This window comes from Humulus lupulus, chromosome 1 (assembly GCF_963169125.1).
Source record: "Humulus lupulus chromosome 1, drHumLupu1.1, whole genome shotgun sequence".
Lineage (NCBI taxonomy): Eukaryota > Viridiplantae > Streptophyta > Magnoliopsida > Rosales > Cannabaceae > Humulus > Humulus lupulus.
This window is the reverse complement of record NC_084793.1, coordinates 158,996,250-159,068,338: the sequence shown is the minus strand read 5'-3', so window position 1 is coordinate 159,068,338 and position 72,089 is coordinate 158,996,250.

The window sequence follows — 72,089 nt, the reverse complement described above, 5'->3', positions numbered from 1 at the left end:
AATAAATCTTGTTGTGACTTTCCCACTAGCTTACCTCCTAGGATCGTTTTGTGCTGAGTAACCCTGGCATAACCAAATAACAATAAAGCACCACACACATATCACATATATGCCATATACGCCTGAAATGGCCTAAATATGAAAATCACCCAATTACTCAAAAATGGGTTCACATGCATATTTACCTAAACATGCATATATTATCATTTAATATAGCATATTAAGTCAATTATGGCACTCCCGACCTCCTAATCAAGGTCCTAAACCTTATTAGGAATTTTGGGGCATTACAACTATCCCCTCCTTACAGAAATTTCGTCCTCGAAATTTATCTGAACTGCTTGGAATAAAATTTTGCACAACTGATTCCAGTTTCCCAGGTCGTTCCCTCGACCTCACTGTTTTTGTAACATTACCTTAACTCAAGGTATAACTTTGTTCCTCAGAACCTTATTCTTTCTGTTTCATATTTGAACTGGCTATTCTTTACAGGATAACTTAGCCTCAATCTCCAGATTCTCATAACTCAACTCATGAGTTTCTTTCAACCCACGTCCTCAACATGGAAATACATAATACACTGTATACAACTGACAGTGCCAAAGATAAGGCCGATCCAAAGTCAACCTAACCACTCCTATCCAGGACTCAAACTGTCAAAATAATCTAGGGCTCAACTTGCCCTTATCTCCTCACCCCTTTCCATGGTGATACCTTAAGGAAGATACAATCTTCTACTTGGAACTCTATGTTACTGCTTTCCAATTCAGTAACACTTTTCCATTTACTATGAGAATTGAGCATCCAAGCTCTAACTTCTAATAATCTCAATGGTCCACTGAACTACCTCAGGATCCAAAATCAAGACCTCACCCACCTCATTCCAATGAACAGGTGATAAACATTCTCAAACATACCTCAACTCATAAGGTACCTTCCCGATACAGGATGACTCTCTCTCTTTCTCTTTCTGACTTACCATCAGTCTGAGAATAATAAACCGTACTGAATTCCATTTATTCATCACCTTCCTTAACCCTTCCATAACCTGGAAGTAACAATAGGGTCTCCATATGATAAAATAGACCTTGAATTCCATGAAGGCGCACTATCTCTCTCACATAGAGATCTGAATACTGATCAACTGTATAATTTGCCCTTGCTGACAAAAATTAACTCACTTGGAATACTGGTTCATAAAGACCCAATGCCAACTCATATTGACCCACTAACTTGGGCAATCCCACCGCGAAACCCATCGTGATGCTTTCTTATTTCCATTATAAAATACTCAAAGGCTACAATGGCCTTACTCATTCCTAATACTCTGTCTTGACTTGCTAATAGGTTAAGAACTTTACCACGCATTCCATTATGTCCCTCTCCATTCCAGGCCACCACTATAAAACTTTCAAACTCTGGTACACTGTCATGATGCCTGAATGAAGAGAATACAAGAGAAGCATGAGATTCATCCAGAATCTCCCAATTAATCTCTGTGTCCATTGGATTCCAAGTCCGATCCTTATACCACAATAAACCCATACCTGCTAATCCAGCTAAGACTTTCCACTCAAATTTTCCTATTTGTGGTTCACTTAATTGTTTTCCTTTTTAATCCTCTATGAGATAATTATCTCAAGCATAAAACTGGCCATCTGGCCCACCAGAAACTCTACTCTAGTTCTGGTCAGATCCTTTAACCAACATGCTGCATAAGCAATCACTTCTCCCTGTTACTGAGATGTCATAACCATCTACTAACTGATTCTGATCTACAAGAAGACTCAAAAATCTTTCCCAAGGCACATATAATATCCTGCCCATCCAAGGAAACTCTTGCCTATCGAGTTATTCCTTGACCTTGGCAAATGTTCGCAGAAAATACATCACGATACCATTTTCCAAAATGATTACAATTCCCATTCAAATAAACCTTTGAATGCTCTATTCATCTAATTCACAAACACTTGGCATTAAACAAATTCTCAAAACCTACTCAGCACTCTCAGTGCTCTTATCTACTACAAACAATCTTTTGCATATCCTTCTCCTTGATCTCTAGCTGGTACTAACTAGATCCAAGATCCACCTTAGAGAATACCATCTTACTCACTAGCTGAACCTTTAATTCTTACAACTTCGCTGAGCCTTTAAATCTTATAACTCTGTCGAACCATTCAATACAGTGTCCTAAATCTGACTCCATTCCTGGCACTAATTCAATCACCATTCTATCTCTCCATATAAAAGAAACCCTGGCAAGTCCCCTGAAAGCATATCCAGAAACTCACAGACTAGTCCAGTCTGTCCTGACCCCACTGGCACAATCTAAGTGGTATCCACCACACTAGCTAAGAGTTCTATGCACCTTCCTGTAATAAAACTCTAGCTCTCAGTACAGATGTAATAAGCATACAAAATCCATGCACGGTGCCAACTGTCACAAGGCTTTCCACTCTCAAGCCCAAGAGTTACCATCCTTTCCTTACAATTTAGCATTGCCCCATACTTACTTAACCAATCCATATCCTGAATCATACCAAAGCCAGTCATAACCAGCTTTATCAAAGTCACTGATGAGTCCTTTTTATCATAACCTAACTCATCTCTTAAATTACTAATACAATATTGTGTTCCCATCACAACATGACCATGTGATCTGCATATCATCTTTATGCTTCTCTATATGCAACAAACAAAGGAACAACATGGCACCAAAACCAATCAGCATAACTTAAAAATCAGAACTAGAAAACTGACCTGCCACCCCTGAGGAACTAGTCTCAATCTCAACTTCTGACTGCATCAGAATAAACACTTGAGCTGGAGTCGAGCTGTCCATCCCCTTTTGCTCTCATCCCTCCTTAGCCTTGGGCAATCCTTCTTATGATGTCCAAACATTTTACATGAGAAACATGCCCTTTCTCGGCATTCTCCTAGATGATGCCTCTTACACAAAGCGCATATTGGATAAGTCTTCCGGCTTTCCTTCTTGCTTGCTCCAATAAGTGGAGGTACCACTATGTGAGCTCCGTGCTCTCTAGCACTCTTCTGCCCAATCTGATGTCCTACGCTTTCAACAGCAAGAGCCTTCTCTACCACCTGAGCATAGGTAGAGACTTCATGCACTGGGGCAACTCTAATTCCCTCAACTATTCCAGGATTCAATCCCTGAACAAACCTTTCCTTCCGAGGTACATCTGTGGGCACCATGTCAAAAGCGAACTTGGCCAACCCATCAAATACACTAACATACTCGGTTACTGATGCCTTTCCCTGAACGAGATTCAGAAACTCATTCATCTTAGCAGTCTTGGCTGCATCATAGTAATAATTTTCATTGATCAACTGCCTAAATTCTTTCCAGTCCATCACAACTGTGTCTCGTGTCTGAGATATCACTTGACACCACATCTGGGCATCATCCTGCAATACATATGTCGGATAGATCACCCTATCGTGACCCACCAGCCCCATACTGTCCAGAATGGAACTGATCATGCCCATCCATTGCTCAGCTCTGAATGGATCTAGGCCTCCCTCGAAGACTGGAGGGTAATACTTCTGGAATCTTTCACAGAGAAATTCCCATCTGCTCTCAACCCTAGGCTGAGCCAAAGCTGATGCCACTCCTGGCATAACAAAGGAGGAAGTGTTTCCCGATAGGTTCCGCTATTGCTTCAGACACCTGATCTCTTCCTCATGCCTCTGCAATCTCGATTGCAAATCTGTGAACATCTACTGAATATTCATAGGAGCAGATGAAGAACTAAAACCCTGGTTGTAACTCCCAGCCTCTGTATAACCACCTCCAGGCCTCATTATCTGCATTGGATATAAACTGCTAATTGAATCTGCAGTCAATAACTTGACCCATTGATCATGATGAACATATTAAGAAATTTCCCCACAGGAACAATCTTACCACACCACATTTACAAACCACTTATAGTGCTAAAAACATGCCCATGGCATTCATACTTCAATCATAATCCCTACTCTTCCTACATTCATACCATGCCTCCAACTCCAGCATGCAAATTGATGAGGACACCAAGACCCAAGTATCAAGTCAAGTTCCAGTTGGTCCAGTGACGAGGGCACGAGCCAAGAGATTCAAGGAAGAACTTAACAGCCTAGTCCACAAAGTCCTAAAACAAGAGGAGACCATGGTCAACATTGAAGGAGAACAAAGACTTGTCTTACTCATCAAAGTTGACTGAGTTTAGGAGCTTAATGAGTCTTTTTATTTTTAATCACGTTTTTTAGTCTTTGTTTATTTTGTGATAAGTCAAACATTTTACTTGTGTGAGTCCAAGAGTCCTTTTTGTCTTTAATTTTCGGTTTTTATTAGGAAGACAAAGGGTTGTCTTTAAATTTCGGTTTTCATGAGGAAGACAAAGGCTTGTCTTTAATTTCGGTTTTCATTAGGAAGACAAAGGGGCTGTCCTTATTTTTTCGGTTTCATTAGAAAGACCAAGGGTCTTGTTTTCATGTAATTTTCGTCCTTATAAGGACTGCCAAAACAATGTGAAAAATCAGATTATGTTGAAAGAAATTGTGAGTTTATTTCAAAAAAAAAAAAAAAAAAAAAAGGAAGAAAGGAAAGGAAAAATCAAGAGGATCCGAACCTAAAAAAAAAAAAAAAAGTCTGGAAACCTGTCTTAAAAATTTTTGTTCTAATCTTGTTCCTTATGGTCTAGAGGCCTTTTGACCAAAACCCCACACAAGTGTTCCAAAAATCATCATTTTTCGTCATTTTCACCAGTTTTCGTCGGTGTTCGTTTGGTTTGTTTGGTTGGATTTGCTGCTTGAACCTCCATATCACCGTTTCATTAGTTTTCAAAGAGCTTAAAGAAGAAAATAGAGTGGAAAAAGGCTGAGGTGTGAGCTTATTTGAGGGTAAAAGCCATCATTGAGTGCAAACACGAGTGTACTTGAGTGACCATTTTCTTTGAGTGAAACACGTGAGGGAGTGCAGTGAGGTCCTTTCTATAATTGTCTAACCTTATTGTTTTGCAGATTCTCCATCATGTCACAAAATCCAGAGAAAGATGCAAGCAATGATAATCCGCCACCTGAGGTTCCGAATCTACAAATACAAGCATTAATTGGGGAAATGCGAAGGATGATGAGGGCGGAGTGTGAGCAGATACATGAGAGGTTGGATAGGGTAGAAGAGGGGGCACAACGGAGACCAAGGAGGGGTAGGGTACACCAAAGGGAGGATGAGAATGAAGGGGATTTGGAAGGGGTAATTTCTGATGATGAGTTTGATAGGATATCGGCGGGTAACCATAGGAGGTATGGTGGGAATAGAGAAGATAGGAACCAGGTAGATAATTATTTGGGGAATATCAAAATGAGAATCCCAGCATTTCAGGGGAAGAGTGATCCTGAAGCATACCTTGAGTGGGAGAAGAAAATGGAGCTAGTTTTTGATTGTCACAACTACTCCGACATGAAGAAGGTAAAACTTGCTGCCATTGAGTTTACTGATTATGCTATTGTTTGGTGGGATCAGTTGTGCATCAACAGGAGGCGGAATGGAGATCGCCCTATTGACACATGGGAGGCCATGAAGAGGGTGATGAGGCGACGGTTTGTACCACCTCATTATTATCGAGATCTCTACCTTAAGTTGCAGGGTCTTCGTCAGGGCTACAGAAGTGTTGATGAGTATTACAAGGAGATGGAGATGGCTATGATTAGAGCCAATGTTGAAGAGGATCGAGAGGCAACCATGGCAAGGTTTTTGAATGGGTTGAACCGAGAGATTGCTGACCCAATCGAACTACACCATTATGTGGAATTGGAGGATTTGGTTCATATGGCAATCAAAGTTGAGAGGCAGCTCAAGAAGGGTAGTTCAAGTTCGAGGTCAAGACCGAGCCCACACAATCCAAGTACAACACCTTGGAGGTCGAACTATCCAAAGAAAGAAGACCAACCCACTTCATCATCTACACCAAAACCAGCCACCACAGCCACACCACCTCAAGGTAAAACAACTCCTACTAAGTCTCATTCTAGTGAGATAAGGTGTTTCAAATGTCAGGGGCGAGGACACATAGCTAGCTAGTGTCCAAACAAGAGAGTCATGGTGATTCGAGAAAGTGGAGAGATAGATTCTGAAGATGAAGATGATCTTGCTGACATGCCACCTTTGGAAGATGCTTCTGACAATGAGTATGGACCAGAATCTGGTGAGATGCTTGCACTAGTCACAAGGCGAGTCCTGAATTTGCAAGCAAAAGAAGAGGAAGAAGAGGTGCAGCGAGAGAACATCTTTCACACTCGTTGTCATGTGAGAGACAAGGTATGTAGTGTCATTATTGATGGAGGTAGTTGTACTAATGTTGCTAGTGCTTCCATGGTTGCCAAGCTGGGGCTTACAACGCTTAGGCATCCTTGTCCATACAAATTGCAATGGCTGAATGATAGTGGTGAAGTGAGGGTTACAAAACAGGTGCTAGTCTCATTTCGAATTGGCAAGTATGAAGATGAGGTGTTGTGTGATGTGGTTCCCATGCAAGCTGGACACCTCCTTCTAGGAAGGCCTTGGCAATTTGATCGGCGGGTGCAGCATGACGGCTTCACCAACAAGTATTCATTCACATTCCGTCAACGAACAATCACTCTAGCGCCTTTGACACCAAAGCAAGTGTATGAAGATCAAGTGAGGTTGCAAAAAGTGAGTGACAAAAAGAAAATGAGTGAGCAAAAAGAGAGTGAAAAGATGAATGAGAGTGAGGAAAAAGAGAGACAAAGAGAGAAAAGTGTGGAATCAAGTGAGAGAAAACAAAATAATTTTTATGCAAAAAAAAGTGAGGTTAAGAGAGCTTTGTGTACAAAACAGCCCATGATTTTACTCATGTATAAGGAGGCTTTTTTAAATACTAACCAACTTGATTCTTCGCTGCCAAGTGTTGTTGTGTCTATTTTGCAGGAATTTGAGGATGTGTTTCCTGAGAAAGTACCACATGGGTTGCCACCTGTTCGAGGAATAGAACATCAAATTGATTTTGTTCCAGGTGCTTCCATCCCAAACCGACCAGCCTACAGAAGTAATCCTGATGAAACAAAGGAATTGCAAAGGCAAATTGAAGAATTGATGGAGAAAGGGCATGCGAGAGAAAGCATGAGCCCTTGTGCTGTTCCAGTGATTCTAGTTCCCAAGAAGGATGGAACATGAAGGATGTGTGTTGACTGTCGAGCCATCAACAATATAACGGTAAAATATCGACATCCCATTCCTCGTTTAGATGACATGTTAGATGAATTGCATGGTTCTTGTGTGTTTTCCAAAATTGATCTTAAAAGTGGGTATCATCAGATACGTATGAAAGAAGGGGATGAGTGGAAAACTGCTTTTAAAACTAAACATGGATTGTATGAGTGGTTAGTCATGCCTTTTGGACTAACTAATGCACCTAGCACTTTCATGCGTTTAATGAATCATGTATTGCGTGCTTTCATTGGAAAATTTGTGGTTGTGTATTTTGATGATATTCTTATTTATAGTAAGAATTTGCATGACCATGTTTTGCATTTGCATTCTGTTTTGGATGTTCTTAGGAAACAGAGTTTATATGCTAACCTCAGTAAGTGTACTTTCTGCACCGATAAGCTTGTTTTCCTAGGCTTTGTTGTAAGTGCTACAGGTATTCAGGTGGATGAAGAAAAGATCAAAGCCATCCAAGAGTGGCCGACCCCTACAACTATAGGTAATGTTAGAAGTTTTCATGGACTTGCTAGCTTCTACAGGAGGTTTGTGAAAAATTTTAGCACCATCGCCGCACCACTTACAGAAGTTATCAAAAAGAATGTGATATTTAAATGGGGTGAAGCTCAAGAGGAGGCATTTCAGCTACTGAAATACCAGCTTACTCATGCTCCTTTACTTGCTTTGCCTAACTTTTCTAACACTTTTGAAGTTGAATGTGATGCTTCTGGAATAGGTATTGGCGCTGTTCTTATGCAGGATGGGAGACCGCTTGCATACTTTAGCGAAAAGCTAAGTGGGGCTGCCCTCAATTACCCCACCTATGACAAAGAATAGTATGCACTAGTGCGTGCTTTAGAAACATGGCAGCACTATTTGTGGCCAAAGGAGTTTGTGATTCGCACAGATCATGAATCCTTGAAACATTTGAAAGGCCAACACAAGCTCAACAAGAGACATGAAAGATGGGTTGAGTTCATTGAGACATTTCCTTATGTCATTCGCTATAAACAAGGTAAGGAGAATGTGGTTGCTGATGCCCTTTCTCGCAGGTATGCCCTAATCTCCACTCTTGATGCTAAATTACTTGGGTTTGAACACATAAAGGAGCTGTATTCTGCTGACCATGATTTTGGGGAAATTTATGGTGTTTGTGAAAAATCTGCTGAAGGAAAATTTTATAGGCATGAGGGTTTCTTGTTTAGGGAGCATAGGTTGTGTGTACCTAATTGTTCTTTGAGAGATTTGCTAGTTAGAGAGTCCCACGGGGGAGGGTTGATGGGACATTTTGGAGTTGCTAAGACCCTAGCTGTGTTGCAAGAGCACTTCTTTTGGCCCCACATGAAACGAGATGTTGAGCGAATTTGTGGTAGGTGTGTCACTTGTAGGCAAGCTAAATCAAGAGTTCAGCCAAATGGCCTTTACACACCCCTACCTATCCCTAGTTCACCATGGGTTGACATTTCAATGGATTTTGTGTTGGGTTTACCTAGAAGTAAGCGTGGGAGGGATTCAATCTTTGTGGTTGTAGACAGATTTTCTAAGATGGCTCATTTTATTCCTTGTCATAAAACTGATGATGCCTCTAACGTTGCAGATTTGTTCTTTAGGGAGATTGTGAGATTACATGGTATGCCTAGAACAATTGTATCAGATAGGGATGCCAAGTTCTTAAGCTATTTTTGGAAAACATTGTGGGGAAAACTTGGGACAAAACTATTATTTTCTACTACTTGTCACCCTCAAACCGATGGTCAAACAGAAGTAGTTAATAGGACCCTATCCACCTTGTTGAGGGCTATCATAAGTAAAAATATTAAGACTTGGGAAGATTGTTTGCCACATGTTGAGTTTGCTTATAATTGTTCAATGCATTCTGCTACTAAATTTTCACCATTTGAAATTGTTTATGGTTTTAATCCTCTAACTCCTTTTGATTTATCACCTTTACCTGTTTCTGAGCATTTGAATTTAGATGGCGAGAAGAAGGCAGAATTTGTGAAGAAAATCCATGAGAGGGCGCGACTCAACATAGAGAGAAGGACTGAACAATACATTAAGCAAGCTAACAAGGGTCGTCATAAGCAGGTTTTTGAGCCCGATGATTGGGTATGGTTACACATGAGGAAAGAGCGATTCCCAACACAAAGGCGTTCAAAATTGCTACCTCGAGGAGATGGTCCATTTCAAGTACTTGAAAGGATCAATGACAATGCCTACAGACTCGATTTACCAGGTGAGTATAATGTTAGTGCTACTTTTAATGTTTCTGATTTGAGTCCTTTTGATGCAGGTGACGATTTGAGGTCAAATCCTTTTAAAGAGGGGGGAATGATGAGGACACCAAGACCCAAGTATCAAGTCAAGTTCTAGTTGGTCCAGTGACGAGGGCACGAGCCAAGAGATTCAAGGAAGAACTTAACAGCCTAGTCCACAAAGTCCTAAAACAAGAGGAGACCATGGTCAACATTGAAGGAGAACAAAGACTTGTCTTACTCATCAAAGTTGACTGAGTTTAGGAGCTTAATGAGTCTTTTTATTTTTAATCACGTTTTTTAGTCTTTGTTTATTTTGTGATAAGTCAAACATTTTACTTGTGTGAGTCCAAGAGTCCTTTTTGTCTTTAATTTTCGGTTTTTATTAGGAAGACAAAGGGTTGTCTTTAAATTTCGGTTTTCATGAGGAAGACAAAAGGCTTGTCTTTAATTTCGGTTTTCATTAGGAAGACAAAGGGGCTGTCCTTATTTTTTCGGTTTCATTAGAAAGACCAAGGGTCTTGTTTTCATGTAATTTTCGTCCTTATAAGGACTGCCAAAACAATGTGAAAAATCAGATTATGTTGAATGAAAATTTGTGAGTTTTCTTCTTGAGTTCTTGAAGAGACTATCCGAACTTATCAAGGGTATCCCTTGTGGCGTTCAATCCGACTTATCAAACGGATTCCCATCCCCGTTTGTGGCGTCTTCCTCATACCAAGGTTCGTGCTTTGCTAAGCATTGGGTCGCGGTTCTTCATTCCATTTCGTGTGCTCTTGGTGGCTGTGCCATATTTGGTGTCGGGTTTCACCACAATCGTTGGTGTGGTTCGTATCACAAATATCACAATTATATATTCATGGAGCAGGTAATCATATGATCACATTCATATAAATATATATATATATTCACAGAGCATATAATCATATAGTCAAGAGCCAGGCTCTATCAGAATCTCATGCTCCCTAATACAATGTGCAGGTAAAGCATTCACATTCTATTTAAGCAGTTAAGCACATAACTACAGAAATAGTTACCATTCCCTGAGTGAAGCTCTCTTCAATGACGAGTATACATGCCTAGCTTGTCTTCAAGAACCATAAACCTTGGCTCACTCTGATACCAAATTGTAATGCCCTAAATTCTGGGGACCATTACGGTGTGCCTTATAAGCAATTCTAAACTCGCTAATCGAGTCATTTGGCCAAAATCGTGTAACTAAGTATGATTAGCGGTTTAGGGATTAAAAATTTCGGTTAAGATATAACGTTTCATTAGAACGTTTACTGTATACATTGAGATCCCAAAAATATAATTTAAAGGTCTATTACTAGATAATATTTACAACCAGCCGATCTAAGTGGCAAAATAGGGTTTAACCCTAGTTCCTCCTTCAACCCTCGGCCGTGGAGGTCGAGCAGCCGCATATGTACACTTCGTCACCTAAGCTCTCCAACTCAAGGATGGTCCAGCTTTCTTTTGCTTTTATCTACACCACATAGCACCCGTGAGCCGAAGCCCAGCAAGAAAACTTAATATGTACATGATCAGTAATAACGTGTCATCAAATCATAAGGCGCATGCCTAGCAGATATAGCCCTATTCAAGTAGCAAATAAGTTCACGTAATGATGGGTGTCCAGGATAAGGAATCCTGCCCTCTTGAGTGGATGACTATCAAGTCAATCCTAATCAGATAAGTGATTTAACACTGGTGGTTCCGGTAACCATGCTGGGCTTATAGCCCTAAATAAAAGAGTGACAGTTGTAAAAGTCACTAAGGTGGGTTCCGTTCCCTTTATAAATAAGTGATCCTTTCACTAGCTTAAACAAGATAGGTATCTAGTGAAACAATCACCAGCATAAACCTACCGAGTGACCACAGGGTCACTAACATGCGATTTCGCTCCCTTAGCCATGTGACAAAACAATCACCTATGCCTTTGGCCCTGGCCTTGAGTAACTAGTCCTAGACTAGTCAAGCGCTTATAATTTTCATCGACCTTCGGGTCGATCCAGCATTAATGCTCCTAGAGTCATTCAACGCTGATATCGATTAGATCTAATCTTTTATCGGGTCTGCGTTCAAGACGCTCATGCCGTTTCTAACTCTCAGGTCAGTAAAACGCGACCAGTGCCAATTCTGAATAGTCAGTGCCATACACAAGTAAGCAATGCTACCAAGCATATATCACATGTTAAATATCCAAATACAGGGCATTCAACATGCTTAATTAACAATTGCTAGCATAACTAGGATCATGCATAAAAACAGAGACTCAAGCTCTGATCAATCTCATATTCAATATTCATGGCATGTCCTATTCACATGTTTCTCGTGTATCACATGCATCACATTTAAACATTCAACATGCATCAAGTATAACCATGCATGTCACATATACACAGGGTGCAGTTTTCTTACATTTGGTCCAAGCACAGGTTACCAATAAACGAACCACTAGCACGATCCTTACTTTGCCTCTAGTGTTAGTCACAACCATAAACGGTGATCCAATGAGTTCAAGTTCTAAAACCAATCCTGGAACCAAGACCTAACCTCCGAGACATCAAACCCCCACTAAACTGGGTAGTAGGAATGATCCCGAGGCCAAAGGTTTGAGTTTCCATGCTCAAAACATCATTTCGGCCATAAATGCCCTCAAGAGCCGCAGCCCCCAAAACCCTGAGCCGCGACCCCCAGTCAAAACAAAATCACAGGGGCAAGCACCGCAGTGCACCATACCCATGCCACGGCCCCCAGAGCTCACAACATCTTCCACCTGCTTCATCGAGCCTGGGCCGCGATGCCCAAGAACAGGCCCGCGGCCCAACCTCGGACTAGCCATTTTCCCTGAATTTATCCTTTTAAAATCTCCCAAAAACCTATCCAAACATCTTCAAACTCAAAAATCAAAGTTCCTAAACATCCTCATGACCCAAAACCAACAAAACCCAAGTCTCAAATCTCACAAAAACTCACCAAAACACAAAATCCAATTCAAGCTTAAAAACTTAAAAAAAACTTAAAACTTGAATTACCTCCAATTGAGTTGTTTCAAACTAAATCCTCTGGCTAATAAGCTTCTAATCTTTCCTAGGATTGCTATGCCTCGATCCTCGCTTGAATTTGAGTCCTAGAACTCAAGTTTCCTTCGAAAATGCAATCGGGAGACGAAAATGGAACTTAGTGGGAGAGAGAACTTCTTGAACGTTCTTTTTATTTCTTAAAAGGTTACTTCAAGCTTAAGTAGCCTCAACCAAATCCTAACGCTCGGGGTCCCGAAAACACTCCTCGGGGGCAAAATAGTCAAAACCTCTAGAATTTTCCCCTGTGCAACGACCCAACTTATTCTAGACTTTGGACCATTATTAACTACAATACATAAATACTAATCCTAAGGAAACATACATCTGAAATAGTAATTACTTTATTAAAACTGTAAAACAAAGATTAACATAAAATTTAGAGTAGGATATGGGATCCCATTGTTTTGAAAATATAATAGAACATGACTTAAATCTTAAACTTCGTTACAAAACAAAGTGCAGAAAAATACATATAAATCATAATTAAAGGACTTAAACAACTTCATCCTCGAATCGTTCGCGCAGTCCACCGATTTCCATTCTCCCTCAATACACATTCCCAAGCTGCCAAGAACCTTCCCGCCGCCATAACTATTTTCCTGCACATATAAAACAAAGGAATGAGCCTAATGCCCAGCAATGAAAATCTACTACAAACATGAAACGTAAACATACACATAAACTATGAACATATATCATATATCATAATTCTAACCCATGTACATGGTAACTATTGGGGTTTGCTAACTAAGCAACTATAAGCCTCAAACTATAATGAGGTTTGCTAGTTAAGCAATTATAAGCCCCAGAAACATAAAAATGTTGGGGTTTGCTATAGCAACTATAAGCCCTAAAACATAAAAGTGTTAGGGTTTGCTATATAACAACTATAAGCCCCAAAACATGCATATATTATAACACGTAAAATCATACTATAACACTTTTATATAAACATAGCACATATAACATAAGAACTATCCTATTTTCCTTACCAAAAATACCGCGATGATGAGAACAAGGTCGGGATTTTGGAACACTCCTAAAACTATAATTGAGAAAGGTGAGTATTATAAAAGAAAAAGATGAAAAGAATGAACTAAACCATCGGGAAGATACTTACAAACAAGAACCTCAAGTTCAAAGAACTTAAATGCCTAACCAAGAGTAAAGAATACTGAGTTAGGATTTGAGTAGAGAAAACTATAAAACTAATGAAACAATACTGAAATGAACTATGAATAGGATCTTTGAAATTGCTATACCCGAACTACACCTCGAAATCGAAATACACTATAAACCTTACTTCCCAAGTGTTTGATAAGCTTAAGATGATAAAGTTTATAACCCCAACCCAAGTGTTTAACACTCTAAAGTAATCCTAATAGCTTGTAGGCTCTGAACTTACCTTGATGAATGAAGAAATGGCTGGGTATTAGGTCCTATTTATAGAGTTCAAGAATGAAAAGATCTTCATTTAGCTTGAATAAAATAATGGCTTTTTAATTGAAAAACATTTGAATAATCGTTCAGCAGAGGCTAAAGACTCGGTCAAAAAGATTCTGGACTTATCAAGAGGTTAAGGATTAAAATGAGCTCAGTTTCAAAATTATTCAAAACTCATGCACTGTAGCCAATTAATCACCCATGCTAGGCGATATATCGCTTGGACTGATATTCCCAAGGCTTGTCGAAGTTGTCGTGCGAAGTTATGTGTTTTTCGTAACCCCGTGTGGTGATATATCGCCCCCTAGAGCTGCGATATATCGGCATACGCTGAAATATTATACACGTAATTACACTTTTTCAACCTAATTTGAATTGAGTAAACAACCTTGGCTAAGTCCTTTAACGATTTTAAAGCTGCTGGCAGACTCTGGAATTTTCAAATATTACTCTTAATAAACTATTCCTCAAAAATACTTAATTTCTCATTAAACATACTTATGACAAGTGTTAATATCTTATTGGGTCTATCTATAAATATCATCTTCATAATCAGTCATATTAATCAAACCTTAGGTTATAATTAATATTCTTAAACTATAGGTTAAACTTATAAAATCTACAAGTGTTGCTACGAGTGTCCGACTAAGTCCCGGCTTGAACCAAAATCCATAGTAATAAACCTACTATAACTACTACTAGCTATTATTATTACTACTACTATCTAACTAGCTAAGTAAAGTTATTGGACTCTACACCCTCATCTTACTAACTCCCAATTTATCATCAAATATTTATTCCCATTACCCAATAACCTGATAATGCTCTAAATACCCCTTGACTCACTCCGAGTCAAGAATAAATCCCGTTGTGACTTTCCCACTAGCTTACCTCCTAGGATCGTCTTGTGTTGAGTAACCCTGGCATAACCAAATAACAATAAAGCACCACACACATATCACATATATGCCAAATATGCCCAAAATGGCCAAAATATGAAAATCTCCCAATTACTCAAAAATGGGTTCATATGCATATTTAATACACCTAAACATGCATATTATCATTTAATAGCATATTAAATCAATTATGGTCCTCCCAGCCTCCTAATCAAGGTCCTAAATCTTATTAGGAAATTTGGGGAATTACAGAGAGATTTGGTGAGTTCTACAAATAGAGGGATAGGACTAAAACTCCTTGATAAATATCAATTTATAATGATGGCAGCCCAAAACAGATATATATCAATTGTAGAGTTCAATGGATAAGAACAAGTCATTGATAAGGGAATAGTTTCAACATTAACAACTTTAAACTCCTGTCAAGAGTGAGTTAATGTTGGTTTCTATTGAGCATGAGGGTTAAGCCATAGGCTTTTAATGAAATTAAGTTGAAGAGCAACAAATATCTCTTAAGGTAGCAAAGATGATGTAAGAATTTCACCTATGTTAACATAGAGGTGGAGTCGCATCTCAAGAGAGTTGGAGTTTTCTCTCCGGCTGGTTCATGAATGGATCAAGATAGAGGTGTGATAAGTATCGAATTTTTCTATTTTTAATTCATTATTCTTCTATGATTATGCACTCGATTATTTGTTTATATATGTTTAATAAGTTTATTTTGTGTTTTAGGACTTCCAAGACACATGGGTGAAAAATAATGAATTTGGGATGTGTGTACAAACAATAGTTAAGCTCAAAATTACAAGTATGAAACTTCACACTTGATTTTGATAAATTTTCAGTACTCTTTTGAAAATCATTCAAGAATTTTTTTTTAGATCTTTTTCTTAGCTTTCCACATCTTTTTTAATTGTCCAATTACGAGCTATATCGAGGAAGTTATGATTAAAATATCATCAATGACAGCAGCTGAGGACAAAATGAAGAAAAATGCACACGTGCTGAAAATGGTCACTGGTCGCAGCCACCAAGAATCACTTGCCACGACCTAGGAGTCAGAGACTAGTGGCAGCGGCCACCATAAACTCTTAGCCGCGGCCAAAGCATGTATTTTGCACAAAACAGTTCCGTGGCCGCGACCACCAAGAATCACTGGTTGCGGCCTGCGATATAATTTTTCTTAAATTTTAATTTTTAAATGTAATTTTTAATGGGCTATAAAACGGATTAGGGTTAACTTTTAGAATAAGTTTGGAATTGTGAATTTTAGAGCCTAGAGCAGCAGAGGAAGATAAAAGACATCAACATCTACAATCTTCAATCTAGGTTTTCTTTCTTCTCAAAACTTCCTTATTGTCATTGAATATTTATGTTTGTGAATATGAGTGTGATTATGGAGTAGTTTTCTTTGTAGTTGAGGGTTATTTCTAAACCCTAGATACGAGATCTTGAATGCAATCATAAATTTTATTCTTCTATTCCTTTATATTAAATTGCTTCTATTTTTCTAATTTAATGCTATGAATATTGTGAGATCTTGTTAGGTGACAACTAATTAGAGTTTTGCATTATTCTACTATCACCTTTTGGATTGTTATTTACCTAATAATATAGTATTCTAAGTAGAGTGATAAATTGCAATTAGGATATTGTGACAGGTATCTTGGTTGTGATGAAAAATAGAACCTAGGTTAAATTGCATGCTTAATGAATTTGTTTAGATTAACCTGTTTCCATAGAGTGTAATGCTTTTACTAGGTTAAATAGATCTCATGCTTAATAGATTTATTATTGGGTAAAAAAGATTAATTAAGAGCGCTTAGCTTTAATTAATTATAATATGGAACTAGGATAATTGACTGCTTAAGTATTATCTGCGGGGTTAATAGTTTAATTGGGAATAGGGAATATTATTTGTGATTGTGGATAGATTGATTGTCAAAGGTGGAGAGTAATTCTTCACTATTTCTTTAATATCATTTTATCCTTAGTTATTTAATCTTTGATCATTATTTCATTTTATGTTTTCAGTTTTTAAAATTAAAACCCCTATCTAATTTCTGTTTAGTTTTTATTTTGAATAATAAGTTGATCATATTCCTCGTGGGTTTGACCCTTATTTACCACTATACTGAAGTAGCTGGTGTAAGTGATTGATAAAATAAACATTTAAATTTGATACGACATACGACACCCATCAAGGTGTGTGAGACATTACTGGTTTTTATCATTATGAATGTTGAGTTTAATCTTTTAAGAATACCTTAGCATTTCTGTAGAATCTTTGTAGTGTTTTCACTAAGGTAAAGTTCAAACCCAAAAGGTACTTTACTTTATCCACTAATACCGTTTGGCTAGAGGAATGAAGATGTATTTAACCAAGTGGGGGAATATTGTGATTGGTTAAATACATGGTGAAATTAGTTAGGCACGAAGATGTGCAAAAACCATAACGGTTTCACAAAAGTTAACATGGGAGAGTTGACTTTCAGTTTAGGCATTTATAAATCATCTTTTTGGGTCCAAAGTGTTTCTTGGGAGTATATGAGAGTACTCAAATAGTTTGGGAAAATTTGAGGATGTTTTGCGACAATTTGGAGCGTCAAAACAGAGGTACTCGCGATGCGTCGCCTCCCAAAGGAGATGCATCGCACAACCAAAAAATGATAGACCAAGCGACACGTCGCCTAGTGCTAGGTGACGCATCGGCTGGGTCGTTAGTACATGTTTGTATAGTGACGTGTTTTGGCTCTAAAATTCAAACTAAAATTCTATAATCTCATTGGTTGAGTTTAATGAGGTTCCTACACTATTTAAAGGGTTCATTTGAGTTAATTGGTGACTTGATCACTCAACTCTCTATCTCTCTAAAAAGAACTCTCTTTCTCTCTTTCTTTCTATCTAGCTTTCAAAATTACTAGTTTTCTCCAAGATCTTCATCAAGAAAGGTTGACTTGTATGAAGTTGTTACACCCAAATTTCAAGAATAAATAAACAACCTCAAAATGTAGGGTCGTAAAGTGTAAGCTCAGAAGTAATAAGTATTAACATTATACTTGTACAAATAAACATGAAATTCCAAAGAGCCTTATCATTTGCATTTGAGCAAGAGTTGCAGGCTTGAAGGCAACAAGAGTCTCCTTCGAAAAATGAGTTCGACAGACCAATCAAGCAAGGATGTAGCCACAACTGGAACGACGAGCTCGAAGTTACATATGATCTCGAGATCATGTTGAAGCAGTGTTCAATCTTGAAGATGCATTAAAGTAATATACACGAAGATGTTGTTAGGAAATCCCTATAATCATGGGGATTTAATCCAAACAGTGTAATCAACCCTATTGTTTAGGGATATTTATCTACAATTAATGCAATTGATTGTATTTTAATGAACAAATTTGTATTTGAAATTCAAATATGATTTATTGTAATATCCCTAAGATTAAGGAAGGATTCTTGTAACTGGGTCTATAAATAACCTTGATTTTGATGAGGACACCAAGACTAAAGATCCAAGTCAAGTTCCAGTTGATCCAAGTCAAGAGGGGGGGAATGATGAGGACACCAGTTTAGGAGCTTGATCAATATTTAGCTTCTTGTAATGAGTCTTATTGGATTTTGGCATCTTGTATTTTTATTTTAATCAGTCACTTAATCACGTTTTATTTAGTCTTTGTTTTTTTTTTGTGAAAGTCAAACATTTGACTTGTGAGAGTCCAAGAGTCTTTCTATTGTGTGATTGTTAGGGTTTTCATTAGGAAGACAAAGGGGCTTTTCTTTCATGTAATTTCGGCCATATTAGGGCTTGTAAAACGTTGGGAAATGCAGATTATTTTGGTAAATGAAAATTGAGAGGTTTTCTTCTTGAGTTCTTGAAGAGACTATTCGAACTTATCAAGGGTATTCCTTGTGGCGTTCAATCTGACTTATCAAACGGATTCCCATCACCGTTTGTGGCGTCTTCCTCATACGAAGGTTCATGCTTAGCTAAGCATTGGGTTACGGTTCATCATTCCAGATTCGTGTGTTCTTGGCGGCTGCCATATTTGGTGTCGGGTTTCACCACAATCGTTGGTGTTGTTCGTATTAGTTGGTATCAGAGATTAGGATCATCAGGTTTGGCCTATCCTTTCCTTTGTGTTTTTCTATTCAATTCGTGTTCCTATATTCAATTCGTGTTCATCTAGTCGTGTTTTTCTATTCTAGAGCTTGTTAATTTCCTGGTTTCAATTGTTTCCTTGTTTCCCTTATTTGTTGTGAAATCCGAAACTATTCTAGAGCTTGTTGATTTCCTTATTTCAATTGTATCCTTGTTTCAATTATTTCCATGTTTCCATAAATTGTTTCCTTTTTTTTTTCAAAGTTTCCCTTATTTATTGTGAAATCCGAATTTTCATTGAGTTTCTCTTGCTTTTCTTTTGAAATCTGATATTTGCCTTGGGTTTCTGATACGAACCACACCAACACTGTGATGAAACCCGACACCAAATATGGCAACCACCAAGAACACACGAAATTTGGAATGGTAAACCGCGACCCTATGCTTAGCAAAGCACGAACCTTGGTATGAGGAAGACGCCACAAACGGGGATGGAAATCCGTTTGATAAGTCGGATTGAACGCCACAAGGGATACCCTTGATAAGTTCGGATAGTCTCTTCAAGAACTCAAGAAGAAAACTCACAAATTTTCATTTCATCAAAATCTGATATTTCCAAATGTTTTCAAGGCCTTATATAGCCGAAAATTACATCAAGACAAGACCCTTTGTCTTCCTAAAAACCGAAAATTAAAGACAACCTTTTGTCTTCCTAATGAAAACCGACAAATAAAGACAAGCCTTTTTGTCTTCCTAAAGAAAACCGAAAAATAAAGACAAGCCTATTGTCTTCCTAATGAAAACCGAAAAATAAAGACAAAATGACTCTTGGACTCACACAAGTCAAGTGTTTGACTTTTCACAAAAACAAACAAAGACTAAATAAAAAATACAAGATGACAAAATACAATAAGATTCATCAAGCTCCTAAACTGAGTCTTTTGGCTCGCGCCCTCGTCACCAAACCAACTGGAACTAGACTTGGATCGTTAGTCTTGGTGTCCTCATCATTCCCCCCTCTTGAGAAGGATTTGTCCTCAAATCTTCATCTGCATCAAAAGGACTCAAATCAGAAACATTAAAAGTAGCACTAACAGTATACTCACCTGGTAAATCGAGTCTGTAGGCATTGTCATTGATCCTTTCTAGCACTTGAAACGGACCATCTCCTCGAGGTAGCAATTTGGAACGTCTTTGTGCTGGGAATCGCTCTTTCCTCATGTGTACCCATACCCAATCACCGGGGTCAAAAACCTGCTCGTGACGACCCTTGTTAACATCAAGTTGGTCAGTGTTTAAAAGAGCCTCCTTAACCTCACTTTTTTTTTGCATAAAAATTATTTTGTTTTCTCTTTAATTTTCCCTCATTGATCGAACTCTTCTGTTTCTTTTCTCTCTCACTGGATTCAACCCTTTTCTCTCTTTGTCTCTCACTCTCATTCATCTTTTCACTCTCCTTCTTTTGCTCGCTCAATATTTTTTATCACTCAATTTTTGCAACCTCACTTGGTCTTCATATACTTGCTTTGGCGTCAATGGAGCTAGAGTGATAGTTCGTTGACGGAACGTGAATGAGTATTGTTGGTGAAACCATCATGCTGGACTCGCCGATCAAATAGCCAAGGCCTTCCTAGAAGGAGGTGTCCAGCTTGCATTGGAACCACATTGCACAATACCTCATCCTCATATTTGCCAATTTGAAATGATACCAGAACCTGTTTTGTGACCCTCACTTCACAACTATCATTCAACCACTGCAACTTGTATGGACGAGGATGTTTAAGCGTTGGGAGCTCTAGCTTTTCAACCATGGAAGAGCTAGCAACGTTAGTGCAACTACCACCATCAATAATAACACTGCATACCTTGTCTTTCACATGACAACGAGTGTGAAAGATGTTCTCCCGCTGCACCTCTTCTTCCTCTTCTTTTGCTTGCAAATTTAAGGCTCGTCCTGTTATTACACCAGATTCTGCCCCAAACTCCTTACCACCCATAGAAGCGTCCTCCAATGGTGGCATGTCATCAAGATCATCTTCCTCTTCGGAATATATCTCCCCATTATCCTGAATTACCATAACTCGCTTGTTTGGACATTGGCTAGCTATGTGTCCTCCTCGCCCCTGACATTTGAAACATTTTATCTCACTAGAACAGGACGAAGTAGGGGCTGTTTTACCTTGAGGGGTCGTGGCTGTTGTGGCTGGTTTTGGTGTAAAGGATGAAGTAGGTTGGTCTTCTTTCTTTGGATAGTTCGACCTCCAAGGTGTTGTACTTGGATTGTGTGGGCTCGGTCTTGGCTTTGAACTTGTACTACCCTTCTTGAGCTGCCTCTCAACTTTGATTGCCATATGCACCAAATCTTCCAATTCCACATAATGGTGTAGCTCAATTGGATTAGCAATCTCTCGGTTCAACCCATTCAAAAATCTTGCCATTGTTGCCTCCCGATCCTCTTCCACATTGGCTCTAATCATAGCCATCTCCATCTCCTTGTAATACTCATCAACACTCTTGTAACCTTGACGAAGACCTTGCAACTTAAGGTATAGATCTCGATAATAATGAGATGGTACAAACCGTCGCCTCATCACCCTCTTCATAGCCTCCCAAGTGTCAATGGCACGATCTCCATTTCGCCTCCTGTTGATGCACAACTGATCCCACCAAATAATAGCATAATCAGTAAATTCAATGGCAGCAAGTTTTACCTTCTTCATTTTAGAGTAGTTGTGACAATCGAAAACCAACTCCATCTTCTTCTCCCACTCAAGGTATGCTTCAGGATCACTCTTCCCCTGAAATGCTGGAATTCTCATCTTGATATTTCCTAAATAATTATCTACATGGTTCCTAGCTTCTCTATCCCGACCATACCTCCTATGGTTACCCGCTGACATCCTATCAAACTCTTCATCAGAAACTACTCCTTCCAAATCCCCTTCATTCTCATCCTCCCTTTGGTACACCCTATTCCTCCGTGGCCTCCGTTGTGTTCCCTCTTCTACCCTCTTGTTCTTATTGTGAAATCTGAAATTGAGATTGAGTTCTCTTGTTCTTATTGTGAAATCCGAAATTGGTATTGAGTTCTTTTGTTATTGTTGTGAAATATCTGAATTTTGCAAGAGTTACTCTTGCTCTTTTGTGCAATCCGAGTTGTATTGTTTTCAAATCATTGTAGTTCCACCAATTCTGATTCTTTTTGTGTCTTGTACCTGCATTTAAAAAAAAAAGAAAGAAAGAAAGAAAAGAAAGAAGAAGAAGAAAAAAAAAAGAGGATTCGAACTAAAAAAAAGAGTCTGGAAACCTCTCTTAAATTTGTTTGTTCTATTCTTGTTCCCTATGGTCTAGAGGCCTTTTTGCCAAAACCCCAGACAAGTGTTCCAAAAATCATCATTTTTTTGCCAATTTTTCATCGGTGTTCGTTTGGTTTGTTTGTTGGATTTGCTGCTTGAATACTCCATATTACCGTTGGATTAGTTTTGAAAGAACTTAAAGAAGAATACGAGTGGAAAAAGGCAGAGGTGTGAGCTTATTTGAGGGTAAAAGCCATCAAAGTTGAGTGAAACACGAGTGGACTTGAGTGACATTTTTTTTTGAGTGAAAACACGTGAGGGAGTGTGGTGAGGTCTTTTTCTATAACTGTTCTAACCTTATTTTTGCAGATATTCAATCATGTCACAAAATACAGAAAGAAATGCAGGCAATGACACTCCACCACCTACAGTTCCAAATCTACAAATTCAAGCTTTAATGGGGGAGATGAGGAGGATGTTGAGGGAGGAGTGTGAACAAATACATGAGCGGTTGGATAGGGTAGAAGAGGGAACACAACGGAGGCCACAGAGGAATAGGGTGCACCAAAGGGAGGATGAGAATGAAGGGGATTTGGAAGGGGTAGTTTCTGATGAAGAATGTGATAGGATGTCAGCAGGTAACCATAGGAGGTATCGTTGGGATAGAGAAGCTAGGAACCAGGTAGATAATTATTTAGGAAATATCAAGATGAGAATTCCAGCATTTCAGGGGAAGAGTGATCCTGAAGCATACCTTGAGTGGGAGAAGAAGATGGAGTTGGTTTTCGATTGTCACAACTACTCTGAAATGAAGAAGGTAAAACTAGCTGCCATTGAATTTACTGATTATGCTATTGTTTGGTGGGATCAGTTGTGCATCAACAGGAGGCGAAATGGAGATCGTGCCATTGACACTTGGGAGGCTATGAAGAGGGTGATGAGGTGACAGTTTGTACCATCTCATTATTATCGAGATCTATACCTTAAGTTGCAAGGTCTTCGTCAAGGTTCCAAGAGTGTTGATGAGTATTACAAAGAGATGGAGATGGCTATGATTAGAGCCAATGTGGAAGAAGATCGGGAGGCGGCAATGGCAAGGTTTTTGAATGGATTCAACCGAGAGATTGCTAATACAGTTGAGCTACACCATTATGTGGAATTGGAAGATTTGGTGCATATGGCAATCAAAGTTGATAGGCAGCTCAAGAAGGGTAGTTCAAGTTCAAAGCCAAGACCGAGCCCACACAATCCAAGTACAACACCTTGGAGGTCGAACTATCCAAAGGAAGAAGACCAACCTACTTCATCCTTTACACCAAAACCAGCCACGACCTCTCAAGGTAAAATAGCCCCTACTTCATCCCATTCTAGTGAGATAAAGTGTTTCAAATGTCAGGGGCGAGGACACATAGCTAGCCAATGTCCAAACAAGAGAGTTATGGTGATTCGAGAAAATGGCGAGGTAGATTCTGAAGATGAAGATGATCTTGCTGACATGCCACCATTGGAAGATGCTTCTATAGATGATGAAGAGTATGGGCCAGAATCTGGTGAGATGCTTGCACTAGTCACACGACGAGCCTTAAATTTGCAAGCAAAAGAAGAGGAAGAAGAGGTGCAGCGGGAGAACATCATTCACACTCGTTGTCATGTGAAAGCCAAGGTATGTAGTGTGATTATTGATGGAGGTAGTTGTACTAACGTTGCTAGTTCTTCCATGGTTGAGAAGCTGGGGCTCCCAACGCTTAAACATCCTCATCCATACAAGTTGCAGTGGTTGAATGATAGTGGTGAAGTGAGGGTTACAAAACAAGTTTTGGTATCATTTCGCATTGGAAAATATGAGGATGAGGTATTATGCGATGTGGTTCCAATGCAAGCGGGACACCTCCTTCTAGGAAGGCCTTGGCTATTTGATCAGCGAGTCCAGCATGATGGCTTCACCAACAAGTATTCATTCACGTTCCATCAACGAACAATCACTCTAGCTCCATTGACGCCAAAGCAAGTATATGTAGACCAAGTGAGGTTGTAAAAATTGAGTGATAAAAAAAAATTGAGTGAGCAAAAGAAGGAGAGTGAAAAGATGAATGAGAGTGAGAAAAAAGAGAGACAAAGAGAGAAAAGGGTCGAATCAAGTGAGAGAGAAAAGAAAGAGAAGAGTTCGATCAATGAGGGAAAATTAGAGAGAAAACAAAATAATTTTTATGCAAAAAAAAGTGAGGTTAAGCGAGCATTGCGTACAAACACAGCCAATGATTTTACTCATGTACAAGGAGGCTCTTTTAAACACTAACCAACTTGATGCTAACAAGGGTCATCACAAGCAGGTTTTTGAGCCCGGTGATTGGGTATGGTTACACATGAGGAAAGAGCGATTCCCAGCACAAAGACGTTCCAAATTGCTACCTCGAGGAGATGGGCCGTTTCAAGTGCTAGAAAGGATCAATGACAATGCCTACAGACTCGATTTACCAGGTGAGTATACTGTTAGTGCTACTTTTAATGTTTCTGATTTGAGTCCTTTTGATGCAGGTGATGATTTGAGGTCAAATCTTTCTCAAGAGGGGGGGAATGATGAGGACACCAAGACTAAAGATCCAAGTCAAGTTCCAGTTGATCCAAGTCAAGAGGGGGGGAATGATGAGGACACCAGTTTAGGAGCTTGATCAATATTTAGCTTCTTGTAATGAGTCTTATTGGATTTTGGCATCTTGTATTTTTATTTTAATCAGTCACTTAATCACGTTTTATTTAGTCTTTGTTTTTTTTTTTTGTGAAAGTCAAACATTTGACTTGTGAGAGTCCAAGAGTCTTTGTGTGATTGTTAGGGTTTTCATTAGGAAGACAAAGGGGCTTTTCTTTCATGTAATTTCGGCCATATTAGGGCTTGTAAAACGTTGGGAAATGCAGATTATTTTGGTAAATGAAAATTGAGAGGTTTTCTTCTTGAGTTCTTGAAGAGACTATTCGAACTTATCAAGGGTATTCCTTGTGGCGTTCAATCTGACTTATCAAACGGATTCCCATCACCGTTTGTGGCGTCTTCCTCATACGAAGGTTCATGCTTAGCTAAGCATTGGGTTACGGTTCATCATTCCAGATTCGTGTGTTCTTGGCGGCTGCCATATTTGGTGTCGGGTTTCACCACAATCGTTGGTGTGGTTCGTATCAGATTTGGTCATTTGTACTCATGCACTATTTGGTACTGAGAAACGCTTTGTGAAATTGCTCACAAAGCTTTAACGCAGATCTTAATAAAAGTGACTCGTGGACGTAGGTAGATTTTAACTGCTAAACCACGTAAAAATCTTTGTTATTCTTTCTTTTCTAAAATATACATTTGCTTAATTGCTCTTGTTTTTAGTTGATGAAAAATGTCATCAACATCTTGGCGCTTTCATTGAGAGCATTAAGCATTCTTGTTCTTTCAAACCTTCTGTTGAACAAACAATGGCTGCACCCGCTGGCAACATCCCTGGATTTGGAAATGGTCAACCATTGCCCAGAATCCCCGAGGAGAATACTCCTCAAATGAAAGAACAACCCCAATGACCTGGCAAGAACCTAGTTGGGGTTTAGGCCACCTAATGAAGGATATTATTTTAATCAAGAGAGATATGTGTCAATGGTGGAGTTGGAGAACCAGAGGCTGCGAGAGAGTCTAGATAAAGCCACTGTAACGACCCAAAATCACTATGAAGGCTTAAGGGTCTTGATTAGTGTGCCAGGAGGGCATAAATGGGATTAGAATGAATATTATTGATTTAAATGCGTACTTATGTGATTAGTAGTGTTTATATAATGATATGAAATATATATGTGATATATGCGAGAACCACATTATTATGTGGATAAATCTGCAGTCGGTGACTTGGGGCGATCCTAGGGCTAGATAGCGGGAAAAGTCACAACAGAGCATTATGATTATTGACTTTGGACAAGTCAAGGGTATTTTAGACTATCGGGTTATGAAAATAAATAATTGGAGATATATTTGAGGTTAGGACGTCTAGGCGGGAATATTGGGGAATTTTACTATTTTGACATCGGGGACGTTTCCGGTATCTCGAGCTTTGGGATTAGTCTAATAACCTAAGGATATACTTTGGAAGACTTTAGAAAATACTAGACAGAAAACTTAAACCGACCGTTTCTCAGCCTTCTCTCTCTTCTCTCTCTTAAGGAAGGAAAACACTGAAATTTGAGAAGGAATTGCTGGAATCAAGCGGAATCTTTGGGAATTGAAGGGATAAATTGGAGGTTTAGCTCAAGGACTGATCAAGAACTAAGCAATGAATTTTCGTTTCTGTGATTAGGAATTTTAAGAAAATGGCTGAGTTTTGAATATTTGTGGTTTTGGCAATTAAGGTTGAATTTAGGGCTAAAACTTTGAAGATAGGTCAGGGAACTCTTGGAGAAATGATTCTGCAGTTGAGGTAACTTTCAATTCAAGGTTTAATGGTTGAATTTTAGAATCTCCATGGCTGGTTTTGAGTTTTAGGTTGGAAATCTCAGAGATTGAAATTGGGATTTTGGTGAGTGTTAGGCTGGATTTCTAGTTGAATTGTGTTGTTTAAATCATTCTAATGATGTTATTATTAATTGGTTTTGAGTTAGGAGCTTTGGGAAGGCTTAAGGTGAGGTTTAGAGATTGAAAATGGTGGATTTTTCTGGATTCAAAGGGTCGGGCCACGACATGGTTCTTGGTGAGCCGCGGCCCTTGGAAGTTGAGTTGTGCTGAGGAAGGAGGGTGGGCCGCGGCATGGTCCATGTAGGGTCGCGGCCCTTACCTGTTTTTGTGTCTTTGGAGGGTTCTGTTTGGGCCCATGCCGTGGCATGGATGGCTAATGCCACGACGCTTAAGGGATTTTGGGATTTTGAGATTTTAGGCTTGGGAACTTAACCTAGGGTGCTCGGGATTGAATCTTCTACCATGTTTGGTGAAGTTCAATGTTTTGGGGACTAGAACTTTGTCTAGAAGCTCATTTAAGATTGTTAATGGTATCATTTATCTTGGTTGTGACTAGGTGCTAAGCTAAGACTCGGGGATCGGATCGCGCTAAAGGAGCATCGCTTGTCACTAGTTTATTTGAAATCCAAAGGTAAGAAAACTATACCCAGTTGAATTATTGGATGGGACTAAGGGCTCCCTGGTATATATGATTGAGAGAATTGTATTATGCCATGTAAATTGTAAACCAACGACCTAAGCGTGCCACGGTTAACTTGCGCAAATGGCGCGGCTCGGACACTGGTATCCGAGGACAACTTATTATGCACTGAGCTCGGTTTAAGCGGGCCGGAGTCAGTGGGTTAAACAGAGGGTGCGGCCTAAGGTGTCGGCCCTAGTTATTGTGTGAATTGAATATTGTACTGGCTATAAATGTGAATTAATGAGGTTGTTGAATAATCTAAGTATAGATGAGGTTTGTTTGCACCTTGAAGTATGCTTACATGCTATGGATGGAATGATTGAACATGCGCATTAAAGTATTTGATTGTCATTATTGTATATGTTGTGTATGTTGTTTTCTTGCTGGGCCTCGGCTCACGGGTGTTGCGTGGTGCAGGTAAAGGCAAGCAAGATTGATCAACCCTGATTGGAGTGCTCTGCAGGGTGAATGCACATGACAGGTCGCTCAGCCGCCACGGTTGAGGAGATTACAAGGACGAGAGGACCAGAACCTTGTATTTTTCCTTAGTATGGCTAATGTTTACTTTTAACTGTTGAATTTTGTAAACTAGCTTTTGGAACTTTGTACTTTTGGGGATCCGTTCTGTGAATTGTTTATAATTTTTAAAATGTATCTTTTGAGGCCAAAATGTCTTTTAGCCCTAGAACACTTTAACTAATGACACGTTTTGATTAAACGACTTGATTAGCAAGTCTCACACCTTTATAAACACACAGTGTAGTGGTCTTGGCTATCCAGGCGTTACAGCCACATAGTTGAACAAAGAAACGATGAGGAAAGTTGTGGAATTGTAGGCGCCCCAACGACGGACTAGGGCCGTTCTCAAGGTAGTACTGCGACAAGGGTAGTCGAATAAAGAGCCTAAAAAAGTCAAGTAACACGAGCTGGATCGAGTATACGAATAAACCTATCTGGGATGTCATCTCGAAACCCCTCGCGAACCAACCAACAAAGAGAGGTTTGGTCTTCATTGGGAACAACCAAGCTTCCCCACAAGCAGCCTGGAATAGTAACCCAGAAACAACGAGGCCAGTCGCGAACAACGAGAGACCACCTCCATCTCTAATCAGGCATCCTCCATCATCCATTAGACATCCATCTCCAGCTAGGGAAAGGGTACCTCAGAGACCTGCCTTGTAACGCCCCAAAATTCCTAATAAAGCTTAGTGTCTTGATTAGGGGGGTAGGAGAGCATTATTGGAACATTATGTGTTTATATGTGAATCAATTGAATATTTATGTGATTATGTGAATTGCAAAGGTTATATATCATTAGATAACTGATTAAGCATATTTAAGTGTATTAAATGTGTGAAACAAGCCCACTTTTATTTAAAGGGGCATATTTTTAATTTTGACTCGCTGAGGGTATAATTGTGATTAAATGATATTATATGATTGAGACCACACTATTATGTGGATATATTTGAGATATTCAATAGGAGTAGGTCCTTTTGAGTAAGATAGAGGTTTAGTCACAATGAGGATTTAACCCCGGCTCGGGGTGAGCCAAGGGGTATTTTGGTTACCGAGACTCGTTGGAGTATGAGTCGTATTTTGGAAAAAATAGTGATATTCTGGGTTTGGCGGAATTAATTGGGATTATAAGTATGGTGTGGGATGGGAGAGTAAATTACAATTTTTCCCTTAGTGGGCTTTGAGAGGGAAGTTTTGCCTTAAGGGAATTTTGGTCTTTTGGACCATTAGGGTGATTTACTAAGTTGAGTTTATCAACTCAGAAAGAAATAAAAATAGAAGTCTCATTTCTCTCTCTCTCTCTCTCTCTCTCTCTCTCTCTCTCTCTCATCTCACATTTTCTTTCTCACTCTCTCTCTCTCTCACCAAGTTAATTTGAATTTTGGAAAAGCTCTTGATCCTTTGAGTTTTGAGGCAAGTTTTGGTGGGATTGGAAGCTTATAAGATTAGGGAAACAGTTGGGAATCGATTTCTACCAGAGGTAATTCAAGTCTTTAAGTTATTTATTGTTATGGTTGTGACTAGGACATGGTCCAGAAATCGATTAGGAAGGCTAGGACTTGCATTCTACTAACCCGGGTTAGCTCGTTCCTGATTAGAAATCGATTAGGAGAGCTTCAAGGGCAGAGTGTACATATACGGCCTACTCGTTCGCCACAGCTGAGGTTATTAGTTGGAACTAGGGCTGGACCATAATTTTGCTGCCTAGGTTAGGTTTTGTATACGTTTGGGTTTGTAACCATTTTAAACTCTGTTGGGATCCCATGTATTGAGATTAAACACTTTAAATGAAATGGTTGACTTTTGACCGAAATATTTAGTACCTAAATCCGTGGTTAGTTTCAGTTACACATTTTAAGTCAACATGACTCGTTTAGCGAGTTTAGTATATAATTACACATTGTAACGATCTTATATTAGGAGGACATTACAGAGGGCTAGAGACCTATTGTAAGGTGGTTGCATAAGATTCCTAGCTAGTGTGGTGGATACCACTAGGGTTGTGTCAGTTGGACTCGAGGAGACCAGGTTAGTTTGTGAGTTTCTAGATGTATTCCCAGAAGAATTACCAGGGTTGCCGCCTCACAGAGAGATAAAATTTGTTATTGAATTGACACTGGGGACAGAACCAGTGTCTAAAGCACCATATAAGATGGCTCCAAAAGAATTGAAGGTTCAGTTATGGGAGTTACTGGATTTGGACTTGGGGTTTATCAGGCCCAGTTTCTCACCATCGGGTGCGACAGTATTATTCGTGAAGAAGAAAGATGGTTCTTTGAGGTTGTGTATCGATCACAGAGAGCTGAACAAGCTGACTATCAAGAACATGTATCCAGTACGAAGGATTGATGATTTGTTTGATCAGCTACAGGGCAAGACTTTATTTTCAAAGATTGATATTTTATCTTGTTATTAGTTGATTATCAAAGATGAGGACATTCTAAAGATAGCCTTTCGTACTAGGTATGTGCATTATGAGTTTTTAGTCATGTCGTTTGGATTGACTATTGCCCCAACAGCTTTTATGGACCCGATGAACAACGTGTTCAAAGATTACCTAGATAGATTCGTAATCGTCTTCATTGACAACATCATGGTTTATTCTCAGTCAGAGGTAGAACATGAGCAACACCTCCAGTTGGTATTGCAGAGACTGAAGGAGCACATATTGTATGCGAAGTTCAAGAAATGTGAGTTTTGGTTACCTCTGGTGATGTTCATTGGTCACATAGTCAGTAATGATTGAGGCAGTAGGGATTGGCCAAGGCCAAGGAGTGCTTCAGAGATTGACCAACGTTTCGTGGAAGGGTTTTAAGGATTTTGACATGACTAACGAAGCTGACACAGAAGAATCTAGAATTTAAATGGTCAGCTAGGTGTGGGAATAACTTCCAGGAGTTGAAGCAACGATTGATCACTGTTCCGGTTCTGAGTGTTTCTTCAGTTCAGGAGAAGTTTGTGGTCTATTGCGATGCATCAAAGCAAGGATTAGGATGTGTCCTTATGCAGACTGGAAAGGTGATTGCTTATGCATCACAACAATTACAGGATTATGAACATTGGTACCCTACACATGATCTAGAGTTGGCAGAGGTAGTCTTTGCATTGATGGTGGCACTATCTCTATGGGGAGAAGTGTGAGATATACACTGACCACAAGAGCTTGAAGTATTTATTTATCAAGAGTGACATGAATATGAGACAGAGGCATTGGCTGGAGTTGGTGAAAATTATGACTGTGAGATTCTTTACCACCCAAGGAAGGCCAACAGATGGCAAATTCCTTGAATCGAAGAGGTCTGGGACAACTGTTTAGTTTGAAACAGATATCAAAGGAGTTGCTAGAAGAGATGACTAGAGAAGATACTGAGTTGGTGGTTGGTGAATTAGCTAACATCATCTTACAGTATACTCTTCTGGAGAGAATTAGGGAAGGGCAGATGAATGGCCCTCAGTTGATGAGACATGGAGGGGGCACCCTAGCTAGAGTGGCTAAGGACTACATCATTTCAAAGATGGGTTTACTAAGATACATGGAGCGGATTGTGTTCCGATGAACTCTGCTATCAGACAAGAGATTTTGGATAAATCCCATACCACACCATACTCGCTCCATCCAGGCACCACGAAGATATATCAGGATTTTAAATCGCTATATTGGTGGCCTAGGATGAGGAAAGATGTAATTGAATATGTGGCTAAGTACCTAACGTGTCAGCAGGTGAAAGATGAACACCAGAGACTAGTAGGGCTATTATAGCCTTTCTGTATCCCTGAGTGGAAATGGGAGGACATTGCTATGGACTTCATAGTGGGATTACCCATGGCCGTGGGTCAGTATGATTCAGTTTGGGTGATTATTGATCGGTATACCAAATCAGCCCATTTCTTGCCAGCAAGGACAAACTTCACAGTGGATCAGTATGCTAATCTCTACGTGAAAGAGATAGTATGCCTTCATGGGACTCCTAGGTCCATTGTGTCAGATATGGACCCTATTTTTACTTCCAAGTTTTGGGGAAGTTTGCAGAAGGTTATGGGTACACAATTGAAGTTTAGTACCGCCTATCATCCTTAGACAGATGGACAGTCTGAGAGGATGATACAGATCTCAGAGGACATGCTGCGAGCATGTGTGTTGGACTTTGAAGGGTCATGGATTATGTACTTTCCATTTATTGAGTTTTCCTACAACAACAGCTACCAATCAACTATTGGAGTGGCTCCTTCTAAGATGTTGTATGGTAGGAAATGCAGATCACCTATCCATTGGGATGAAATGGGTGAGAAGAAATATCTAAGTCCTGAAGCAGTTCAGAGGACCAATGAGGCTATTGAGAATATTAAAGCTTGGATGCTCGCTTCTCAGAGTAGACAGAAGAGCAATGCTGATCCCAAATGTAGAGACATAGATTTCTAGGCTGGGGACTATGTTTCCTCCGTGTTTCACCGTTGGAAAGGGTGAAGCAGTTTGGGAAGAAGGGCAAGCTGAGCTCTAGGTTTGTGGGACTTTTGAGATCCTGGATAGGATTGGTTAGGTAGCCTATAGATTAGCTTTACCCCCATCACTATCAGAGGTTCGTAATGTATCCGTGTTTTGATGCTTCGAAAATATGTACCAGATGTAACTTATGTGTTGAGTTATGAGAATTTGGAACTACAGACAGATTTGTCCTATGAGGAAAGACCATTTCAGCTCTTGGATAGAAAGGAAAAGCATTGAGGAATAAAACCATACCTTTGGTTAAGGTATTATGGAAGAACAACAAGGTGAAGTAAGCGACCTGGGAATTAGATTCAGATATGCATGAATAGTATCATGAGCTATTCAAGTAAATTTCGAGGGCAAAATTTCTATAAGGAGAGGATATTTGTAATGTCCCAAAATTCTAATAACTCTTAGTGCCTTGATTAGGGGGCCAGGAGGGCATTATTGGAATATTATGTGTTTATATGTGAATTAATTGAATAATTATGCGATTATGTGAATTTTATGGGTTATATCATTATATGAATGAAAGTATGTCTAAGTGTATTAAATGTGAGAAACATGTCCGCTTTTATTTAAAAGGGATTTTTTGTAATTTTGACTCGCTGCTGGTATAATTGTGATTAAATGAAATTATATGATTGATACCACATTATTATGTGGATATATTTGAGATATTGGGCAGTAGTCGGTCCTTTTGAACAAGAAAGTGGTTTGGTCACAACGGGGGATTTATACTTGGCTCGGGGTGAGGCAAGGGTTATTTTGGTAATTCGGTGAGTTACCGAGACTCATTGGAGTATGAGTCATAGTTTGGGGAAAATAGTGATATTCCGGGTTTGGCAGAATTAATTGGGAGTAAGTGTAGTGTGAGACGGGAGTGTAAATGAATATTTTTCCCTTAGTGGTCTTTGAGACGGAAGTTTTGTAGGATCTTGAAATTTAAATCTAGATTCATGCTTCCTATTATTTTTCCAAACACATAATAGAAACATAGAATAACACGACATACATATGAACATTAGATTCGTAAATTAACATAAACACTGATACGAACCACGCAAACAAGTGTGACGAAACCCGACACCAAATATGGAACAGCCACCAAGAACACACGAGATTGGAATGGAATCGCGACCCAATGCTTAGCCAAGCACGAACCTTGGTATGAGGAAGACGCCACAAACGGGGATGGAATCCGTTTGATAAGTCAGGATGAACGCCACAAGGAATCTCCTTGATAAGTTCAAAAGTTTCTTCAAGAACTCAAGAAGAAATAAACTCACAATTTCATTCAACATAATCTGATTTTTTTCCAAATGTTTTCAAGGCATTATATAGCCGAAAATTACATCAAGACAAGCCCCTTTGTCTTCCTAAAAACCGAAAATTAAAGACAACCTTTTGTCTTCCTAATGAAAACTGAAATAAAAGACAAGCCTTTTGTCTTCCTAATGAAAACTGAAATAAAAGACAAGCCTTTTGTCTTCCTAATGAAAACCTAAAAATAAAGAAAAAGGACTCTTGGACTCACACAAGTCAAATGTTTGACTTTTTTCACAAAATAAATAAAGACTAAATAAAAATATATGATGACAAAATACAATAAGACTCATCAAGCTCCTAAACTGAGGCTTTTGGCTCGCGCCCTCGTCACCAGGCCAACTGGAACTAGACTTGGATCTTTAGTCTTGGTGTCCTCATCACTCCCCCCCTCTTGAGAAGGATTTGTCCTCAAATCTTCACCTGCATCAAAAGGACTCAAATCAGAAACATTAAAAGTAGCACTAACAGTATACTCACCTCGTAAATCGAGTCTGTAGGCATTGTCATTGATCCTTTCTAGCACTTGAAATGGACCATCTCCTCGAGGTAGCAATTTGGAACGTCTTTGTGCTAGGAATCGCTCTTTCCTCATGTGTACCCATACCCAATCACCGGGGTCAAAAACCTGCTTGTGACGACCCTTATTAGCATCAAGTTGGTTAGTGTTTAAAAGAGCCTCCTTCACCTCACTTTTTTTTGCATAAAAATTATTTTGTTTTCTCTCTAATTTTCCCTCATTGATCGAACTCTTCTCTTTCTTTTCTCTCCCACTTGATTCGACCCTTTTCTCTCTTTGTCTCTCTTTTTTCTCACTCTCATTCATCTTTTCACTCTCCTTCTTTTGCTCACTCAATTTTTTTTGATCACTCAATTTTTGCAACCTCACTTGGTCTTCATATGCTTGCTTTGGCGTCAATGGAGCTAGAGTGATTGTTCGTTGACAGAACGTGAATGAGTACTTGTTGGTGAAGCCATCATGCTGGACTCGCTGATCAAATAGCCAAGGCCTTCCTAGAAGGAGGTGTCCAGCTTGCATGGGAACCACATCGCACAATACCTCATCCTCATACTTGCCAATTCGAAATGATACCAGCACCTGTTTTGTAACCCTCACTTCACCACTATCATTCAACCACTGCAACTTGTATGGACAAGGATGTCTAAGCGTTGAGAGCCCCAGCTTTTCAACCATGGAAGAACTAGCAACGTTAGTGCAACTACCACCATCAATAATAACACTGCATACCTTGTCTTTCACATGACAATGAGTGTGAAAGATGTTCTCCCGCTGCACCTCTTCTTCCTCTTCTTTTGCTTGCAAATTTAAGGCTCGTCGTGTGACTAGTGCAAGCATCTCACCAGATTCTGCCCCAAACTCCTCATCACCCATAGAAGCGTCCTCCAATGGTAGCATGTCATCAAGATCATCTTCCTCTTCGGAATCTATCTCCCCATTATCCCGAATTACCATAACTCTCTTGTTTGGACATTGGCTAGCTATGTGTCCTCGCCCCTGACATTTGAAACATTTTATCTCACTAGAATGGGACGAAGTAGGGGCTGTTTTACGTTGAGGGGTCGTGGCTGGTTTTGGTGTAAAGGATGAAGTAGGTTGGTCTTCTTCTTTCTTTGGATAATTCGACCTCCAAGGTGTTGTACTTGGATTGTGTGGGCTCAGTCTTGGCCTCGAACTTGAACTACCCTTCTTGAGCTGCCTCTCAACTTTGATTGCCATATGAACCAAATCCTCCAATTCCACATAATGGTGTAGCTCGATTGGGTCAGCAATCTCTCGGTTCAACCCATTCAAAAACCTTGTCATGGTTGCCTCCCGATCCTCTTCAACATTGGCTCTAATCATAGAGCCATCTCCATCTCCTTGTAATACTCATCAACACTTCTGTAGCCCTGACAAAGACCCTGCAACTTAAGGTACAGATCTCGATAATAATGAGGTGGTACAAACCGTCGCCTCATCACCCTCTTCATTGCCTCCCATGTGTCAATAGTACGATCTCCACTCCGCCTCCTGTTGATGCACAACTGATCCCACCAAACAATAGCATAATCAGTAAACTCAATGGCAGCAAGTTTTACCTTCTTCATGTCGGAGTAGTTGTGACAATCAAAAACTAGCTCTATTTTCTTCTCCCACTCAAGGTATGCTTCAGGATCACTCTTCCCCTGAAATGCTGGGATTCTCATTTTGATATTTCCCAAATAATTATCTACCTGGTTCCTATCTTCTCTATTCCCACCATACCTCCTATGGTTACCCGCCGACATCCTATCAATCTCATCATCAGAAACTACCCCTTCTAAATCCCCCTCATTCTCATCCTCCCTTTGGTGTACCCTACCCCACCTTGGTCTCCGTTGTGCCCCCTCTTCTACCCTATCCAACCGCTCATGTATTTGCTCACACTCCTCCCTCAACATCCTCCTCATCTCCCCCATTAAAGCTTCAATTTGTAGATTTGGAACTGTAGGTGGTGGAGCGTCATTGCCTGCATTTCTTTTTGTATTTTGTGACATGATGGAGAATTTGCAAAACAATAAGGTTAGACAATTATAGAAAGGACCTCACTGCACTCCCTCACATGTTTCACTCAAAGAAAATGGTCAGTCAAGTACACTCGTGTTTGCACTCACTGATGGCTTTTACCCTCAAATAAGCTCACATCTCTGCCTTTTTCCCCTCTATTTTCTTCTTTAAGCTCTTTGAAAACTAATGAAACGGTGATATGGAGGTTCAAGCAGCCAATTCTACCAAACAAATCAAACGAAAACCGATGAAAAAGTGGCGAAAAATGGTGATTTTTGGAACACTTGTGTGGGGTTTTGGCAAAAGGGCCTCTAGACTATGGGGAACAAGAATAGAACAAAAAAAATTTAAGAAGGGTTTCCAGACTCTTTTTTTTTTTTTTTTTTTTTGAGTTCGGATCCCCTTGAAATTAAGAACACCAAAGAACCAATCCGAAAACCAAGCAAACTGTGGTACTATAACAGATTCAAGAACAATCCCAATAACAGAAAACGATTATTCCCAAAATCTAATCTGTGATTCAACCAATAAAATCAAAACCAAACTAATTTGTGGCACTATAACAGTCTCGGATTCCACAACAAATAAAGGAACCAATTGAAACCAGGGACACAATTGAAACAAGGGAATTATCAATACCAATTTCGGATTTCATAACAAGAACATGAGAAACCCAAGGCAAAATTCGGATTTAACAATAAGAATAAGAGAAACTCAAGCCCAACTCAGATTTCACCATAAGAACAAGAGAAATCTCAAACCCAATTTCAGATTTTACAATAAGAACAAGAGAAACTCAATCCCAATTTCAGATTTCACAATAAGAATAAGAGAACCTCAATCCCAATTTCAGATTTCACAATAAGAATAAGAGAAAACTCAATACCAATTCGGATTGCACAATAAGAACAAGAGAAACTCAATCCCCATTTCAGATTTCACAATAAGAATAAGAGAACCCAATCCAAATTTCAGAAAACCCAAAATAGAAAAGGACCAATCAATCTGTGGCACTATCACAAAGTAAACAATTGACTCAATAACAATCTCAGATTTTCACAAAGGAAACAAGGATTTTCACAAACTCAATAACAATTTCAGTTGATTAGTTTCGGATTTCAAGGGATTTCACAAAGAACTAATGTAAACTAGGAATAAGAACACGATTTGAACAAAGAAACAATCTGGAATAAAGAGATTAACTATAATGGTTTTGGATTTTTAGAAGGAAAACAAGAACAAAGACTAAGAAAATCAAGAACACGAATAGATAGATATTTTTTTTTTTTTTTTGATTTCAGAATTGAAAAACGAATTGAATAGAAAACACAAATGAAAAAAAAAAGGATAGGCCAAACCGGATGATCCTAAGCTCTGATACCAACTGATACGAACCACGCCAACAAGTGTGACGAAACCCGACACCAAATATGGAACAGCCACCAAGAACACACACGAGATTGGAATGGAACCGCGACCCAATGCTTAGCCAAGCACGAACCTTGGTATGAGGAAGACGCCACAAACAGGGATGGAATCCGTTTGATAAGTCAGGATGAACGCCACAAGGAATCTCCTTGATAAGTTCAAAAGTTTCTTCAAGAACTCAAGAAGAAATAAACTCACAATTTCATTCAACATAATCTGATTTTTTTCCAAATGTTTTCAAGGCATTATATAGCCGAAAATTACATCAAGACAAGCCCCTTTGTCTTCCTAAAAACCGAAAATTAAAGACAACCTTTTGTCTTCCTAATGAAAACTGAAATAAAAGACAAGCCTTTTGTCTTCCTAATGAAAACTGAAATAAAAGACAAGCCTTTTGTCTTCCTAATGAAAACCTAAAAATAAAGAAAAAGGACTCTTGGACTCACACAAGTCAAATGTTTGACTTTTTTCACAAAATAAATAAAGACTAAATAAAAATATATGATGACAAAATACAATAAGACTCATCAAGCTCCTAAACTGAGGCTTTTGGCTCGCGCCCTCGTCACCAGGCCAACTGGAACTAGACTTGGATCTTTAGTCTTGGTGTCCTCATCAAACACAATGATGTAGAAACTTACGAATACGCAGCAGAACTGGAACAACTCATTCCTTCAATCTCTCTAACTCTTGATTCCTTTCTGTAGCAGAGTATTATCAAGAGATTGAACTAGATCAGCAACACAGTCTTCCTCACCAAGCCTTTGATCAATCTAGAACTAGTGTGGGCTGGTTCTCAACACATGAGATAGAGATCTAGAAAAGAAGAAGAGAAAGTGGCTAAGAAAGGATTAGAGTGTCTAGGATTTCACTTACCCAATGAATCAACTGAGACTGACTTATCAAAAACCCTAGATATCATATTCCTTATATAGACAACTTAATGGGATTTATGTAAATTTAAATTTAAATTTAAAATTTTGAATTAATTAAAATAATAAACAAAAAGATAAAAGCCTTGGGCTCCCACAAATGGACTTGGGCCCAATACTTTTATTTTGAATTTAAATCCCAATTGGGCCTAAATTCAAAACCTTTTATTTATTTATTTATTTTAATTAATTAAATAAATCCTTATTCAAATTAACTAATTATAATTTGAAACTTGATTTAATTTTTATTTATTTATATTGACATCAATTTATCAACATTAATAAATTTACCCAAAGATTCTCTTTTATTCTCTAAATCTCATATCTCTATAAATTTTTCAGAATTGACCTAGTCAACTTTTAAAAATCCTAATTGATAATTAAATCAATTAATTGAGACATTCTAGATGATTTACTCAAAGGTGATGTGGGGACCATGGATCCATGAAATCAAGCTCCAATAAGTTACCGTGAATTTATTTACGAATAATTTCACTACCTTATTAATTCCTCGTGACTCCACTAGACTTGGAATTGAACTCTTGAATTCATAGAACGTATTTTCCAAACCATAAATACGTTATCCATTGTTATAACCATTACAGTTAGTTAATCCTCTATCGATGACTTACTAAACAAGCTGGGTGAAAATTACCGTTTTACCCCTCATCAGTATTTTATCCTTAACTCCCACTAAGTTCCTTATAAATGATATTTCCGTGAACTTAATCACAGAAATGAGATCTCAATCATTTAACCTTTTGAACAAAGCAATTAAGGAAATCATCTTTTCACTTCTCATACAGAAGTTATAGATTTCATATCTATGAATAAATACTCCCACTCAATTTCATTACTAAATCTCCAAGATGTAAGTATGGGCTAGACCGTAGGGTAAGTTGGTAACGAACAAGTCAAAAGATTTAAATAATATAATTAGCAGAATATTATCACTCAGAATTAAGATCGACTTAACAGTCAACGTTGTGATATTGATTAGATTCGATAACAACGATACTTATTTATCAATCAATAATCAATATCGGTCCTAGTCCGATGTAACCAAATACATCCGATCATATCTACTTGGTCAATGCCTTGGACAAGACATCACACTCCTAATGTGTAAGCAGATCATATCGTAGATTTCCTAATCAGTGAAAATCCAATGCACTGATCTAATCTAGGACTCGTTCTTTTGAACATATAATTACAACTATAATCCACTGTGACCTAGTTACCATAATTGTAACTATCCATATGTTCAGGATTTTATGAATGTTTGTATTAATTGAATAAACTTGTAATAAAACAAGCGAACAATGCAATTGAATAAACAAAATGATTTCTACTTCTTTTATTGATAATAATAACGTGTTACATAAGAAATATGGTTTTATTAAGGGCATAAAACCCAACAAGTTTTGCCTTAACGGTATTTTGGTCTTAGACCATTAGGCTAATTTACTCAACTGAGTTTATCAACTCATAAAGAAATAAAAAAAGAAGTTTCATTTGCTCTCTCTCTCACTCTCTCTCTCTCACCAAGTTAATTTGAATTTTGGAAAAAGTTCTTGATCTTTTGAGTTTTGAGGCATGTTTTGGTGGGATTGGAAGCTTATAAGCTAAGAGAAATAGTTGGGAATTGATTTCCAGCAGAGGTAGTTCAAGTCTTTAAGTTATTAGTTTTGTTTTATTGAGGTTTTGAAGTTCTATTGAAGTTTGATTTTTCAGTTGAGTTTTGGAGTTTGTTTACTGTATTTCTAAGCAGCTTGGACCATTACTATGGTCGAAATTGGTTAAAATCGTGTTTTGTGACGATTTTGGATAGGTTTGTGATTCTTAAAATCGCTGGTTTTTTGGGTTTGCAAGTCGAGTCGCGACACTGTTCTTGGGGAGCCGCGGTCCTCATGAACAAAGGCATGGAGATGCCTCGAACTGCCTTAGCATCATGCCATGTGGTTTTAGGCTCGAGGCTCTTTGACATTTTGTGCGCTGCGGCCCTTAGTGGGGGTGCTTCTCGACTCTAATTGGGGAAAAATTAGAAATTAGGTTTTGGGTTATGGGAATCCAATCCTAAGGGCTCGGGAATGGTTCTACTACCCGACTTAGTAGAATTCAGGGTCCTGGAGGCTAGGACCTGGTCCGGAAGCCTTTATTAGTTTGTTTCTTGACATTTATTCCTTGTTATGGTTGTGACTAGAGTGAACCATTAGGCTTAGGAGGAAAGGATCGTACTCGGGGTCATCATACGCTATTCACTCAGGACATGAGGTAAGAAAACTGCACATGGTCTGTGTTTAGGGCTTGGCCCGGTTATAGAACATTGTTATAACCATGCTTATAGTGTTTAGAATAAATAGCATTTTTGCCCCCCGAACTATGACCACTGTATGATCGTGCCCCTCGAATGATTTGCGATGTTAAAAATTCTCCCCAAACTATGCACGTTACTAAAATATGGGACTTATGTTAGATTTCTTCCTAGGTGGCTAACAGATTGATGATGTAGCATTTTGTCTCTTGATGTGGCAGTGCCATGTGTAGAATAATTAGAAATTTTGCCCCCCGAACTTTGACCACTACCAAATTGTGCCATTTTTATTAAAACAATTTTTTTTAAAAAAAATTGATAATTAAATCCTTAAAAATTAAAAAAATCATTTTAAAAGATTAAGAAAATAATCAATACTGAAAGTTTCAAATTAATTAAATAAAATTCAAATACTCAAAAAATAAAAATCTAACTAATAGCAAATAATTTTTTTTACTTTTCTTTTCTTTTACAATATATATGTTAATATAAAAATTAAAAAATAAATCCTAAAACAAAGTTTTTTTCCCCTTTATCCTCCTCTTAAATTAAAATTTGTATTATTTATTTAAGTCTTTTGTCCACCTCTTTAATTAAAAGTTTTTTCTTTGTTTTAGTATTTATTTTAAATGTTCATTCCAAAATAGTATTAATTAATATTGTTTAAGAAAAAGTAAAAACGAGTTATTTGTTGATAATTAATTTTTTTTTATGTATTAAGGATTTAATTATTATTTTTAAGAAAAAACATATATATATTTATAAAAGGGGTATAATTTGGTAGTGGTCAAAGTTCGGGGGGCAAAATTGATAATTATTCTACACATGGCACGGCCACATCAACAGACAATATGCTACGTCATCAATCTGTTAGCCACATAGGACGAAATCTAACAGAAGTCCCATATTTTAGTAACGTGCATAGTTCGGGGGGAATTTTTAACATCGCGAATTATTCAGGGGGCACGATCATACAATGGTCATAGTTCGGGGGGTAAAAATGCTATTTATTCTAGTGTTTATTAAACATGTTGATGCAATGTGCTTACTTGTGTTATCTGTTATATCTGATTGAAAGGCTCGACTTATAAGTTAAGATTTTATCGATTATATTCGACTGAAAAGCTCGACTTATAAGTCGAGGATCTATCTATTGTATTTGATTAAAAGCTTGAATTATTAGTCGAGGGTATATCTTGTTAAAAGGCTCGACTTATAAGTCGATGATTTACAAGGATTACCTTATAAGTCGAGGGTTTTCAAGGCTCGGTTTATAAGTCAAGGGTTTAAAGGCCCAGCTTATAAGTTGAGGGTGGCAATAGCGTGCTGAACATCGGTTGATGTGGTTACGCTAACCTAGAAGCATGGTATATGCTTGAACGTCCCTATGCCCGTCTTAAATATAAAGTGTCATGTACGCTTAACTAGCCCTAAGCCTTGTTATAAAGAGAACATGACAATGGGCCCGGTGTGGGCTTATAGTTACTTATCTAGAGAATAGGGCAATGGGCCCAGGTGTGGCTTTATAGTCATTTATCTGGAATGAATGCATGCACGAGTAGGGTTATTACTGCTAAGCATGTTAATTATGATTATGTGATCTAAAGATTTACTGCTTATAAGCATGATTATGTTTTCTTGTTGAGCCTCTGCTCATGGGGGGCTAGATGTTGTAGATAAAGGAAAAGAAAAGCTGGACCAGCCATGGGGGGCTAGATGTTGGAGAGCTTCAGGAGCAGGGTGTATATATTCGACCTGCTCGACTGCCACAACCAAGGGTATCTGTTGGAACTAGGGTTGGACCCTGATTTTTCCACTTAGGTCAGCTTTTGTCTTCATTTGGAGTCTTGAACATTATTAAACTTTGTTGGAATCCCATGTATCAAATTCAAACTCTTTTATTGGAATGGTTTAATTTTGACCGAATTTTTAGTACCTAAACCTGGTGTAGTTTCAATTACACGTTTTCAGTCCAAATGACTCGTTTATGGAGTTAAGCCCTCTATTTTAATTACACAGTGTAATGGTCCTAGACTAGGAGGACGTTACATGCCAAAAGTTCTAGGAGTGGAGGTTGGGACAGAAGCCATCAAACTCAACCTGAGGGTGGGGATGATCGTGAGGTCCCACTGGGGTTGATACGAACCACACCAACACTGTGATGGAATCCATGAGGTCTGGGGATGATCGTTAAAGAGTTACCTGAAGAGGTCTAATATAGAGGCATCCCAAGCTCGCAATGTTAATGACAATGTTCATCTCATGGTAGTGCAAGCCGGAGTATTACCAGGTAGTCGTCTTTGGGATGATATGCAAAGTAAGCTTGTGAGAATGATAACCGAGTTCACCACTCTAGCTCAGAGGTTTGTCAATGTAGAGGAGGCGAGGTCAGCACTTAAACTGCCTCATCCACCCTCAATAACTATAACTACCAACATAAACTCAGCTATGAGCTTGGCCATGCCATCTGTGACACAATCTTCAGGAGACAATTCTTCTAAGAGAAAGAAGAATGAAGAAAATAACCCCGAGACAGACAATGGTAAGAAGAAGAAATGAGATAAGCATTTCTCCTAATACAATATGTATACCGAGCTCACAGAGACTCGGGAAAACATATTTGTCGCGAATTAAAATTAGGTCCCATTTAGATGACTTGAAGGAATGCGACATCAAGGTAACAAGAGGGATTCAAATAAGTTTTTCATATTCCATAAAGACACAGGACATACAACCGAGGAATGCAGGAAACTCAAGGATGAGATCAAAGGACTAATCTTGAGAGGTTACCTTGGACAATATGTTCGAAAGAGAACTCGAGCCTAGGCTCTGCCTAATCAAAAGGCAGCTCTGGCTCAACCTACTCAACAAGCCATGGCACCACCTGCAAGGGAGGAATGGAACCCCCCCCCCCCCCCCCCCCCCAAATCATGGAGAAGATGTAATAACCATCGCGGGGGGACCTCACATTGCACGGGCGAGCAGGCATGCTTAAAAAAGGTATGTCTAGGAGCTGAAAATGGGAGATGGATCTCCCTACGTGCCTGAACCACGAGCTTTGAAACAACAAAGGGTCGAATCCCAACCGATCAGTTTTACTAAAGCAAATGATTCCCATGTCGAATTTCCTCACAACGACCCCCTGGTCATAACATTCCAGCTTGCGAATAAGAGAGTGTGTCGACTCCTAATCGATAACGGGATCTCAGTCAACATCCTTTATAAGGCGACCCTGGAAAAAATGGGGTTGTCTGTTTGAGACTTTAAGGCTATGTGACAACCTTGTACGATTCTCAGGAGAGGGAGTCACAAGCACATGATCCATCGAGTCCCAATGACCTTAGGAGACTATCCACTCTCAATAACTAAGATTATGGAGTTTATAGTAGTGGACAGCCCATCAGCCTACAATGTCCTACTCGGGAGACCAGCTGAAGAGGACACCAAGACTAAAGATCCAAGTCTAGTTCCAGTTGGTCTGGTGACGAGGGCGCGAGCCAAAAGACTCAGTTTAGGAGCTTGATGAGTCTTTTGCGTTTTGTCATCTTGTATTTTTTATTTAGTCTTTGTTTTTTTTTGTGAAAAGTCAAACACTTGACTTGTGTGAGTCCAAGAGTCCATTTTGTCTTTAATTTTCGGTTTTTATTAGGAAGACAAAGGGTTGTCTTTAAATTTCAGTTTTCATTAGGAAGACAAAGGGTTGTCTTTATTTTTCGGTTTCATTAGGAAGACAAAAGGCTTGTCTTTAATATTTCGGTTTTTAGGAAGACAATGGGGCTTGTATTGATGTAATTTTCGGCTATATAAGGCCTTGAAAACATTTGGAAAAATCAGATTATGTTGAATGAAATTGTGAGTTTATTTCTTCTTGAGTTCTTGAAGAAACTTTTGAACTTATCAAGGAGATTCCTTGTGGCGTTCATCCTGACTTATCAAACGGATTCCATCCCCGTTTGTGGCGTCTTCCTCATACCAAGGTTCGTGCTTGGCTAGGAAGACTTGGATCTTTAGTCTTGGTGTCCTCATCATTCCCCCCCTCTTGAGAAGGATTTGTCCTCAAATCTTCACCTGCATCAAAAGGACTCAAATCAGAAACATTAAAAGTAGCACTAACAGTATACTCACCTGGTAAATCGAGTTTGTAGGCATTGTCATTGATCCTTTCTAGCACTTGAAACGGACCATCTCCTCGAGGTAGCAATTTGGAACATCTTTGTGCTGGGAATCGCTCTTTTTTCTCATTCTCATTCTCATTCATCTTTTCACTCTCCTTCTTTTGCTCACTCAATTTTTTTTTATCACTCAATTTTTGCAACCTCACTTGGTCTTCATATACTTGTTTTGGCATCAATGGAGCTAGAGTGATTGTTCGTTGACAGAACGTGAATGAGTACTTGTTGGTGAAGCCATCATGCTGGACTCGCCGATCAAACATCCAAGGCCTTCCTAGAAGGAGGTGTCCAGCTTGCATGGGAACCACATCGCACAATACCTCATCCTCATACTTGCCAATTCGAAATGATACCAGCACCTGTTTTGTAACCCTCACTTCACCACTATCATTCAACCACTGCAACTTGTATGGACAAGGATGTCTAAGCGTTGAGAGCCCTAGCTTCTCAACCATGGTAGAACTAGCAACGTTAGTACAACTACCTCCATCAATAATCACACTACATACCTTGCCTTTCACATGACAATGAGTGTGAAAGATGTTCTCTCGCTGCACCTCTTCTTCCTCTTCTTTTGCTTGCAAATTTAAGGCTCGTCGTGTGACTAGTGCAAGCATCTCACCAGATTCTGCCCCAAACTCCTCATCATCGATAGAAACATCTTCCAATGGTGGCATGTCAGCAAGATCTTCATCTTCAGAATCGAGCTCGCCACTTTCTCGAATCACCATAACTCTCTTGTTTGGACATTGGCTAGCTATGTGTCCTCGCCCCTGACATTTGAAACACTTTATCTCACTAGAACGGGACGAAGTAGGGGCTGTTTTACCTTGAGGGGTCGTGGCTGGTTTTGGTGTAAAGGATGAAGTAGGTTGGTCTTCTTCCTTCTTTGGATAGTTCGACCGCCAAGGTGTTGCACTTGTACTACCCCTCTTGAGCTGCCTCTCAACTTTGATTGCCATATGCACCAAATCTTCCAATTCCACATAATGGTGTAGCTCAATTGGATTAGCAATCTCTCGGTTCAACCCATTCAAAAACCTTGCCATTGTTGCCTCCCGATCCTCTTCCACATTGGCTCTAATCATAGCCATCTCCATCTCCTTGTAATACTCATCAACACTCTTGGAACCTTGACGAAGACCCTGCAACTTAAGGTATAGATCTCGATAATAATGAGATGGTACAAACCGTCGCCTCATCACCCTCTTCATAGCCTCCCAAGTGTCACTGGCACGATCTCCATTTCGCCTCCTATTGATGCACAACTGATCCCACCAAACAATAGCATAATCAGTAAATTCAATGACAGCTAGTTTTACCTTCTTCATGTCAGAGTAGTTGTGACAATCGAAAACCAACTCCATTTTCTTCTCCCACTCAAGGTATGCCTCAGGATCACTCTTGCCTTGAAAGGCGGGGATTCTCATCTTGATATTTCCCAAATTATTGTCTACCCAGTTCCTAGCTTCTCTATCTCGGCCATACCTCCTATGGTTACCCTCTGACATCCTATCATATTCTTCCTCTAAATCGCCCCCATCAAACTCTCTTTCACCCTCAACATCCCGTTGTTGCACCCTGTTCCTCCGTGCCCTCCATTGCGTTCCCTCTTCTACCCTATCCAACCTCTCATGTATCTGCTCACACTCCGCCCTCATCATCCTTCGCATCTCCCCAATTAATGCTTGCATTTGTAGATTCGGAACCTCAGGTGGCGGAATATCATTGCTTGCATCTTTCTCTGGATTTTGTGCCATGATGGAAATCTGCAAAATAAGGTTAGAATAATATGGAGAAAAGACCTCACCACACTCCCTCACGTGTTTCGCTCGAACAATATTTTCACTCAAATCCCCTCGTGTTTCACTCAATTTCAATGGCTTTTACCCTCAAATAGGCTCACACCTCTGCCTTTTTCCACTCGTATTCTTCTTTAAGTTCTTTCAAAACTAATCCACAATATCATGGAGGATGCAAGTAGCAAATCAAACCAGAACAAACCAAACGAACATACAAAAACTGATGAAAAGTGATGATTTTTGGATCACTTGTGTGGGGTTTTGGAAAAAAGGCCTCTAGACCAAAGGGAACAAGAATAGAACAAAAATTTTTAAGAGAGGTTTCCAGACTCTTGGTTTTCACAAATTTTTGTTCTATTCTTGTTCCCTATGGTCTAGAGGCCTTTTTGCCAAAACCCCACACAAGTGATCCAAAAATCATCATTTTTCATCAGTTTTTCTATGTTCGTTTGGTTTGTTTTGGTTTGATTTGCTACTTGAATCCTCCATGATATTGTGTGATTAGTTTTGAAAGAACTTAAAGAAGAATACGAGTGGAAAAAGGCAGAGGTGTGAGCCTATTTGAGGGTAAAAGCCATTCAAATTGAGGGAAACACGAGGGGATTTGACTGAAAATATTGTTCGAGCGAAACACGTGAGGGAGTGTGGTGAGGTCTTTTCTCCATATTATTCTAACCTTATTTTGCAGATTTCCATCATGGCACAAAATCCAGAGAAAAATGCAAGCAATGATATTCCGCCACCTGAGGTTCCGAATCTACAAATGCAAGCATTAATTGGGGAGATGCGAAGGATGATGAGGGCGGAGTGTGAGCAGATACATGAGAGGTTGGATAGGGTAGAAGAGGGAACGCAATGGAGGGCACGGAGGAACAGGGTGCAACAACGGGATGTTGAGGGTGAAGGAGAGTTTGATGGGGGCGATTTCGAGGAAGAATATGATAGGTTGTCAGAGGGTAACCATAGGAGGTATGGTCGGGATAAGGAAGCTAGGAACTGGGTAGACAATAATTTGGGAAATATCAAGATGAGAATCCCCGCCTTTCAAGGCAAGAGTGATCCTCAGGCATACCTTGAGTGGGAAAAGAAGATGGAGTTGGTTTTCGATTGTCACAACTACTCTGACATGAAGAAGGTAAAACTAGCTGTCATTGAATTTACTGATTATGCTATTGTTTGGTGGGATCAGTTGTGCATCAATAGGAGGCAAAATGGAGATCGTGCCATTGACACTTGGGAGGCTATGAAGTGGGTGATGAGGCGACGGTTTGTACCATCTCATTATTATCGAGATCTATACCTTAAGTTGCAGGGTCTTCGTCAAGGTTCCAAGAGTGTTGATGAGTATTACAAGGAGATGGAGACGGCTATGATTAGAGCCAATGTGGAAGAGGATCGGGAGGCAACAATGGCAAGGTTTTTGAATGGGTTGAATCGAGAGATTGCTAATCCAATCGAGCTACACCATTATGTGGAATTAGAAGATTTGGTGCATATGGCAATCAAAGTTGAGAGGCATCTCAAGAGGGGTAGTACAAGTTCAAAGCCAAGACCGAGCCCACACAATTCAAGAGCAACACCTTGGCAGTCGAACTATCCAAAGAAGGAAGAAGACCAACCTACTTCATCCTTTTACACCAAAAACAGCCACACCACCTCAAGGTAAAACAACTCCTACTAAGTCTCGTTCTAGTGAGATAAAGTGTTTCAAATGTCAGGGGCGAGGACACATAGCTAGCCAATGTCCAAACAAGAGAGTTATGGTGATTCGAGAAAGTGGCGAGCTCGATTCTGAAGATGAAGATCTTGCTGACATGCCACCATTGGAAGATTTTTCTATCGATGATGAGGAGTTTGGGGCAGAATCTGGTGAGATGCTTGCACTAGTCACACGACGAGCCTTAAATTTGCAAGCAAAAGAAGAGGAAGAAGAGGTGCAGCGGGAGAACATCTTTCACACTCGTTGTCATGTGAAAGACAAGGTATGCAGTGTTATTATTGATGGTGGTAGTTGCACTAACGTTGCTAGTTCTTCCATGGTTGAAAAGCTAGGGCTCCCAACGCTTAAACATCCTCGTCCATACAAGTTGCAGTGGTTGAATGATAGTGGTGAAGTGAGGGTTACAAAACAGGTGCTGGTATCATTTCGAATTGGCAAGTATGAGGATGAGGTATTGTGCGATGTGGTTCCCATGCAAGCTGGACACCTCCTTCTAGGAAGGCCTTGGCTATTTGATCGGTGAGTCCAGCATGATGGCTTCACCAACAAGTACTCATTCACGTTCCATCAACAAACAATCACTCTAGCTCCATTGACGCCAAAGCAAGTATATGAAGACCAAGTGAGGTTGCAAAAATTGAGAGATCAAAAAATATTGAGTGAGCAAAAAGAAGGAGAGTGAAAAGATGAATGAGAGTGAGAAAAAAGAGAGACAAAGAGAGAAAAGGGTCGAATCAAGTGAGAGAGAAAAGAAAGAGAAGAGTTCGATCAATGAGGGAAAATTAGAGAGAAAACAAAATAATTTTTATGCAAAAAAAAGTGAGGTTAAGGAGGCTCTTTTAAACACTAACCAACTTGATGCTAACAAGGGTCGTCACAAGCAAGTTTTTGACCACGGTGATTGGGTATGGTTACACATGAGGAAAGAGCGATTCCCAGCACAAAGACGTTCCAAATTGCTACCTCGAGGAGATGGTCCGTTTCAAGTGCTAGAAAGGATCAATGACAATGCCTACAGACTCGATTTACCGGGTGAGTATACTGTTAGTGCTACTTTTAATGTTTCTGATTTGAGGACAAATCCTTCTCAAGAGGGGGGGAATGATGAGGACACCAAGACTAAAGATCCAAGTCTAGTTCCAGTTGGTCTGGTGACGAGGGCGCGAGCCAAAAGACTCAGTTTAGGAGCTTGATGAGTCTTATTGTATTTTGTCATCTTGTATTTTTTATTTTGTCTTTGTTTATTTTGTGAAAAGTCAAACACTTTACTTGTGTGAGTCCAAGAGTCCTTTTGTCTTTAATTTTCAGTTTTCATTAGGAAGACAAAAGGCTTGTCTTTAATTTCGGGTTTCATTAGGAAGACAAAGGGGCTTGTCTTGATGTAATTTTCGCCTATATTAGGCCTTGAAAACATTTGGAAAAATCAAATTATGTTGAATGAAATTGTGAGTTTATTTCTTCTTGAGTTCTTGAAGAAACTTTTGAACTTATCAAGGAGATTCCTTGTGGCGTTTATCCTGACTTATCAATCGGATTCCATCCCCGTTTGTGGCGTCTTCCTCATACCAAGGTTCATGCTTGGCTAAGCATTGGGTCCCGGTTCCATTCCAATCTCGTATGTTCTTGGTGGCTGTCCATATTTGGTGTCGGGTTTCATCACAATGTTGGTGTGGTTTGTATCAGAAAGTATTATGGAGAAATAGCAAGGTCGAAGAAGCGACCAGGGAATTAGAGACGGCGATGCGGGATCAGCATCCCGAGATTTTCAGGTAAATTTCGAGGAAGAAATTCTCATTAGGAGGGGATAGTTGTAATGACCCAAATTCTCTAATAAGTCTTAAGAGCCTTGATTAGTGTGCCAGGACGGCATTAATGGAATAATTGAGATTTAATGAGTAATTATATGTTTAATAATGTTTATATGATAATTGATTATATTATGTGGTAATATGATATGTGATATATGTGAGAACCACATTATTATGTGGACAGGTTCGCTGAGCACGACTCAAGACGATTCTAGGGTCAGATAGCGGGAAAAGTCATAATGGGGTTTAAGATATGACTTTGGAGAAGTCGGGGATAACTTTAGATAGCGGGTAGCAATTTGGATTATCGGGTCATGAAAATAAATATATGGAGATATATTTGAGGTTAGAATGTCTAGGCGGGAATATTGGGGGATTTTACCATTTTGGCCTCGGGGATGGTTCCGGCACTGCGAGCCTCAGGATTAACTTAATGATAGACTTAAGGATGCCTTTGGAAGAAAAACACAAACCGACTTAAACTTAGCCTCAGCCCTCTCTCACGCTTAAGGAAAACAAAGGGAAGGAAAAAGAACACAGAAAACAGGGGAAATAAGTTGGGATTTCTGAGTTTGGTGGTGAGAATTTGGAGGTTTAGCTCAGGGGAGATCAAGGAACTGAAGCAGGGATTAAGGTAAGCATCTAACTCTATTTTATGTGGTTGAATTCTGAGTTCTAGCTGGGTTTTAGTTAAGTGCTGAAACAAGTATGATTTTGATGTTCTAAGGCAGAATTAAGAGGGAAAACTTGGGAGCTTAGCTTGGCCATAGCTTGGTGAAGTGATTCTATAGCAAAGGTAAGTCTCAACTCCAAGTTTAGAGGTTTTAAATTGAGTTTGAGTGGCTGGTTTGAGTGTTTGTAGCAATTGGTTAAGAGTTGGGAAGCTTTGGGATGATTTAAGGTAAGGTTTCAGACTTAGAAATGGTGTAAAATCTGGGTTCGAAGGGGAGGGTCGCGGCTCTGTTCTAGAGCGCTGCGGCCCAAGCATGCAAAGAAGCCAAGGAGGCTCGGCCAAGGGGGCGTGCCGCGGCGCCCAAGGCAAGGGCTGCAGCGCGTGTGTGGTTCAGTGTGGGAGTAGGTTCTGTTTTGGGGAAGGGCCGCGGCTAGGCTTTGGGGGCTCGCAGCCCTTGGTTTCACACATGGATTTTTGAGGGTTTTAAGCACGGGAGAGTGGTCTAGTGTGCTCGGGTTTGGTTTCACCACTGTGCTTGGTGGAATTTGGAGTCTCAGGAGTTAGTTTTGTAACTGGAAACCTTTATTGGAGTATTAACGAAACACTATACTTTGGTTGTGGCTAGGTGATAAAAGCTTAGGCTCGGGAACGGATCGTTCTTGAGGGGCGTTGCTCATAATTCGATAACCGTACAGACTAAAGGTAAGAAAACTGCACCTGGTTGAATATATGTGACCGGACTAAGGGCTCCCTATTGTAGATGCTTGAAAATATGGTATTAAGCCATGCAAGCCATTTAGTGAACCAACGGCCTAAGGGTGCCAAGGGTCTCACTAGCGCACAGGGCGCGGCTCGGACACTGGTAGCGGAGGACAGCTTATTATGTACTGAGCTCGGTTTAAGCGGGCCGGAGTCAGTGGGTTAAACAGAGGGTGCGGTCTAAGTCGTCGGCCCTGAATATTATGTGATATGAATGTTATATGTGATAGAATGTATCTTGTATTGGATTGTACATGCTGAATATCTGTTGTGGATTATCTGATGGGTATACATGCTTACTGAGCTATTTGTCTGTGATCATTGCTTGAGTTATCTATGATGTTTTCTTGCTGGGCCTTGGCTCACGGGTGCTACGTGGTGCAGGTAAAGGCAAGAGCAAGTTAGATCAGCCCTGACTGGAGAGCTCAGTGAGCAGAATGTACATAGCCAGGTGCTCGGCCGCCACGGTTGAGGTCTAGGCAAGGACATGGAACCTGAAGTCTGTCTGTTTTGCCTTAGTATGGCTAGTGGTTACTCATGTACTTTTGGGAGTCTGTAAACTTTCTTTAACTTCGTTTTGTATGGGATCCCATGTTTACTACAGTATATGATGAGGACACCAAGACTAAAGATCCAAGTCTAGTTCCAGTTGGCCTGGTGACGAGGGCGCGAGCCAAAAGCCTCAGTTTAGGAGCTTGATGAGTCTTATTGTATTTTGTCATCTTATATTTTTATTTAGTCTTTGTTTATTTTGTGAAAAGTCAAACACTTGACTTGTGTGAGTCCAAGAGTCCTTTTTCTTTATTTTTTCGGTTTTTATTAGGAAGACAAAAGGCTTGTCTTTAATTTCGGTTTTCATTAGGAAGACAAAAGGTTGTCTTTAATTTTCGGTTTTTAGGAAGACAAAGGGGCTTGTCTTGATGTAATTTCGGCTATATAATGCCTTGAAAACATTTGGAAAAATCAGATTATGTTGAATGAAAATTTGTGAGTTTTCTTCTTGAGTTCTTGAAGAGACTATCCGAACTTATCAAGGGTATCCCTTGTGGCGTTCAATCCGACTTATCAAACGGATTCCCATCCCCGTTTGTGGCGTCTTCCTCATACCAAGGTTCGTGCTTTGCTAAGCATTGGGTCGCGGTTCTTCATTCCATTTCGTGTGCTCTTGGTGGCTGTGCCATATTTGGTGTCGGGTTTCATCACAGTGTTGGTGTGGTTCGTATCAGTTGGTATCAGAGATTAGGATCATTCGGTTTGGCCTATCCTTTACTTTGTGTTTTTCTTTCAATTCGTGTTTCTATATTAGAAAAAAAAAATAAAAAAATTTCATCATCTACTCGTGTTTTGATTTCTTTGTCCTTGTTTCCTTGTGAAATCTGAAACTATTCTAGAGCTTGTTGTTTTCCTTATTTCAATTGTTTCCTTGTTTGAAATCCGAGCCTAGGTTCATACGGTTTGCCTATCTTTTTTTTTTCTTGTTTTTTCCATTTCGTTTCTTTGTTCAAATATTGCAATTGAATTAGGGTTTCTGAAATTTCCCCTATTTTGTTTTCTTTTCGTTTCTAAAAATCTTGAATTAGGGTTCTTAATTGTGAAAACCGAATTTTCATTGAGTCCTCTTATTTTGTTGTTAAATCCGAATGTGCTTTTGGGTTTCTCTTGTTCTTATTGTGCAATCCGAATTGGCATTGAGTTTTCTCTTATTCTTATTGTGAAATCCGAAATTGGGATTGAGATTCTCTTATTCTTATTGTGAAATCTGAAATTGGGATTGAGTTTCTCTTGTTCTTATTGTAAAATCTGAAATTGGGTTTGAGATTTCTCTTGTTCTTATGGTGAAATCTGAGTTGGGCTTGAGTTTCTCTTATTCTTATTGTTAAATCCGAATTTTGCCTTGGGTTTCTCATGTTCTTGTTATGAAATTCGAAATTGGTATTGATAATTCCCTTGTTTCAATTGTGTCCCTGGTTTCAATTGGTTCCTTTATTTGTTGTGGAATCCGAGACTGTTATAGTGCCACAAATTAGTTTGGTTTTGATTTTATTGGTTGAATCACAGATTAGATTTTGGGAATAATCATTTTCTGTTATTGGGATTGTTCTTGAATCTGTTATAGTACCACAGTTTGCTTGGTTTTCGGATTGGTTCTTTGGTGTTCTTAATTTCAAGGGGATCCGAACTCTAAAAAAAAAAAAAGAGTCTGGAAACCCCTCTTAAAAAATTTTGTTCTATTCTTGTTCCTTATGGTCTAGAGGCCTTTTGACCAAAACCCCACACAAGTGTTCCAAAAATCATCATTTTTTCGTCATTTTCACCAATTTTCGTCGGTGTTCGTTTGGTTTGTTTGGTTGTATTTGCTGCTTGAATACTCCATATTACCGTTGGATTAGTTTTGAAAGAACTTAAAGAAGAATACGAGTGGAAAAAGGCAGAGGTGTGAGCCTATTTGGGGGTAAAAGCCATTGAAATTGAGTGAAACACGAGGGGATTTGAGTGAAAATATTATTTGAGCGAAACACGTGAGGGAGTGTGGTGAGGTCTTTTCTCCATATTATTCTAACCTTATTTTGCAGATTTCCATCATGGCACAAAATCCAGAGAAAAATGCAAGCAATGATATTCCACCACTTGAAGTTCCGAATCTGCAAATGCAAGCACTAATTGGGGAGATGCGAAGGATGATGAGAGCGGAGTGTGAGAAAATACATGAGAGGTTGGATAGGGTAGAAGAAGGAACACAATGGAGGCCACGGAGGAATAGGGTGTACCAAAGGGAGGATGAGAATGAAGGGGATTTGGAAGGGTTAGTTTCTGAAGAAGAGTTTGATAGGATGTCGGCGGGTAACCATAGGAGGTATGGTCGGGATAGAGAAGCTAGGAACCAGGTAGATGATTATTTAGGAAATATAAAGATGAGAATTCCAGCATTTCAGGGGAAGAGCGATCCTGAGGCATACCTTGAGTGGGAAAAGAAGATGGAGTTAGTTTTTGATTGTCACAACTACTCCGACATGAAGAAGGTAAAACTAGCTGCCATTGAGTTTACTGATTATGCTATTGTTTGGTGGGATCAGTTGTGCATCAACAGGAGGCGGAGTGGAGATCGACCTATTGACACATGGGAGGCAATGAAGAGGGTGATGAGGCAACGGTTTGTACCACCTCATTATTATCGAGATCTATACCTTAAGTTACAGGGCCTTCGTCAAGGTTCCAAGAGTGTTGATGAGTATTACAAGGAGATGGAGATGGCTATGATTAGAGCCAATGTTGAAGAGGATCGGGAGGCAACAATGGCAAGGTTTTTGAATGGGTTGAACCGAGAGATTGCTGACCCAATCGAACTACACCATTATGTGGAATTGGAGGATTTGGTGCATATGGCAATCAAAGTTGAGAGGCAGCTCAAGAGGGGTAGTACAAGTTCAAAGCCAAGACCGAGCCCACACCATTCAAGTGCAACACCTTGGCGGTCGAACTATCCAAAGAAGGAAGAAGACCAACCTACTTCATCATTTACACCAAAACCAGCCACGACCCCTCAAGGTGAAACAGCCCCTACTTCGTCCCATTCTAGTGAGATAAAATGTTTCAAATGTCAGGGGCGAGGACACATAGCTAGCCAATGTCCAAACAAGCGAGTTATGGTAATTCGGGATAATGGGGAGATAGATTCCGAAGAGGAAGATGATCTTGATGACATGCCACCATTGGAGGACGCTTCTATGGGTGATGAGGAGTTTGGGGCAGAATCTGGTGAGATGCTTGCACTAGTCACACGACGAGCCTTAAATTTGCAAGCAAAAGAAGAGGAAAAAGAGGTGCAGCAGGAGCACATCTTTCACACTCGTTGTCATGTGAAAGACAAGGTATGCAGTGTTATTATTGATGGTGGTAGTTGCACTAACGTTGCTAGTTCTTCCATGGTTGAAAAACTAGGGCTCCCAACGCTTAAACATCCTTGTCCATACAAGTTGCAGTGGTTGAATGATAGTGGTGAAGTGAGGGTTACAAAACAGGTGCTGGTATCATTTCGAATTGGCAAGTATGAGGATGAGGTATTGTGCGATGTGGTTCCCATGCAAGCTGGACACCTCCTTCTAGGAAGGCCTTGGCTATTTGATCGGCGAGTCCAGCATGATGGCTTCACCAACAAGTACTCATTCACGTTCCGTCGACGAACAATCACTCTAGCTCCATTGACGCCAAAGCAAGTATATGAAGACCAAGTGAGGTTGCAAAAATTGAGTGATAAAAAAAAATTGAGTGAGCAAAAGAAGGAGAGTGAAAAGATAAATGAGAGTGAGAAAAAAGAGAGACAAAGAGAGAAAAGGGTCGAATCAAGTGAGAGAGAAAAGAAAGAGAAGGGTTCGATCCATGAGGGAAAATTAGAGAGAAAAGAAAATAATTTTTATGCAAAAAAAAAAAAGTGAGGTGAAGGAGGCTCTTTTAAACACTAACCAACTTGATGCTAACAAGGGTCGTCACAAGCAGGTTTTTGACCCCGGTGATTGGGTATGGGTACACATGAGGAAAGAGCGATTCCCAGCACAAAGACGTTCCAAATTGCTACCTCGAGGAGATGGTCCATTTCAAGTGCTAGAAAGGATCAATGACAATGCCTACAGACTTGATTTACGAGGTGAGTATATTGTTAGTGCTACTTTTAATGTTTCTGATTTGAGTCCTTTTGATGCAGGTGCAGATTTGAGGACAAATCCTTCTCAAGAGGGGGGGAATGATGAGGACACCAAGACTAAAGATCCAAGTCTAGTTCCAGTTGGCCTGGTGACGAGGGCGCGAGCCAAAAGCCTCAGTTTAGGAGCTTGATGAGTCTTATTGTATTTTGTCATCTTATATTTTTATTTAGTCTTTGTTTATTTTGTGAAAAGTCAAACACTTGACATGTGTGAGTCCAAGAGTCCTTTTTCTTTATTTTTTCGGTTTTTATTAGGAAGACAAAAGGCTTGTCTTTAATTTCGGTTTTCATTAGGAAGACAAAAGGTTGTCTTTAATTTTTGGTTTTTAGGAAGACAAAGGGGCTTGTCTTGATGTAATTTCGGCTATATAATGCCTTGAAAACATTTGGAAAAATCAGATTATGTTGAATGAAAATTTGTGAGTTTTCTTCTTGAGTTCTTGAAGAGACTATCCGAACTTATCAAGGGTATCCCTTGTGGCGTTCAATCCGACTTATCAAACGGATTCCCATCCCCGTTTGTGGCGTCTTCCTCATACCAAGGTTCGTGCGTTGCTAAGCATTGGGTCGCGGTTCTTCATTCCATTTCGTGTGCTCTTGGTGGCTGTGCCATATTTGGTGTCGGGTTTCATCACAGAGTTGGTGTGGTTCGTATCAGTATAAATACAAGAAATGAGTTTTTGAGACCAAAACCTTTTTAACCTTAGACCCTACATGTCTAGCGACACGTTTTCAAACTAATGACTTGATTAGCAAGTCCTGCACCTTTATAAGTACACAGTGTAGCGGTCTTGGCTATCCAGGGCGTTACATGAATAACTCGGGATACTGATCCCGCATCGCTGTCTCAAGCCCCCAGGTCGCTTCCTCGACCTTACTATTCCTCCACAACACTTTAACAAGAGGAATCGTCTTATTCCGCAATACTTTATCTTTCCGATCCAAGATCTGAACTAGTTGCTCTTCATAAGCCAAATCTGTTTGTAACTCCAAATCTTCATACCTTAATACATGAGTTACTTCCGAGACGTACTTCCGGAGCATAGAAACATGGAATACGTCATGAACTCTAGACAACGATGTTGGCAAAGCTAATCTGTAAGCCACCTGACCAATCCTTTCTAGGATCTCAAAAGGTCCAATGAATCTAGGGCTTAGCTTGCCCTTCTTTCCAAACCTCCTCACCCCTCGCAGAGGTGAAACTCGAAGGAAGACGTGGTCCCCAACCTGGAACTCCATGTCCCTACGCTTAGGATCAGCGTAGCTTTTCTGTCTGCTCTGAGAGGCGAGCATTCTAGCCCGGATCTTCTCTATAGCTTCACTTGTTCTCTGAATCATGTCTGGCCCCAAATACTTCCTCTCACCCATCTCATCCCAATGAATGGGTGATCTACACTTCCTCCCATACAACATCTCATAGGGAGCCACTCAATTTGTTGACTGGTAACTATTGTTATACGAAAATTCAATCAACGGAAGATACTTACTCCATGAACCCTCAAAATCAATCACACATGCTCTGAGCATATCCTTCAGCACCTGAATCGTCCTCTCAGACTGTTCGTCAGTCTGAGGATGAAAGGCTGTACTAAACTTCAACTGAGTCCCCAAAGCCTTCTGCAGACCACCCCAAAACTTGGAAGTGAAGATAGGATCCCGATCTGACACTATAGACTTAGGGACCCCATGGAGACGTATGATCTCCCTCACATACAACTCAGCATACTGATCCACAGTATATGTTGATCTTACTGGAAGAAAATGGGCTGACTTGGTGTACCTGCCTACTATCACCCACACCGAGTCATGAAGCCCCACTGTCCTGGGTAAACCTCCCACAAAATCCATAGTAATGTCCTCCCATTTCCATTCAGGAATACCCAAAGGCTGAAGCAACCCTGCTGGTCGCTAATGCTCAGCTTTCACCTGCTAACAGGTTAACCATCTGGCAATGTACTCCACCACATCCTTCTTCATCCCGGGCCACCAATACAACGTCCGTAAATCTTGGTACATCTTTGTGGTATGAAGCGAGTACTGCGTCGTATGAGACTCATCTAGTATCTCTCGTCTGATCCCCTCATCAGCTGGACCACAAATCCGCCCCTGATACTGAAGTAACCCAACCTCAGAAACAGAATAGTCCTTAGCTATTCCCACTAAGACATCCTCCCTAATCCCCTGTAACTGAGCATCTACCAACTGTCCTTCTCTGATCCGCAACAGCAGGGTCGACTGTAGAGTAATATTGGCCAACCGGCCTACCTCCAACTCTATCCCTGCTCTGACCATCTCATCAGCTAACTCTCTTGAAATTTGAACAGAACTATACAACTGACCTGGACCTCTCCGGCTCAATGCATCCGCTACCACATTGGCTTTCCCCGGATGGTAAAGAATGTCACAATCATAGTCCTTTACCAACTCCAGCCAACGCCTCTATCTCATGTTCATGTCCTTTTGTGTAAAGAAATACTTCAGACTCTTATGGTCAGTGTATACCTCGCACTTCTCCCCATACAAATAATGTCGCCAAATCTTCAGTGTGAATACCACCGCTGCTAGCTCCAAATCATGGGTAGGATACCGCTGCTCATACTCCTTTAGCTGTCGTGATGCATAAGCTATAACCTTCTCATTCTGCATCAACACAAAACCTAAACCCAACCTCGATGCATCGCAGTAAACAACAAACTTCCCTTCCCCCGAAGGAAGACTCAACACTGGCGCTGTAATGAGCCGTCACTTCAGCTCTTGAAAACTGTCTTCGCACTTGTCTGACTAGATAAATTTCAGATTCTTCCATGTCAATTCTGTCATCGGTGCTGCTGTCTTCGAAAAGCCCTCTACAAACCGTTTGTAGTAACCTGCCAAACCAAGAAAACTCCGCACCTCCGAGGCGTTCCTTGGCCTCGGCCAATCCCTAACTGCCTCTACCTTAGATGGATCCACCGTAATCCCATCTGCACCCACGATATGTCCAAGGAATGTCACTTCTGGTAACCAAAATTCACATTTCCTAAACTTGGCGTACAACTGATGCTCCCCCAACCTCTGAAGAACCTGCAGAAGATGAAGCTCGTGCTCTGTCTCTGAATTGGAATACACCAAGATGTCGTCGATGAAGACAATAACAAACTGATCCAGAAAATCCTTGAACACCCTATTCATTAGATCCATAAAGGCTGCTGGGGCATTGGTCAAACCAAATGACATGACCAGAAACTCATAGTGCCCATACCGCGTTCGGAAGGTCGTCATAGGTATGTCCTCATCCTTGATCCTCAGCTGGTGATAACCAGATCGAAGATCAATCTTTGAGAACACCGTCTTACCCTGCAGCTGGTCGAACAAGTCATCAATCCTTGGTAGGGGATACTTATTCTTAATAGTCAACTTGTTCAATTCCCTATAGTCTATACACATTCTTAAAGTCCCGTCCTTCTTCTTCACAAATAAGACTGGAGCACCCCACGGCGAGTAACTAGGCCTGATAAACCCCAAATCCAGAAGCTCTTTCAACTGTATCTTCAATTCTTTCAGTTCCGTCGGTGCCATCCTATATGGTGCCCTCGACACTGGCTCTATCCCCGGTGCTAATTCAACAACAAACTGAATCTCTCTACGCGGCGGCAACCCTGGCAAATCCTCAGGAAACACATCCAAGAACTGGCAAACCAGTTTGGTCTTCTCCGGTCCTACTGGCGAAATCCTGGTGGTATCCACCACACTAGCCAGAAAGCCTATGCATCCACCCTGCAGCAAGTCTCTGGCTTTCACTGCCGATATCCTGGGCACGCGGGGTCCATGCACCGCTCTCACAAAAACAAAGGGATCCTTGCCCTCTGGCTCAAAAGTCACCATCTTCTTCCTACAGTCAATGGTAGCTCCATATCTAACCAACCAATCCTCCATATTCAATTCAATCAAGTCTACTGATAACTCCCTACCATCAACTATCACTGGCAGTGCTCTAATCCATCTCCTAGATACTACCAGATCCCCTGTAGACAGAATAGTCCCAAACCCTGAAACATAATACTCACTAGGTCTACATAGTCTATCAATCACCTTACTAGAAACAAATAAGTGTGTAGCACTAGAGTCAATCAATACAGTAAAAGGAGTGCCAGCACTAGAAAGCTGACCTGTCACTATCGAGGGACTAGCCTCGGCCTCTGCCTGCGTCAGGGTGAACACTCGAGCTGGAGTCAAGCTGTCCACCTTTTCTGCCTCTCCCTTCTTCACTGTCGGGCAATCTTTCTTGAGGTGTCCCACCACCCCGCACACATAACAGGCCTTAGCCCGACACTCGCCCGGATGGCGTCTTCTGCACCTCGTGCACTCAGGATAAGTCCTCCATGTATCACCGCCTCCCTGAGTACCCCGACCTCTCCTATCAAGACCAGGAGCAATCGAAGTATCAGTATCAAGAGTCTTCCTCTTCAAATCACTGGGGCCTCCGCCCCTACCAGAACCAGAATATGGAGGCACCGCCCTGCGGCCCTCCCTCCTCACTGCACTCTCTCTCCATATCTTATTCTCTGCTTCCTCAGCGGTAAGAGCCTTCTCTACAGCCTGGGCATAAGTTGTCCCTCCAGGAACTATTGTAATTCTCACATCTCAGGCTATCATAGCATTAAGCTCTCTAATGAATCTATCCTACCTAGCTGCATCAGTAGGCACAAGATCTGGTGCAAATTTCGCAAGTCTGTCAAAATTTAGGGCATACTCTGTAACTGTCATGCTGCCCTGAACTAACCCCATGAACTCATTTATCTTCGCTGCCGTAATGGCAACATTATAATACTTCTGACTGAATAGATCCTTAAATCCTTCCCAAGTCAAAGCAGTGACATCCCTAGTCTGTGATGCCACCTCCCACCAGATTCGGGCATCCTCTCTCAGCATATATGTGGCACAGGCCACTCTGCCATGTCCCTCTACCCTCATAAAATCAAGAATGGTAGTAGTCATGGCCATCCACTGCTCAGTCTTTGGTGGATCTTGTCCTCCCTCAATGATCGGGGGCTGTTGCTTCTTGAACCACTCATACAACGGTTCCCACTTATTCCCAACCTCAACTGGCTGCACAATAGGTACCACTGCAGGTGGCACAATAAGGGCAACACTCCCAGACGGAGCCTGCTGCCGCAGAATTCGAATCTGTTCATCTTGGCTCTGAAGCCGAGCCTACATATCTGCCATCAGTTGCTGCCAGTTCTCAGGGTCTGGCCCTGATCATCATCTCTAGCCCCAGACCTGCCGGCTAGTCGCGTGGATTTTCTTGGACGCATAATTATCCAAGTCAATCTACAATCAACGACTCGGCAATCAGACTATAATGATAGGGTAGTAATCCTTTCATGATCCATCACTGGAACTCCAATCATTCACAAGCATTCAATTTATAACAATTTATCCAGATATTCACCCACATGCATAGCAGTGCTGATAAGCACGCCTCAATAACATCATGCAATAGTCAAGGGCCAGACCCTATCAGTAATGCTCCCTATTAATCAAACAGATATTAACATTCATATCTCATTCAGATCATTTAAGCACATAATCATGTATACACAATTACCAAACCCTGAGTCGAGCTTGTCTCTCGCGGCGAATGTACATGTCCAGCCAATCTTCAGGAACCCATAAACCTAGGACGCTTGTATACCAAGTTGTAACACCTGGATAGCCAAGATCGTTACACTGTGTGTTTATAAAAGTGCCAGACTTGCTAAACAAGTCATTTAATTAAAAACGTGTTACTGAAACTATAATGGAACTAGGGTTAAAAGGTTTTGGTCTTAAAAGTCGCATTTCTTATAAATAACCTTTTCGGTTTACACGGGATCCCAAAAATAATTAGACTAAAATCATTTACAAAAGATTCACAATTTAGAAACAATAATAGCCATACTAAGGCAAAATAGACAGTTCAGTGATCCCTGTCCTGATCCACTTCTCGGCCAAGGCGACCGAACAACTGACTATGTACATTCAGCCCCGCAGCTCTCCATCTCAGGACTGGTCTAACTTGCCTTTGCCTTTACGTGCACCACGTAGCACCCGTGAGCCAAGGCCCAGCAAGAAAACACAATAACAGAGCATAAGCAATCAACAGACAATCAAATATCTCATATTGCATGAACATGTTCTCAACCATATAAACATTCAGGAAAACCAAGTATTCAACATACTAAACATATCAAATCATATCATACACCAATTCACAAATGATAACTAGGGTTAGCGCCCTCAGGCCGCACCCTTCGTTATCCCACTGACTCCGGCCTGCTTAAACCGAGCTCAGTGAACATAAAGTTGTCCTTGGCTACCAGTGGCCAAGCCGTGCCCTGCGCGTAAATATCGTGTACGGAACCCTTAGGCTGTTATCATATGTCCCATGGCATAATACCATCATTGATATTATACAGATATCGGGAGCTCTTAGTCCCATCCAAAACATATAACCAGGTGCAGTTTTCTTACCTTTGGATTTGCTAGCCTTGTTCACTGTGATCCTTGAGCACGATCCCCCTTGAGCCCAAGCGCACACCTAGTCACAACCATAGATCAAAATTATCACCAAACCTCAAGTCCAAACCCTAGTCTCGGGATCAATCCCGAGCCCTCAGGAAGCTCCAATTCCACCAAACGGGGTGGTGGAATTGAACCCCGAACCCCCGGGCGAAAACCCTTGAAAATAACTCAAAAACCCCTTTATGGAAATAGGGTAGTGCTACAACGCTCTAAGGAGGGCGCTACAGCGCTACAAGCAGAACCTAAACACCCTCAGAAGGCTTGGCCTAGCACTACAGTGCCCAAAGGCTAGCGCGCGCTAGTCACAGACAGCCAAAACTGCATTTTCCTTTCCTGCGATTTCCTCGAGCCAACCCTTACCAAAACTCTTCCAATCCTCAACCAAACTTAAAAACAAGCTTATTATCATATTCCACTCATCCCAAGCATCACAATCATACAAAACCTAACCACATGCACCCCTAATCCCAATATTCACCATTGTTGCTCTTAGACTTCAGAAACTCAGCAAAAATAATCAAAACTTCAAAGTTTAAAGCTTAGAATTTTATACCTTTGATGGAAATTCGACTTTAAGTTAGCCTCTAGACCTCCTTAGCTTGCTCTTCCTCAATCCTTGGCTTGAATTCCCCTAAAGTTCCCATCAATTCAGCTTAGACACCATAGTTCAAACAATCCAAACTAGAAACTGAAAACTCCATAGTCTTACCTTAAGTGATGGTGTGTTCTTGCTAAGCCCTTGCCAATCCTTCAAGCCTAGCTCATAATTCTTGTTGCTCAGCCTAACCTAACTCCCCTCTGAGCTGTGCTCCAAGAAAACACAAGAAAAATGATGAAGGAGAGCATAAACCGACCCTTGGAGAAATGCCCTGCTTTCTTCCCTTCTTTTTCTTTCTTTTCCTTCTTTTCTCAGACTTCTACCTTATTCTACAACTTCCACTAAGCATAAAGCCTCAGCAATACCTATCTCTTAAAAGCCAAATGACCATAATGTCCTCCCCTTTAATTCTAAGTCTTTTAATCCACTTAGGGTCATTTTGGTCATTTTACCCAATTCCCGCTAATTCCTCAAGTGTCTCTAATATTTTCTGCTTACTTCCCGATACCTAATTAATCACCAATTACACTCCTCGATGTCAGAATATACCCCAATATATTCCCTAAATTCCCATTTATACCCCGAGGCTCGCCCCGAGCTGGGTATAAATCCCCGTCGTGACTTTTTCTCTAATCTGCTCACTAGAATCGTCTCGAATCACAGATCACAGATATATCCACATAATAATGTGGTCTCAATAATTATCGCATATATACAGTTATCCCCGCAACGGGCCAAAATTACGATTATGCCCTTCTAACCTATTCAGGGCCTACATGCATACTAATACACATAGTCATGCATCTCAAATATTCAAATAATCATATAACATGCTTTAAATCATTAAATCACATATACTCCAATTATGCCCTCTCGGCACACTAATCAAGGCCCTTAAGCCTTATTAGTAAATTTGGGTCGTTACAGGCAACCTCTGGGTAAACAACCCAGATACGATACGATCCCTGTCAAACGCTCAGATTATCCCTAATCACAATACTAAGGAATCTCCGTCAATCTCAGTAAATAAAGACCTCCAAACATAGTTCTAGTCTCCGGGACCTTGAATTCTACTAAGCCGAGTAGTAGAATCCTTCCTGAGCCCTTAGGATTGAACTCCAATGGCTCAAAACCATTTTTTTTACCTATTTTCTCCAATTAGAGTAACGGTTCAGGCTCAAGGGCCACATCGTGCTACAAGTCAGAGAGCTCAGGGCTCTCTTCTAAGAGACACGCACCGCAGCGCATCCGAACCAGTGCCATGGCGCATAGGTGATTTCAAAAACCACCCAAGCCATTTCACGCACACGGGCTGCGGCGCATGAAGAACAGCACCGCTGCTTGAACTCGAAACCAAAAATTTCCCACCGTCTTTAGCCCAAAAGTCCTAAAAAATTCCTACCAAAACCCTCTTTTTTCCCAAAATCAAACACCCAAACAAGCTCATTGCAACATATACAACATCTCTAACCTATAAACTAGCTCAAAACGACCTCAAACCTCAAAATTCATACTTAAGCTAAAAGCTTCAAAAACCTTAACTATAAGCATCAAAACTCCGTACCTCAATTGTGTAGTACGACCTCAAGCTTTCTTGGCTCCAATTCATAGCTAGTATTCCTCTCTTGATCCTAAAAAATCAACTCCCTTTTGATCTTGGTTTTTAGTTTTCCCTAAAAATGTCTAAGTGTTGAGAATAGAGGAGAAGGGAAGAGACTTATAACATACCACAAGTTCTCAGCAAGAGTTTTATCTATCCTCAAGCCAAATTACCACCTTGCCTCTCCCTCTAATTAAACTTCTATACTAACCTTAAGAGCATCCTAGTCTTTTACTCATTCTCTTGCAAAAATGACATCTTTTCCACTTAATTTCCCACCAATATCAACTACTCTCAAGTTTTACAAATGGCTACCCGAGATACTAAAATACCACTAATTACCAAATATCCCCACTTGTGACATTCTGCTAAAACTGTATGATGGGATCCACCGATGCCTGGAACGCAAAACACAATATAATCAACGTACATACCCTCAACGAGTTAATTTTATGAAAAATGTGCATGCTTACCAAGCATGGGACTTTAGACACAGTTAAATTCACATAATCACATTAACATTCATAATTAAACACATAATGCACTCATAATTGTTTATGCCCCCTGACACACTATCCAAAGATGAAATTATATTTCTTTTCAAAATTTTGGGACGTTACAATTATCCCCTCCTTACAAAAATTTAATCTATAAAATTTTACCTGAATAGTTCGGGATGTCGATCCCGCATAATTGACTTAAGCTCCGAAGTTAGTTGCTTCTTCTACTTTGCTGTTTGTCCACAACACTTTCACTAAGGCAATGGTCTTGTTCCGCAAGACTTTATCCTTTTTGTCTAGGATCTGAACTGGCAGCTCCTCATAGGATAAATCCTGATCCAGCTGCAGGTGTTCATAACTCAACACATGTGCAAGATCTGATACGTATTTTCGGAGCATAGACACATGAAGCACATTGTGAACCCTTGATAAAGCTGGAGGCATAGCTAATCTGTAAGCCACCTCTCCAACTCATTCCAGAATCTCAAATGGGCCAAAACCTAGGACTCAATTTACCTTTCACTCCAAATCGTTTCACCCCTCTCAAAGGAGAAACTCTAAGAAACACATAGTCACCTACTTAAAACTCTACACCTCTACGTTTCAAGTCTGAGTAACTCTTTAGTCTACTCTGGGAGGCGAGCATTCGAGCTCTAATCTTTTCAATTGCCCCATTAGTCCTTTGAACTTCCCTGGGACCTTAATACTTGCACTCACCCATCTTATCCCAATGAATGGGAGATTTGCATTTCCTCCCATACAACATTTCATACGGGGCCACTATGATAGTTGCATGATAACTGTTATTATAAGAAAGCTCAATCAAAGGGAGATACTTACTCCAAAATCCCCCAAAATCTAACACACATGCCCGCAACATATCTTCTAGCATTTGAATCGTCCTCTCAGACTGTCCATCCGTCTGAGGATGATAGGCTGTATTGAATCTCAACTGCGTATCCATAGCATTCTGCAGGCTTTTCCAAAACGTAGAGGTGAATGTGGGGTCCCTATCCGACACTATCGATTTCAGAGCCCCATGAAGACACACAATCTCATTTACGTACAATTCAGCATACTGCTCCACCGTATAATTTGTTCTAATAGGCATAAAGTAGGCTGATTTGGTATACCTATCTATAATCACCCACACAGAATCATGTTGCCCCACTGTCCTCAGCAATCCAATCCATCAAAATGAAAATCTGATTTTTATACCTCAACAAATCTGCGTCTGAAATAGTAAAGCCATTAGCCAATCCAGCGAAGACATTCTCCTTGTGTTTCTTCAACTGAGGGTCCACCTTCTACGCTTAACTGATTTTCTCAAGAAGTGTAGACTGAAGGGTAATGTTGGCTAGCTTACCAACTACCAGTTCAATTCTCGCTCTCGCCATTTCTTCAACTAACTTTTCTGATTTCTGTTTTGAACTGCACAACTGTCCTGGACGCCTCCAACTCAATGCGTCGGCCACCACATTGGCCTTCCCTGGATGGTACACAATCTCACTATCATAGTCATTTACCAACTCCAACCAACGTCTTTGGTGCATGTTCAAATCCTTCTGAGTGAAGAAATACTTCAAACTTTTATGGTCAGTGTATATTTCACAGTTTTCTCCAGTGCGAATACCACCATTCCATTTCCAGGTCATGAGTGGGATACCTCTGTTCATACTCCTTCAACAGTCTAGAAGCATAGGCTATCACCTTTCCAGCTTGCATTAGTAAACAACCCAAACGCTGCCTCAAAGCATCATAGTAGACCACAAACCTTTCCTTGTCTGATGGAAGACTCAGTACCAGAGCAGTAATCAGTCACTGCTTCAACTCCTTGAAACTATTCTCACATCTATCTATCCAGATAAACTTTGTCTTCTTACACGTCAACTCAATCATGGTGTTGCTATTCAAGATAATCCCTCAACGAATCGCCGATAGTACCCTGCTAACCCCAAGAAGCTTCTAATCGAGTACACTGCTTGGTCTCGACTAGTCTCTCACTGCCTCTGTCTTGGTTGGTGATACGAACCACACCAACGATTGTGGTGAAACCCAACACCAAATATGGCAGCCACCAAGAACACACGGAATTGGAATGAAGAATCGCGACCCAATGCTTAGCCAAGCACGAACCTTGGTATAAGGAAGACGCCACAAATGGGGATGGGAATCCGTTTGATAAGTCAAATTGAACGCCACAAGGAATACCCTTGATAAGTTCGAATAGTCTCTTCAAGAACTCAAGAAGAAAACCTCTCAATTTTCATTTCATCATAATCTGATTTTTCCAAATGTTTTCAAGGCCTTATATAGCCGAAAATTACATCAAGACAAGCCCCTTTGTCTTCCTAAAAACCGAAAATTAAAGACAACCTTTTGTCTTCCTAATGAAAACCGAAAAATAAAGACAAGCCTTTTGTCTTCCTAATGAAAACCGAAAAAATAAAGACAAGCCTTTTTGTCTTCCTAATGAAAACCGAAAAATAAAGAAAAAGGACTCTTGGACTCACACAAGTCAAGTGTTTGACTTTTCACAAAATAAACAAAGACTAAATAAAAAATACAAGATGACAAAATACAATAAGACTCATCAAGCTCCTAAACTGAGTCTTTTGGCTCGCGCCCTCGTCACCGGACCAACTGGAACTAGACTTGGATCTTTAGTCTTGGTGTCCTCATCAGTTGGATCCACCAAAATCCCCTCCTTACTCACAATATGGCGCAGAAATGTTAATTGGGGTAACCAGAATTCACACTTACTAAACTTAGTGTACAACCTATGCTCCCTCAGCCTCTGTAGTACCAAACGAAGATGTTGCTCGTGTTCTGTCTCTGATTGGGAGTACACCAATATGATGAGGACAAGGAAACAATTGAAATAGGGAAATCAACAAGCTCTAGAATAGTTTCAGATTTCACAACAAATGAACAAGGACAAAGAACTCAAAACACGACTAGATGATGTTTTTTTTTTTTGAAATCCTAATATAAGAACACGAACTGAATAGAAAAAAAATGAAAAAGGATAGGCCAAACCGGATGATCCTAAGCTCTGATACCAACTGATACGAACCACACCAACATTGTGATGAAACCCGACACCAAATATGGAACAGCCACCAAGAACACACAAGATTGGAATGGAACCGCGACCCAATGCTTAGCCAAGCACGAACCTTGGTATGAGGAAGACGCCACAAACGGGGATGGAATCCGTTTGATAAGTCAGGATGAACGCCACAAGGAATCTCCTTGATAAGTTCAAAAGTTTCTTCAAGAACTCAAGAAGAAATAAACTCACAATTTCATTCAACATAATCTGATTTTTCCAAATGTTTTCAAGGCCTTATATAGCCAAAAATTACATCAATACAAGCCCCTTTGTCTTCCTAAAAACCGAAAATTCGACTTATCAAACGGATTCCCATCCCCGTTTGTGGCGTCTTCCTCATACCAAGGTTCGTGCTTTGCTAAGCATTGGGTCGCGGTTCTTCATTCCATTTCGTGTGCTCTTGGTGGCTGTGCCATATTTGGTGTCGGGTTTCATCACAGTGTTGGTGTGGTTCGTATCAGTTGGTATCAGAGCTTAGGATCATCCGGTTTGGCCTATCCTTTTTCATTTTTTTTTCTATTCAGTTCGTGTTATTATATTAGGATTTCTGAAAAGAAAAAAAAAATCAATTCGTATTCCTCTATATTCAATTCGTGTTCATCTAGTCATGTTTTTCTATTCTAGAGCTTGTTAATTTCCTTGTTGCAATTGTTTCCTTGTTTCCCTTATTTGTTGTGAAATCCGAAACTATTCTAGAGCTTGTTTTAGGGTTCTTAACGTGAATTAGGGCTTTGAGTTTTTCTCTTGTTCTAATTGTGGAATCTAAATTTTCATTGAGTTACTCTTGCTGTTTTGTTTTGAAATCCGAATTTTTCCTTGGGTTTCTCTTGTTCTTGTTATGAAATTCGAAATTGGAATTGAGTTCCCTTGTTCTTATTGAGAAATCTGAATTGGGATTGAGTAAATCTGAATTGGGATTGATATTCTCTTATTCATATTGTTAAATCCGAATGTGGGTTGAGTTGTCTCTTTTCTTTTTGTGAAATCCGAATCTGCATTATTTCTCTTTTCTTTTTTAGTCTCCATTGTTTCTCTTGTGAAAAAAACCAATTCATTTTGTTTTTGAATTGTTCCTTGTATCTGCATTTGAAAAAAAAAAAAAAATAGAACGACAGAAAGAAAGAAGAAGAAAAGAAAACCAAGAGGATCCGAGACCAAAAAAAAAAAAAAAGAGTCTGGAAACCCTTCTTAAAAATTTTTGTTCTAATCTTGTTCCTTATGGTCTAGAGGCCTTTTGACCAAAACCCCACACAAGTGTTCCAAAAATCATCATTTTTTCGTCATTTTCACCAATTTTCGTCGGTGTTCGTTTGGTTTGTTTGGTTGGATTTGCTGCTTGAATACTCCATATTACCGTTGGATTAGTTTTGAAAGAACTTAAAGAAGAATACGAGTGGAAAAAGGCAGAGGTGTGAGCCTATTTGAGGGTAAAAGCCATTGAAATTGAGTGAAACACGAGGGGATTTGACTGAAAATATTGTTCGAGCGAAACACGTGAGGGAGTGTGGTGAGGTCTTTTCTCCATATTATTCTAACCTTATTTTGCAGATTTCCATCATGGCACAAAATTCAGAGAAAGATGCAAGCAATGATATTCCGCCACCTGAGGTTCCAAATCTACAAATGCAAGCATTAATTGGGGAGATGCGAAGGATGATGAGGGCGGAGTGTGAGCAGATACATGAGAGGTTGGATAGGGTAGAAGAGGGAACGCAATGGAGGGCACGGAGGAACAGGGTACAACAACGGGATGTTGAGGGTGAAAGAGAGTTTGATGGGGGCGATTTAGAGGAAGAATATGATAGGATGTCAGAGGGTAACCATAGGAGGTATGGCCGAGATAGAGAAGCTAGGAACTGGGTAGACAATAATTTGGGAAATATCAAGATGAGAATCCCCGCCTTTCAAGGCAAGAGTGATCCTGAGGCATACCTTGAGTGGGAGAAGAAAATGGAGTTGGTTTTCGATTGTCACAACTACTCTGACATGAAGAAGGTAAAACTAGCTGTCATTGAATTTACTGATTATGCTATTTTTTGGTGGGATCAGTTGTGCATCAATAGGAGGCGAAATGGAGATCGTGCCATTGACACTTGGGAGGCTATGAAGAGGGTGATGAGGCAACGGTTTGTACCATCTCATTATTATCGAGATCTATACCTTAAGTTGCAGGGTCTTCGTCAAGGTTCCAAGAGTGTTGATGAGTATTACAAGGAGATGGAGATGGCTATGATTAGAGCCAATGTGGAAGAGGATCGGGAGGCAACAATGGCAAGGTTTTTGAATGGGTTGAACCGAGAGATTGCTAATCCAATTGAGCTACACCATTATGTGGAATTGGAAGATTTGGTGCATATGGCAATCAAAGTTGAGAGGCAGCTCAAGAGGGGTAGTACAAGTTCAAAGCCAAGACCGAGCCCACACCATTCAAGTGCAACACCTTGGCGGTCGAACTATCCAAAGAAGGAAGAAGACCAACCTACTTCATCCTTTACACCAAAACCAGCCACGACCCCTCAAGGTAAAACAGCCCCTACTTCGTCCCATTCTAGTGAGATAAAATGTTTCAAATGTCAGGGGCGAGGACACATAGCTAGCCAATGTCCAAACAAGCGAGTTATGGTAATTCGGGATAATGGGGAGATAGATTCCGAAGAGGAAGATGATCTTGATGACATGCCACCATTGGAGGACGCTTCTATGGGTGATGAGGAGTTTGGGGCAGAATCTGGTGAGATGCTTGCACTAGTCACACGACGAGCCTTAAATTTGCAAGCAAAAGAAGAGGAAGAAGAGGTGCAGCGGGAGAACATCTTTCACACTCGTTGTCATGTGAAAGGCAAGGTATGTAGTGTGATTATTGATGGAGGTAGTTGTACTAACGTTGCTAGTTCTTCCATGGTTGAAAAGCTAGGGCTCCCAACGCTTAAACATCCTTGTCCATACAAGTTGCAGTGGTTGAATGATAGTGGTGAAGTGAGGGTTACAAAACAGGTGCTGGTATCATTTCGAATTGGCAAGTATGAGGATGAGGTATTGTGCGATGTGGTTCCCATGCAAGCTGGACACCTCCTTC